This window comes from Triticum aestivum, chromosome 2B (genome assembly GCF_018294505.1).
Source record: "Triticum aestivum cultivar Chinese Spring chromosome 2B, IWGSC CS RefSeq v2.1, whole genome shotgun sequence".
NCBI lineage: Eukaryota > Viridiplantae > Streptophyta > Magnoliopsida > Poales > Poaceae > Triticum > Triticum aestivum.
Window position 1 is genome coordinate 662,223,448 of NC_057798.1, and position 72,089 is coordinate 662,295,536.

General features: G+C 48.1%; 1 long non-coding RNA gene and 1 pseudogene across 3 annotated transcripts; both read right to left on the minus strand.

The window, feature by feature from the left end:
* Positions 1 to 29,976: 29,976 nt before the first annotated feature.
* On the minus strand, positions 29,977 to 30,294 carry LOC123041952 (putative lipid-transfer protein DIR1; annotated as a pseudogene).
* Positions 30,295 to 52,084: 21,790 nt separating this feature from the next.
* Positions 52,085 to 55,341, minus strand: LOC123041953 (uncharacterized). 3 transcript variants are annotated; one of them, XR_006418676.1, is made up of 4 exons: positions 53,992 to 55,341; positions 53,375 to 53,606; positions 53,021 to 53,115; positions 52,085 to 52,498 (listed from the first exon to the last, which is right to left on the minus strand). It is a non-coding gene; the product is annotated as an uncharacterized lncRNA (long non-coding RNA). The 3 variants fall into 3 exon arrangements; XR_006418677.1 differs by lacking the exon at positions 53,021 to 53,115 and having other exon boundaries at positions 52,085 to 52,334; positions 52,420 to 52,498; positions 53,992 to 55,335; XR_006418675.1 differs by lacking the exon at positions 53,021 to 53,115 and having other exon boundaries at positions 53,992 to 54,855.
* Between the last annotated feature and the right edge of the window lie 16,748 nt (positions 55,342 to 72,089).

Below are 72,089 nucleotides of genomic sequence, written 5' to 3' on the forward strand. Positions count from 1 at the left end.
GACGTTTGGTACACCCAAAGCACTCGTACGGTATCCGGGAGTTACACGATCTCATGGTCTAAGGAAAAGATACTTGACATTGGAAAAGCTCTAGCAAACGAACTACACGATCTTGTGCTATGCTTAGGATTGGGTCTTGTCCATCACATCATTCTCCTAATGATGTGATCCCGTTATCAACGGCATCCAATGTCCATAGCCAGGAAACCATGACTATCTGTTGATCAACGAGCTAGTCAACTAGAGGCTTACTAGGGACATATTATGGTCTATGTATTCACACGTGTATTACAATTTCTGGATAATACAGTTATAGCATGAATAAAAGACAATTATCATGAACAAAGAAATATAATAATAACACTTTTATTATTGCCTCTAGGGCATATTTCCAACAGTCTCCCACTTGCACTAGAGTCAATAATCTAATTACATTGTGATGAATCAAACACCCATAGAGTTCTGGTGTTGATCATGTTTTGCTCGCGAGAGAGGTTTAGTCAATGGATCTGCGACATTCAGATCCGTATGTACTTTGCAAATTTCTATGTCTCCATCTTGAACATTTTCACGGGTGGAGTTGAAGCGACGCTTGATGTGCCTGGTCTTCTTGTGAAACCTTGGCTCCTTGGCGAGGGCAATAGCTCCAATGTTGTCACAAAAGAGTTTGATCGGCCCCGACGCATTGGGTATGACTCCTAGGTCGGTGATGAACTCCTACACCCAAATTGCTTCATGCGCTGCCTCCGAGGCTGCCATGTACTCCGCTTCACATGTAGATCCCGCCACGACGCTCTGCTTGCAACTGCACCAGCTTACTACTCCACCATTCAACATATACACGTATCCGGTTTGTGACTTAGAGTCATCCAGATCTGTGTCGAAGCTTGCGTCGACATAACCCTTTACGACGAGCTCTTCGTCACCTCCATAAATGAGAAACATGTCCTTTGTCCTTTTCAGGTACTTCAGGATATTCTTGACCGCTGTCTAGTGTTCCTTGCCGGGATTACTTTGGTACCTTCCTACCAAACTTACGGCAAGGTTTACATCAGGTCTGGTACACAGCATGGCATACATAATAGATCCTATGGCTGAAGCATAGGGGATGACACTCATCTCTTCTTTATCTTTTGCCGTGGTTGGGGATTGAGCCGTGCTCAATCTCACACCTTGCAACACAGGCAAGAACCCTTTCTTGGACTGATCCAGTTTGAACTTCTTCAAAATCTTATCAAGGTATGTGCTTTGTGAAAGACCTATGAGGCGTCTCGATCTATCTCTATAGATATTGATGCCTAATATATAAGCAGCTTCTCCAAGGTCCTTCATTGAAAAACACTTATTCAAGTAGGCCTTAATGCTATCCAGAAGTTCTATATCATTTCCCATCAAGAGTATGTCATCTACATATAATATGAGAAATGCTACAGAGCTCCCACTCACTTTCTTGTAAACGCAGGCTTCTCCATAAGTCTGCATAAACCCAAACGCTTTGATCATCTCATCAAAGCGAATGTTCCAACTCCGAGATGCTTGCACCAGCCCATAAATGGATCACTGGAGCTTGCATACTTTGTTAGCATTATTAGGATCGACAAAACCTTCCGGCTGCATCATATACAACTCTTCCTTAAGATGTCCGTTAAGGAATGCCGTTTTGACGTCCATTTGCCATATCTCATAATCATAGTATGCGGCAATTGCTAACATGATTCGGACGGATTTCAGCTTCACTACGGGAGAGAATGTCTCGTCGTAGTCAATCCCTTGAACTTGTCGATAACCCTTAGCGACAAGTCAATCTTTATAGATGGTAACATTTCCATCCGCGTCCGTCTTCTTCTTGAAGATCCATTTGTTTTCTATCGCTCGCCGATCATTGGGCAAGTCTGTCAAAGTCCATACTTTGTTTTCATACATGGATTCTATCTCGGATTTCATGGCTTCAAGCCATTTGTTGGAATCTGGGCCCGCCATTGCTTCTTCATAGTTTGAAGGTTCACCGTTGTCTAACAACATGATTTCCAGGACAGGGTTGCCGTACCACTCTGGTGCGGAACGTGTCCTTGTGGACCTACGAAGTTCAGTAGCAACTTGATCCGAAGTACCTTGATCGTCATCATTATTTTCCTCTTCAGTTGGTGTAGGCATCACAGGAACATTTTCCTGAGCTGCACTACTTTCCCGTTCGAGAGGTAGTACCTCATCGAGTTCTACTTTCCTCCCACTTACTTCTTTCGAGAGAAACTCTTTTTCCAGAAAGCATCCGTTCTTGGCAACAAAGATCTTGCCCTCGGATCTTAAGTAGAAGGTATACCCTACGGTTTCCTTAGGGTATCCTATGAAGACACATTTCTCCGATTTGGGTTTGAGCTTATCTGGTTGAAGTTTCTTCACATAAGCATCGCAGCCCCAAACTTTAAGAAACGACAACTTTGGTTTCTTGCCAAACCACAGTTCATGAGGTGTCGTCTCAACGGATTTTGATGGTGCCCTATTTAACGTGAATGCGGTCGTCTCTAAAGCATAACCCCAAAACGATAGCGGTAAATCAGTAAGAGACATCATAGATCGCACCATATCTAGTAAAGTACGATTACGACGTTCGGACACACCATTTCGTTGTGGTGTTCCGGGTGGCGTGAGTTGCGAAACTATTCCGCATTGTTTCAAATGTAAACCAAACTCGTAACTCAAATATTCTCCTCCACGATCAGATTGTAGAAATTTTATTTTCTTGTTACGATGATTTTCCACTTCACTCTGAAATTCTTTGAACTTTTCAAATGTTTCAGATTTGTGTTTCATTAAGTAGATATACCCATATCTGCTCAAATCATCTGTGAAGGTGAGAAAATAACGATACTCGCCGCGTGCCTCAACATTCATTGGACCACAAACATCAGTATGTATGATTTCCAACAAATCAGTTGCTCGCTCCATAGTTCCGGAGAAACGGCGTTTTAGTCATATTGCCCATGAGGCACGGTTCGCAAGTACCAAGTGATTCATAATCAAGTGATTCCAAAAACCCATCAGTATGGAGTTTCTTCATGCGTTTTACACCGATATGACCCAAATGGCAGTGCCAAAATAAGTTGCACTATCATTATCAACTTTGCATCTTTTGGTTTCAACACTATGAATATGTGTATTACTACTATCGATATTCAATAAAAATAGACCACTCTTCAAGGGTGCATGACCATAAAAGATATTATTCATATAAATAGAACAACCATTATTCTCTGACTTAAATGAATAACCGTCTCGCATCAAACAAGATCCAGATATAATGTTCATGCTCAACGCTGGCACCAAATAACAATTATTTAGGTCTAAAACTAATCCCCGATGGTAGATGTAGAGGTAGTGTGCCGACCGCGATCACATCGACTTTGGAACCATTTCCCACGCGCATCGTCACCTCGTCCTTAGCCAATCTTCGCTTAATCCGTAGTTCCTGTTTCGAGTTACCCAGGTACTACTGCGAGCATTAGTAAGGTACACATCAATAACATGTATATCACATATACCTTTGTTCACTTTGCCATCCTTCTTATCCGCCAAATACTTGGGGCAGTTCCGCTTCTAGTGGTCCAGTCTGCTTGCAGTAGAAGCAATCAGTCTCAGGCTTAGGTCCAGACTTGGGTTTCTTCTCTTGAGCAGCAACTTGTTTGCTGTTCTTCTTGAAGTTCCCCTTCTTCTTCCCTTTGCCCTTTTTCTTGAAACTGGTGGTCTTGTTGACCATCAACACTTGATGCTCCTTTTTGATTTCTACCTCCGCGGATTTTAGCATTGCGAAGAGCTCAGGAATAGTCTTGTCCATCCCTTGCATATTATAGTTCATCACGAAGCTCTTGTAGCTTGGTGGCAATGATTGAAGAATTCTGTCAATGACACTATTATCAGGAAGATTAACTCCCAGTTGAATCAAGTGATTATTATACCCAGACATTTTGAGTATGTGTTCACTGACAGAACTATTCTCCTCCATCTTGCAGCTATAGAACTTATTGGAGACTTCATATCTCTCAATTCGGGCATTTGCTTGAAATATTAACTTCAACTCCCTGGAACATCTCATATGCTCCATGACGTTCAAAACGTCGTTGAAGGCCCGTTTCTAAGCCGTAAAGCATGGCACACTGAACTATCGAGTAGTCATCAGCTTTGCTCTGCCAGACGTTCTTAACGTCGTCAGTTGCATCAGCAGCAGGCCTGGCACCCAACGGTGCTTCCAGGACGTAATTCTTCTGTGCAGCAATGAGGATAATCCTCAGGTTACGGACCCCAGTCCGTGTAATTGCTACCATCATCTTTCAACTTTGCTTTCTCAAGGAACGCATTAAAATTCAACGGAACAACAGCACGAGCCATCTATCTACATTAAACATAGACAAGCAAAATACTATCAGGTACTAAGTTCATGATAAATTTAAGTTCAATTAATCATATTACTTAAGAACTCCCACTTAGATAGACATCCCTCTAATCTTCTAAGTGATTACGTGATCCATATTAACTACACCATGTCCGATCGTCATGTGAGATGGAGTTGTTTCAACGGTGAACATCAATATGTTGATCATATCTACTATATGATTCACGCTCGACCTTTCGGTCTCCGTGTTCCGAGGCCATATCTGTTATATGCTAGGCTCGTCAAGTTTAAACCTGAGTATTCCGCGTGTGCAACTGTTTTGCACCCGTTGTATTTGAACGTAGAGCCTATCACACCCGATCATCACGTGGTGTCTCAGCACGAAGAACTTTCGCAACGGTGCATACTCAGGGAGAACACTTCTTGATAATTTTAGCGAGAGATCATCTTAAAATGCTACCGTCAATCAAAGCAAGATAAGATGCATAAAGGATAAACATCACATGTAATCAATATAAGTGATTGATATGGCCATCATCATCTTGTGCTTGTGATCTCCATCTCCGAAGCACCGTCGTGATCACCATCGTCACCGGCGCGACACCTTGATCTCCATCGTAGCATCGTTGTCGTCTCGCCAATCTTATGCTTCTACGACTATTGCTACCGCTTAGTGATAAAGTAAAGCATTACAGGGCGTATGCATTTCATACAATAAAGCGACAACCATATGGCTCCTGCCAGTTGCCGATAACTTCGGTTACAAAACATGATCATCTCATACAATAAAATATAGCATCACGTCTTGACCATATCAACATCACAACATGCCCTGCAAAAACAAGTTAGACGTCCTCTACTTTGTTGTTGCAAATTTTACGTGGCTGCTACGGGCTGAGCAAGAACCGTTCTTACCTACGCATTAAAACCACAACGATAGTTCGTCAAGTTAGTGTGTTTAACCTTCGCAAGGACCGGGCGTAGCCACACTCGGTTCAGCTAAAGTGAGAGAGACAGACACCCGCCAGTCACCTTTAAGCACGAGTGCTCGCAATGGTGAAACCAGTCTCGCGTAAGCATACGCGTAATGTCGGTCCGGGCCGCTTCATCTCACAATACCGCTGAACCAAAGTATGACATGCTGGTAAGCAGTATGACTTGTATCGCCCACAACTCATTTGTGTTCTACTCGTGCAAATAACATCAACGCATAAAACCAGGCTCGGATGCCACTGTTGGGGAACGTAGTAATTTCAAAAAATTTCCTACGCACACGCAAGGATCATGGTGATGCATAGCAACGAGAGGGAGAGTATTGTCCATGTACCCTCGTAGACCGTAAGCGGAAGCGTTATGACAACGTGGTTGATGTAGTCGTATGTCTTCATGATCCGACCGATGCAAGTACCGAACATACAACACCTCCGTGTTCAACACACGTGCGGGACGGACGACGTCTCCTCCGTCTTGATCCAGCAAGGAGGAAGGAGAGGTTGAGGAAGATAGCTCCAACGGCAGCACGACAGCGTGGTGGTGTTGGTGCAGCAGTACTCCGACAGGGCTTCGCCAAGCACGTAACGGAGAAGGAAGGTGTTGGGGAGGGAGGGGCTGCGCCTTGGGTTGTGTCCAGCAGCCCTCCCCTCACCCCTCTATTATAGGGGAAGGGGCAAGGGGGGCCGACCCCTCTAGATGGGATCTAGAGGGGGGCGGCGGCCAGGGAGGGGGACTTGCCCCCAAGCAAGGGGGGCACCCCCTCTAGGGTTTCCCCCCAACCCTAGGCGCATGGGCCAAGGTGGGGGGCGCGCCCAGCCCTGCAGGGGCTGGTTCCCTGCCCCTTGCGGCCCATGTGGCCCTCCGAGAGAGGGGTGGCCCCTCCCGGTGGACCCCCGGAACCTCTCCTGTGGCCCCGGTACAATACCGATATGCCCTCGAAACTTTCCGGTATCCGCATGACAACTTCCCATATATAAAACTTCACCTCCGGACCATTCTGGAACTCCTCTTGACGTCCGGGATCTCATCCGGGACTCCGAACAACATTCGGTAATCACATACAAGTCTTCCTAATAACCCTAGCGTCACCGAACCTTAAGTGTGTAGACCCTACAGGTTCGGGAGACGTGCAGACATGACCGAGACGACTCTCCGGTCAATAACCAACAATGGGATCTGGATACCCATGTTGGCTCCCACATGTTCCACGATGATTTCATCGGTTGAACCATGATGTCGAGGATTCGATCAAACCCCGCATACAATTCCCTCTGTCAATCGGTACGTTACTTGCCCGAGACTCGATCGTCAGTATCCCAATACCTTGTTCAGTCTCGTTACCGGCAAGTCACTTTACTCGTACCGTAATGCATGATCCTGTGACCAACCACTTGTTCACTTTGAGCTCATTATGATGATGCATTACCAAGTGGGCCCAGAGATACCTCTCCGTCATACGGAGTGACAAATCCCAGTCTCGATCCGTGTCAACCCAACAGACACTTTCGGAGATACCTGTAGTGCACCTTTATAGTCACCCAGTTACGTTGTGACGTTTGGTACACCCAAAGCACTCCTACGGTATCCGGGAGTTACACGATCTCATGGTCTAAGGAAAAGATACTTGACATTGGAAAAGCTCTAGCAAACGAACTACACGATCTTATGCTATGCTTAGGATTGGGTCTTGTCCATCACATCATTCTCCTAATGATGTGATCCCGTTATCAACGACATCCAATGTCCATAGCCAGGAAACCATGACTATCTATTGATCAAGGAGCTAGTCAACTAGAGGCTTACTAGGGACATATTATGGTCTATGTATTCACACGTGTATTACGATTTCCAGATAATACAGTTATAGCATGAATAAAAGACAATTATCATGAACAAAGAAATATAATAATAACACTTTTATTATTGCCTCTAGGGCATATTTCCAACAGTATACGTCGTAATGTACAAGGTGTTCCAGTGCCTAGTAGGCGCTGTTCTTGTGTTCTCGCATCAATCGGTCAATACGTCGATGTCATTCGGAGTTGTAGTTAGCATGTCGGTTAGAATCGCCGAGGAAGTGGGTGGTGGGTGGGTTTTCAATTTTCGTCGTCCCAATCCAACGTCTGACCGAATCCGGCAGTGGTCTCTGATAGCGAGAGATTATTTAGCGAAGTTTAGGATATCGGAAGGCGAGTGCTGAGATGTCTCGGCGGTGAACTCCATGATGGCGCCAATCGGATTCGATTGGTAGGAGCGCAGGAGGTCGGAGTCCGGCGAGGAGTCGGCACCTCGGAGTCAGATCTTCACAAGGGACAGGGTTTGTATTCGGCTCCATCGCCGTAGACATGGCAGCCCCGAGGCGGTGTCTAGCCTCATCTTCGATTGGGGCGCAGTCGGCTCCGAATTAAGGGTCGGAGCGGCCTCGTGTGCGGCCTCCAGGGCACTGTCCGGCAGCAGAGCTAAATCATGCCCATCGTGACAGTGTGGCGCGCTCAGCTGTGGCTGAATCCATCGAAGATCAAGTCTCCGCGGATGTCGGCCATGAAGTTCAGACTTCCAAATCTGACCTGGCGGCCAGGGGCGTAGCTTTCAATCTGCTCCAGATGGCCAAGCGAATTGGCCCACAGTGCAAAGCCGCCGAATACGAAGATCTGTCTGGGGAGGAAAGTCTCACCCTGGACTGCGTCGTGGTTGATGATCGAAGGAACCATCGGGCTTATATGCGACGACACAGAGGACCTCTCAATGAAAGCACCAATGTCGGTGTCAAAACCGGTGGATCTCGGGTAGGGGGTCCCGAACTGTGCGTCTAGGCGGATGGTAACAGGAGACAAGGGACACGATGTTTTTACCCAGGTTCAGGCCCTCTCGATGGAGGTAAAACCCTACTCCTGTTTGATTGATATTGATGATATGGGTAGTACAAGAGTGGACCTACCACGAGATCAAGGAGGCTAAACCCTAGAAGCTAGCCTATGGTATGATTGTTGTGATTGTTGTTGTGTCCTACGGACTAAAACCGTCCAGTTTATATAGACGCCGGAGAGGGCTAGGGTTACACAGAGTCGGTTACAATGGTAGGAGATCTCCATATCCGTATCGCCAAGCTTGCCTTTCACGCCAAGGAAAGTCCCATCCGGACACGGGACGAAGTCTTCAATCTTGTATCTTCATAGTCTTGGAGTCCGGCCAATGATGATAGTTCGGCTATCCGGACACCCCCTAGTCCAGGACTCCCTCAGCCGGTATGACACTCCAAATTTTTTTATTTAGTTTTCAACAAAAACTTTGTTGGATTTGAAAAGGTCATTTAAATCCTTCAAAAAAACCTCTCTCTCAAAAACTTTGTTGGATTTTTGGAATTTATTTTCTTTTAAAAGAAACCCTATGGGTTTTGGGGCTTCTTTTGTTTTGAAACCACCCATGGTTTTACCATGCCTCATGTGGTAAATCTTCCCAAAACCCTCCACTTTGGGACAATCCAAACTTTCTGTTCCAACAAGTCCAACCCATTTTTGGATTTTATTCCATTTATTTTATTCCCCAAAACAATTCTGTCAATTATTTTAAGCCTAGATGATTTACAAAGGAAGTACCTGACTTCCTTTGAGTTTTGATCTCAAACCAACTCCTCTGGATTGTCCTTAGCACCCCCAACCTAGATCCATCAAGATCCACTCTTCCTCTTTTCAAAAAATTTCAAGTTTCAACCTCTGCAAGTTTGGACCAGATTCATCATTTTTGGTGAAATTCATATTTTCTCTTTTCCAAAAATTCTACCAAAAATCAGGCAGCCCCTAGATGCAATGAGAGGCCACCCCACCAAAGATCAGCTCAAGGAAAATTCCCCACATGCCAAAATCATTTCGTCAAACACTTGGCCGACACTGTTCCTGTACACTTTCAGTAAAATTCAAAGATTCAGAGTTCAGTTAGTGTCGTTTTTCGTCAGTGACTTGTCATCGATCACCAGTGCACCCTGGCGCGTTGCGCACGGCCTCTCCTCCTTGACCAGAGCACCGCATGCTCTCTTGGACGGGCACAGGTGTCGCTGGCGGCGAGCATCACCGACGCCGGCAGCTTCTGCGGTGGCAGAGCCACCCGTGGCGGCCAACGGGAGCCAGAGCCAGCTCACTACGCCGTCCAGCGCCGCCCAACGCCCCCTAGCCCTCCGCGTGGCCTCATGCATGCCAGCGCACACCGCAGCACCGTCGCCGTGGCCCGGCAAGCACAGGGCACGCCCTCTGCCGCCGACGGGCCCGCGCTGCCCCATTCCGTCGAGACCACCCAGAGCACCTAATCCAAACTTGGTTAGCACCTAATTGGAATCGGTGGACCTCCACGTTGATGCCCAACCTCCTAAACTCCCCGACCAAGCACCGCGCCGCCGTAACCATCGCCGGAGATCCCCGTTCACGGCCACTGCCTCGGATCGCCTATAAAAAGAGGTCCCGAGCTCATTCTCGAGCACGCACCACCACTGCACCCCACCAGAACCCCGCCAAGCCACTAGGAGGACTCCGAGGAGGTCTCCTCCCCCAACTCCGGCCGCCCCGATCCGCCTCGGCCACCAGCTCGATCCACTCCGGTGAGGCCATCCCCGCCGCCCAAACCTCGTCAGTAGTCTCCTCGAGCACCCAGTGATCTAACCCAGGCTTCAATTTGACGTCCGCGGCCCTCCCCGACGAGATCCAACTCCACCCGAGCCACCGTCCGCCAGAGCAAGGACCACCGTTGACGTGGTGCTCGCCGACGACCACCACCACCACCCACCGATGCGGAAGGACACACTAAGCGCGTAGGTACTCTCCGATCCTCCTAACTCGCCGTGGATCGCCGCCGGTGACCACCGCAGCTCTCGGGCGCCGACGAGCTCTGTTTCTTCCCCGTTTGAAATTTCAAACCTGACGGGTGGGACCCCTCGTCAGTATTTTCTTTTTTTTCGAACCGTTTTCTGAAAACGCCTTCAGGAAGAATACGTTTCCCTTTGCAGTTGACGGCTTTTTAGCCGAAGCGTTTTCTGTTTTTATAAGTTGGCCACTGGAGATTTTCTGTTTCATTACAGATGGGTCCCTGAACCAAATCCTTAATAACTTTTAAACAGAAACTGATTTTTGATTGATTCTTTTTCTGTCATCTTTAGTTTTCTGTCTAGTTTTTTGCCATATTTATTTGAAAAATATTTGGAACATTCTTTTGTGCACCCCACGGTATTTACGTTAGTGCGTATGTTTCCTTATACCGTAGATACCGAAGGAGGTGACGGATCCGCGAACTTCACCGAGCTAGGCTCCGACTACTCCGAACCAGGCAAGCATGTTTGAACTTTTGATATGATGAGTGTCTTTGGCATGTTTGCATTAAGTAGTTTCATGGCATGTTTATGAGCATCTCGATGAATGTTACATTACATGCAAAGTTGAGGCAAGTGAGTTTCGAAAATCCATAAGTTGTTGGATATGAGTTTGCATGGCCATGTGATGGCATGAGAATGGGTAAGATGGCAGTGTTGTAGCATGCCAGTCTTATGCCAGACTATTTGACTCCAGTGTCAACATGAATCAGTCCAGTTTCCATCCGTTTTCCCCTTCCTGTACTACCACATGTTTTCCGCAAGGGATATGGCTTAGTAAGTTGCAAACCGCTTTCCTGGTACACACCAAATCGAGAGGCCGTGATGAGGGTTCCATGGCCCTGGATTAAAGCCAGTCATCCGGTCAGGGGGCATGGGTGTTTCCGGTTGGGACCGAGAGGGGGCACCCCTTAGAGTGGGCGTATATAAATTTGATCCCATGCTATTCGAGATTGTGATCTCCCCGTCTCAAAGTTTTTCTTGAACGCTGTCTAGGGTGATTCCTGGCATCGTGAGGTGGGATGGGTATGTACTGGTTAGACGTGTTTCTACCGAAATACCATAAAAGGAACTAGTCCTTCGTGACTACAGAAATCCGTTGGCTGTGGGTAATTTAGTACAAACTCTGCAGAGTCAAAAATCCTTTGAATCATCTTATCCATGTCCAAGTACTATGTTCAACTTATCTTGTCAAGTGTCAGTCTCAGTGACAAAAACTCCGGTGGATCACATGAGTGTCAAGTTCGGTTAAATGTTTATTCCCGTGGATGGACTAACCCATTTATTATTATGTGTTGATTATGTCCCACAAGTATTATATCTTTGTGAATTTATCAGATATGAATAATGAAAATTTAAGCCATTTCTGTGATGTCGCTCAGACGTCCGACTGTGGCACACTTGTCATTTACTTTTGGTATAAGCCCTTTCTGCGATGTCGCTCAGATGTCCGACCGTGGCACGCTTGTTATTTACTTTTGATATAAGCCCTTTCTGCGATGTCGCTCAGACGTCCGACTGTGGCATGCTTGTTATTTACTTTTGATATAAGCCCTTTCTGCGATGCCGCTCAGACGTCCGACTGTGGCACGCTTGTTATTTACTTTCGATATAAGCCCTTTCTGCGATGTCGCTCAGACGTCCGACTGTGGCACGCTTGTTATTTACTTTTGATATAAGCCCTTTCCGCGATGTCGCTCCGACGTCCGACTGTGGCATGCATGTTATTTACTTTCAATATAAGCCCTTTCTGTGATGTCGCTCCGACGTTCGACTGTGGCCCGCATGTCATTTACTTTTCAATATAAGCCCTTTATGTGGTGTCACTTCGACGCCTGACTGCGGCATGATTATTTATTCGTTTACCCTTCGAGGCGTCGCTCCAGACGCCTGATCGATTTTCAGTTATTTGTTGGGATTTCGGGAAGACTACCGTCCGACTCCCTTTTTACTTATCATGTTGTGCCAATATTTATTATTTGAATGTGCATTGCTAATTACCCATGACTCATTCATGCATGCATTTGTTATATCTTATGTCCGAACTGTCTTGCGAGTACTTTCAAAGTACTCACCTGGCTTGTTGATTTGGCCAGATGTTGATGAAGGTGATCTCATGGATGAAGAGTTTGATAGCGAGTCCGATGCCTAGAGGAGTCCCAGTTAGTCTCGTGCGATCCAGGATTTGGTCACTGTATTATATCCGCTTCCGCTACCCAAATAAATTCATCGAGCCTCACCTCGACGCTCGATGAGCTGCCAGTTTAGGAGTCATGTTATCCACTCCACTGTGATATTTCCACCACCACTTCTATCTCGAGTCAGTAGTATGCCACCCCACCCCTGTATCATAACCGCCCTTATGTTCAATATTGGCGTGTTTGTAATAAATTGTTGAGCAGCCTCAGCTCAACCCTGTAATATATTTGATGCTATTGGACTTCTATATCAAGATTTTGTCTACCAGTAAGGAGGATTTTCCTCATACTGGAAATAAATTGGTCGGTTTCTCAATAAGCATTTTATTGAAAAACCGGTCGTGACAAGCTTGGTACCAGAGCCAGGCTGACTGTAGGAAGCCACTAGGTGCGATCGCTAATCGGTTATTAGCATAATAGAGTTAATTCATATTGTTGCAAATGTAGTCATTTTCTGACAGTTAGCATAAATTTATGATCTGACCATTCAGAATTTTTGCCTACTTTTGTAGATGGCTGGCAACGACTGCGAGTCACAGATGTTCGCCAACGTGCCTAAGGGGTTCGTCAAGCTCCTCTCCTTCATCATGCAGGTTGTGATGGGGCCATCAATGCGCCCAGTCTTCACACTCTATCAGCACAAGGTCAACGACAGTCTGACCATGCACCAGGCCGCGGTGCAATTCAAGGGAGGGCGTGTTGAGTTACGCTGCTTCCGGTTCTTGGGGAGAGCCATGCCTACGGAGAAGCATGCTATGCAGATGGTTGCCCGTGAGGCGATAGCTCATCTCCGGGATGTTCTTCCTTCGATGAAGACTCGCCGTTACCGCTACCTTCCATGCCACGTGCCATACACCTGTCACTACGCATTCGCTTGCCCTAGAGGAGAATGAGATGAGGCTTTTGAGATGCTTGTCGAGTACCTCCGGGCTCTGGAGGCAGCCTTCGACAACCTGGTGGACGACCTTGTGGCTGCCCGCATGGACTCAGTCCATGGCTGTGCCGCCAACAGGAGGGAACTCCTGCACACCGCACCACCACTGACTTTCGTCTCATCCTCGGCATCTTATTCACCTACCATACTCGCCACTCCTCGTCGCGTGCCTACCACTGAGGAGTTCAACCAAGTCATTGCGCCCACTTCAGTCCGCACTGCACCACCCATTGCGCCCACTCCTATTCGTGTTAGTCCGCCTATGGCGCCCGCTCCGTCTACTCAGCGCAACACTTCACGTCTGGAGCCTATTAGCGAGGAGGAGGTTGAGTCCCCAGCCTCACTGCGCCTCACCCTCGGCAGGCCAAGGGAGATCCTTACCATCTCCGACTGAGTACGCTTAGCCGCCATGCGATGTATCGACTTGTACGATATGTTTATATGTACATAGGTTGTGAGAAGTAGCTTGTTTGCGCATCATGTAGGAACTGGGAGAAGTGCACTAGCCTAAATAACATGTCAGGAATATGTACGCATATCCTGAGTGATGTATTGTATAATTACTGCTTGCGTGTAAGATATGTAATGAGCAGTCCTTCTCCGTGCGCAACCGTTTATTATTTAAAAAAAATCCTGGAGCATTTAAAATTTTCCCGTCTTTATGAATATATGGATTTTTGCGACTCATTTCCCTTTCTTATGAGTTTTATAAAATATATCCCTAGAGTGAAAAATGTCTCGTCCTTGGACGCGCTCCATGCCAAATCCGCCAGAGGAATATTATGGCACACAACCAAGCAACAATTTCACACAGGGGCAGTCAAGTCAACTTGACAGTCAAACAACATTTTCCCAAGTATGCCGCCTTTATGAACAAAGTCAGCAACAACATCAGGAAATGATGAACCAAGTCCTCAATATGGGAAATCACCGTGGACAGTATCAACAGCAATCCGAGTTGTCTAAGCTACAGAAGACGCGTCCCCCAACATTTTCTCATACTGACAAACCTCTTGAGGCCGATGACTGGCTTCGAGATGTGGAAAGAAAATTAATTATTGCACAGTGTTCAGACCGTGAGAAAGTACTATATGCACCGCACTATCTCTCTGGAGCAGCTGCATCATGGTGGGAAAATTTCCTACACATGCACCCCAATGAAAATGATATAACCTGGGAGGAGTTCAAAGAAGGTTTTCGTGGGGCGCACATTCCTGAAAGTGTTATGAAGATCAAGAAGAGAGAGTTTGATGACCTCAAACAAAGGACCATGACGGTGTCAGAATATAGCAGTCAGTTTACTCTGTTGTCTCGCTACGCCAACAATGAGCGTATGACTGAAAGCAAGAAGATGGAAAAATTCATGGACGGTCTAGCACCCGCGCTTAAATGCCAGCTGGTTGTGCACACCTTCCCAGATTTCAAGACGCTGGTGGATAAGGCCATTACCTTGGAAAATGAGAGACGCAGCTTGGAGGATTTCCGCAAGCGCAAAAGGGACCAGACTACTCTTGCTCGCAACCACCGAAGCAAGATGGATTTTCAGAAAGGTGGGACACGCAAACCCACAACAAACGTCTCACACCCAATCAAGAATTTCCATGCAAGGGACAAAGAGTTCACATATCGCCCAGGCGTTACTTGCTACGCTTTTGGAGAGGAAGGGAACTATGCCAAGCAGTGCCCCAAGCCAAGGAACTCGACCCCAAAGCCGAACAACGGTGGCAATAATTCAGCGCCCAAGCGAAACAATTTCAACCCCAATAACAACCACAGGAAGGGTCATCTGAACCTCGTGACCAGAGAGGAAGCACAAAATGCCCCGGATATCGTACTCGGTACGTTCCCTATCAACACAATACCTGCCACGGTTTTGTTTGATTCTGGAGCTTCTCACTCATTCATTTCGAAGAGTTTTGCTTTGCAAAATAATTTTTTGATGCTTCCCTTGGAAAAATCCATGATCATCAAGTCCCCTGGGATTAAGCAAATTACTCAGAGTTATTGCCAAGGCGTGGTTATTGAGTTTGAAGGATTGAGGTTCACGCTAACCTTATTGTATTGGAAAATAAAGGACTGGATGTCATCTTAGGGATGGATTGGTTAACCACCAACAAAGGTTTTATCGACTGCTTCAACCGGACCGTAATTCTCACCCATCACCACGGGAAGACAATAAAAGTTTCAGCCAAAGAGAGAAAAATATCTCGGCAACCGAGATTGAACAAGGTGGACGTTTCTTAATTAAGCAAAGTTCCAGTAGTGTGTGAATTTCTAGACTTATTTCCCGAAGAACTACCAGGCATGCCACCAGATCGAGAGATAGAATTCAACATTGAGCTAGCACCCGGAACCGCCCCCATATACAAGAAACCATACAAAATGGCACCATCCGAGTTGGTAGAATTGAAGAAGCAAATAAAAGAATTACTGGACAAAGGATATATACGAGCCAGCTCCTCACCTTGGGGTTCACCAATTTTATTTGCCAAGAAGAAGGATGGGACACTGAGATTGTGTATAGACTATCGAGCACTTAACATGGTCACAATCAAGAACAAATACCCGATGCCACGGATAAATGATTTATTTGATCAGCTCGCTCAGGCCAAGGTCTTCTCAAAAATTGACTTAAGGTCGGGATACCATCAATTAAAAGTACGAACAGAAGATATCCCCAAGACAGCCTTCACCTCCAGATACGGACTGTATGAGTTCACAGTAATGTCGTTTGGACTAACAAACGCCCCCGCATATTTTGTTCACCTCATGAACAAAGTATTTATGAAGTTTATGGACAAGTTTGTTGTGGTATTCATCGACGATATTCTGATATACTCCAAGACACCAGAAGATCACGCTGAACATCTCAGAATTGTACTAGGAGAACTCAGGAAACATCAATTGTATGCCAAGTTCAGCAAATGTGAATTTTGGCTAAGATAGGTAGGTTTTCTGGGCCACGTACTGACCCAAGAAGGTATTGCCGTAGACCCCGTACTTGGCTGGAAACCACCAGCTAGCGTAACGGACGTATGAAGTTTCTTTGGAATGGCAGGATACTACCGAAGATTTATTGAAGGATTCTCCACCATAGCAAAGCCAATGACGCGGTTACTCAAGAAAGACTAGAAGTTTGAATGGACGGAAGCTTGCGAGAAAAGTTTCCAAGAACTAAAAAGGAAATTAGCGACTGCACCAGTATTAATTGTGCCAGACATACACAAAATTTTTGAGGTGTATTGTGACGCATCCCAGAAGGGCCTCGGATGCGTATTGATGCAAGAAGGCAAGGTAGTCGCATATGTTTCCAGACAACTTCGCAAGCATGAAGAAAATTATCCTACTCATGACTTGGAGTTGGCAGCAGTTATTCATGCACTCAAGGAATGGAGACACTTTTTACTTGGAAATCGTTGTGAAATATACACAGACCATAAATGCCTCAAGTATATTTTCACACAACCGGAACTCAATTTACGGCAACGACGCTGGTTGGAATTAGTGAAGGATTATGATGTTGGAATCCACTACCATCCAGGAAAAGCAAATGTAGTGGCGGATGCTCTAAGTCGGAACCCTAGCCCGAACAACGACAACCTACCAAACTTGAGACCTGAATTTCGGCAGGAGTTTGCTAAACTCAACTTGATGGTGGTCACCGAAGGCAGTGTGTCGAATTTAGAAATACAGCCTACCCTGATAGAAAAGATTAAGGAGGCTCAGCACGGGCACCCCAGCATTGAAGGCATAAAACGGAAAGTGAGTTTGGGCAAGGCCTCAGAATTCGTTATCGATGAGCAGGGAATATTGTGGTACGGAGATAGACTTTGCGTACCAAATATCGAGGACCTTAAACAGCAAATCTTAGCTGAAGGCCACACCACTCCATATTCAATCCATCCTGGAGGAACGAAAATGTACAAGGATCTTCAGGAAACATTTTGGTGGCACGGTATAAAAAGGGACATAGCCACGTTCGTTGCATGTTGTGACTCATGTCAACGCATCAAGGCCGAGCACCAAAAACCAGCCGGACTATTACAACCAAATAAGATACCCGAGTGGAAATGGGACGAGATTGGAATGGATTTTATTGTTGCACTACCTCGGTCACGACACGGAATGATGCCATATGGGTCATCACAGATAGACTGACTAAAGTGGCACACTTCATCCCCGTGAAGACAACCCACACCACTCAGAAGCTTGCCAGGCTTTATCTTTGCCGTATCGTCTGCTTACATGGAGTTCCAAAGACTATAATATCGGACAGAGGCACTCAATTCGTCTCCCGATTTTGGGATCACCTACAACAGGCTCTGGGAACCCAACTAGCTTTCAGTACAACATACCACCCCCAGACGGATGGACAAACTGAACGCGTAAACCAAATTGTTGAGAGCATGTGTCCTCACCTATGGAACCAGTTGGGAAGAAAGCTTGCCATACGCCGAATTCGCCTACAACAACAGCTACCAAGCCAGCCTACAGATGGCACCCTTTGAAGCCTTGTAGGGCGGAGATGTCGTACCCCGCTAAATTGGCCAGAGACCGGAGACAGCCGTATCTTCGGTCCAGACATGCTCAAAGAAGCCGAGGAAAAGGTCAAGCTAATCAGGGACCGACTTAAGACAGCTCAAAGCCGACAGAAGAGTTATTACGATCGGAAACATTGTGGAGTCAGTTTTGAACCCGGTGAGTTTGTGTACCTACAAGTATCTCCTATGAGGGGCCTGCAACGATTCAAAATTAAGGGAAAGCTAGCACCAAGATTCATCGGACCATTCTGTATAGTGGCACGAAGAGGCACGGTAGCCTACCAGCTAGACTTACCCGAAGAATTATCCGATGTCCACGACGTGTTCCACGTCTCGCAGTTGAGGAAGTGCGTGAGCAACCCAGAGAAGCAAGTATCCCGTGAAAACATTGACGTGCAGCCAGACCTCACCTATCGGGAACATCCAATAAAAATATTAGAGGAGTCTGAAAGGAGGACCCGACGGAAAACCATCAAGTTTTTCAGAGTTCAGTGGAGCAATCACACCGAGAGTGAAGCAACTTGGGAAAGAGAGGATCTTCTTCGGACAGAGCACCCACACTTATTTGAGGATCAACTGAAATCTCGGGGACGAGATTTTTCCTAAGGGGGTAGGTGTTGTGACACTCCAAAAAATTTTATTTAGTTTTCAACAAAAACTTTGTTGGATTTGAAGAGGTCATTTAAATCCTTCAAAAAAACCTCTCTCTCAAAAACTTTTCCCCTTGGCAAGGATTTTATTTTTGTATCTTCTTCAACCCTGGTGTTTGGTTATTAAGAACCTTTCTTCTGATTTTTTTCCATCTCAAATATATTTTTGGAATTTATTTTCTGTTAAAAGAAACCCTATGGGTTTTGGGGCTTCTTTTGTTTTGAAACCACCCATGGTTTTACCATGCCTCATGTGGTAAATCCTCCCAAAACCCCTCCCTCCACTTTGGGGCAATCCAAACTTTCTGTTCCAACAAGTCCAACCCATTTTTGGATTTTATTTCATTTATTTTATCCCCAAAACAATTCTGTCAATTATTTTAAGCCTAGATGATTTACAAAGGAAGTACCTGACTTCCTTTGAGTTTTGATCTCAAACCAACTCCTCTGGATTGTCCTTAGCACCCCCAACCTAGATCCATCAAGATCCACTCTTCCTCTTTTAATTTTTTTTTCAAGTTTCAACCTCTACAAGTTTGGACCAGATTCATCATTTTTGGTGAAATTCATATTTTCTCTTTTCCAAAAATTCTACCAAAATTCAAGCAGCCCCCAGATGCAATGAGAGGCCACCCCACCAAAGATCAGCTCAAGGAAAATTCCCCACATGCCAAAATCATTTCGTCGAACACTTGGCCGGCACTGTTCCTGTACACTTTCAGTAAAATTCAGAGATTCAGAGTTCAATCAGTGTCGTTTTTCGTTAGTGACTTGTCATCGATCACCAGTGCACCCTGGCGCGTTGCGCACGGCCTCTCCTCCTTGACCAGAGCACCGCATGCTCTCTTGGACGGGCGCAGGTGTCGCTGGCGGCGAGCATCGCCGACGCCGGCAGCTTCTGCGGTGGCAGAACCACCCGTGGCGGCCAACGGGAGCCAGAGCCAGCTCACTACGCTGTTCGGCGCCGCCCAACGCCCCCTAGCCCTCCGCGTGGCCTCATGCATGCCAGCGCACACCGCAGCACCGTCGCCGTGGCCCGGCAAGCACAGGGCGCGCCCTCTGCCGCCGACGGGCCCACGCCGCCCCATTCCGTCGAGACCACCCAGAGCACCTAATCCAAACTTGGTTAGCACCTAATTGGAACCGGTGGACCTCCACGTTGATGCCCAACCTCCTAAACTCCCCGACCAAGCACTGCGCCGCCGTAACCATCGCCGGAGATCCCCGTTCACGGCCACCGCCTCAGATCGCCTATAAAAAGAGGTCCTGAGCTCGTTCTCGAGCACGCACCACCATTGCACCCCACCAGAACCCCGCCAAGCCACTAGGAGGACTCCGAGGAGGTCTCCTCCCCCAACTCCGGCCGCCCCGATCCGCCTCGGCCACCAGCTCGATCCACTCCGGTGAGGCCATCCCCGCCGCCCAAACCTCGTCAGTAGTCTCCTCGAGCACCCAGTGATCTAACCCAGGCTTCAATTTGACCTCCGCAGCCTTCCCCGACGAGATCCAACTCCACCCGAGCCGTCGTCCGTCGGAGCAAGGACCGCCATCTACGTGGTGTTCGCCGACGACCACCACCGCCACCCACCGACGCGGAAGGACACACTGAGCACGTAGGTACTCTCCGATCCTCCTAACTCGCCGTGGATCGCCGCCGGCGACCACCGCAGCTCTCGGGCGCCGACGAGCTCTGTTTCTTCCCCGTTTGAAATTTCAAACCTAACGGGTTGGACCCCTCATCAGTATTTTCTTTTTTTTTTCAAACCATTTTCTGAAAACGCCTTCGGGCAGAATACGTTTCCCTTTGTAGTTGACGGCTTTTTAGCCGAAGCGTTTTCTGTTTTTATAAGTTGGCCCCTGGAAATTTTCTGTTTCATTACAGATGGGTCCCTAAGCCAAATCCTTAATAACTTTTAAACAAAAACTGATTTTTGATTGATTCTTTTTCTGACATCTTTATTTTCTGTCTAGTTTTTTGTCATATTTATTTGAAAAATATTTGGAACATTTTTTGTGCACCTCACGGTATTTACGTTAGTACGTATTTTCTTATACCGTAGATACCGGAGGAGGTGACGGAACCGCGAACTTCACCAAGCTAGGCTCCGACTACTCCGAACCAGGCAAGCATGTTTGAACTTTTGATATGATGAGTGTCTTTGGCATGTTTGCATTAAGTAGTTTCATGGCATGTTTATGAGCATCTCGATGAATGTTATATTACATGCAAAGTTGAGGCAAGTGAGTTTCGAAAATCCATAAGTTGTTGGATATGAGTTTGCATGGCCATGTGATGGCATGAGAATTGGTAAGATGGCAGTGTTGTAGCATGCCAGTCTTATGCCAGACTATTTGACTCCAGTGTCAACATGAATCAGTCCAGTTTCCATCCGTTTTCCCTTCCTGTACTACCACATGTTTTCCGCAAGGGATATGGCTTAGTAAGTTGCAAACCACTTTCCTGGAACACACCAAATCGAGAGGCCGTGATGAGGGTTCCATGGCCCTGGATTAAAGCCAGTCATCCGGTCAGGGGGCATGGGTGTTTCCGGTTGGGACCGAGAGGGGGGCACCCCTTAGAGCACGCGTATATAAATTTGATCCCATGCTATTCGAGATTGTGATCTCCCCATCTCAAAGTTTTTCTTGAACGCTCTCTAGGGTGATTCCTGGCATCGTGAGGTGGGATGGGTGTGTACTGGTTAGATGTGTTTCTACCGAAATACCGTAAATGGAACTAGTCCTTCGTGACTACGGAAATCCGTTGGCTGTGGGTAATTTAGTACAAACTCTACAGAGTCAAAAAATTCTTTGAATCATCTTATCCATGTCCAAGTACTATGTTCAACTTATCTTGTCAAGTGTCAGTCTCAGTGACAAAAACTCCGGTGGACCACATGAGTGTCAAGTTCGGTTAAATGTTTATTCCTGTGGATGGACTAACCTGTTTATTATTATGTGTTGATTATGTCCCACGAGTATTATATCTTTGTGAATTTATCAGATATGAATAATGAAAATTTAATCCCTTTCTGTGATGTCGCTCAGACGTCCGACTGCGGCACACTTGTCATTTACTTTTGGTATAAGCCCTTTCTGCGATGTCGCTCAGACGTTCGACCATGGCACGCTTGTTATTTACTTTCGATATAAGCCCTTTCTGCGATGTCGCTCAGATGTCCGACTGTGGCACGCTTGTTATTTACTTTCGATATAAGCCCTTTCTGCGATGTCGCTCAGACGTCCGACTGTGGCACGCTTGTTATTTACTTTCGATATAAGCCCTTTCTGCGATGTCGCTCAGACGTCCGACTGTGGCACGCTTGTTATTTACTTTCGATATAAGCCCTTTCCGTGATGTCGCTCCGACGTCCGACTGTGGCACACATGTTATTTACTTTCAATATAAGCCCTTTCTGTGATGTCGCTCCGACGTCCGACTGTGGCCCGCATGTCATTTACTTTTCAATATAAGCCCTTTATGTGGTGTCGCTTCGACGCCCGACTGCGGCATGATTATTTATTCATTTACCCTTCGAGGTGTCGCTCCAGACGCCTGATTGATTTTCAGTTATTTGTTGGGATTTAGGGAAGACTACCGTCCGACTCCCTTTTTACTTATCATGTTGTGCCAATATTTATTATTTGAATGTGCATTGCTAATTACCCATGATGCATTCATGCATGCATTTGTTATATCTTATGTCCGAACTGTCTTGCGAGTACTTTCAAAGTACTCACCTGGCTTGTTGATTTGGCCAGATGTTGATGAAGGCGATCTCATGGATGAAGAGTTCGATAGCGAGTCCGATGCCTAGAGGAGTCCCAGTCAGTCTCGTGCGATCCAGGATTTGGTCACTGTATTATATCCGCTTCCGCTACCCAAATAAATTCATCGAGCCTCACCTCGACGCTCGATGAGCTGCCAGTTTAGGAGTCATGTTATCCACTCCACTGTGATATTTCCACCACCACTTCTATCTCTAGTCAGTAGTATGCCACCCCACCCCTGTATCATAACCGCCCTTATGTTCAATATTGGCGTGTTTGTAATAAATTGTTGAGTAGCCTCAGCTCAACCCTGTAATATATTTGATGGTACTGGACTTCTGTATCAAGATTTTGTCTACCAATAAGGAGGATTTTCCTCATACTGGAAATAAATTGGTCGGTTTCTCAATAAGCATTTTATTGAAAAACCGGTCGTGACAGCCGGGGCGGTGACGTCGACGGGGGCGGCAATGAGGGGCGGGGACGGCCGGGGTCGGCGATGAGGGGCGGGGGCAGCGACGTCGACGGGGACGGCGTCGATCGGGGCAGGGCGGCGCGACGGAGGGAGGAAACAGAGGGAAAGTGATTTTTTTTCAACTGGTGTATATATAGGATGGACCTTTAGTACGGGTTGGAGCCACCAACCGGTACTAAAGGTCTGTTTTGGCCAGGCCAAGCGGCGGGAAGTGCACCCCCTTTAGTACCGGGTTGTGGCTCCAATCGGTACTAAAGGGGGGGGGGGGTCTTTAGTACCAGTTGGAGCCACGACCCGGTACTAAAGGGGGTGCGCTGGCTCCAGGCGGTGCGCAAGTTTAGTCCCACCTCGCTAGCCGAGGGGCTACCGCACTGGTTTATAAGCCCAGTGCGGTAGCTCTCTCGAGCTCCTCTCCTAAGCAGGCCTACTGGGCCTACCTGTCCTCTTCTGCCCAGTGGGCCTACTGGGCCTTTGCGGGCCTGCATCATGGTCCAACAAAAGGTTGTGTTCCTAGTCGCATGTAGGCCGCTTTGGCCCAGTAGACGGACTTTTTTATTTTCTTAATTTTTTCTGCTTTATTTATTTTTGTTTTATTTATTTTTGAGTTGTTTTTTGCTGTATTTAGAGTTTCTTTGTGAATATTTTTGCTTTAGGTACAAAAAATTACAAACTTTCTGTTAGTGCCGGTAGTTTTCAAATTTGAATAGTTTAAATTTTGAATTATTTGAAATTTGTGTGAATCACTAGTTTGTGAATAACTTAACTTTGAAAAAAGTTTGTTAGTGATTCTTTTTTCTTTTGTTTAATATTAGTGTGTTTTATCATTATATTTAATTTGGTAATGCTTAGGTTATTTAAAATATGAAATGCCTTTGTAACAGTTGAGTTTTCGTCGGAAACCGTGATACTTCGAAAGAGATTGTCCATTTTGTACACGAAGTGCATCCAGTTTTTGCCGTAACCCTCTCTACTTTTTTGCACATGCTATTTGTATGAAATTATGATATCATGCCAACTTTCAACCTTTTCTGAGTTCATTTGAAATGCTTTTCAATTTCAGGGTCATTTAGCTGGAAAAAATCAGTAAATGCAGGAAAAGAATTTGTTTGCACATAAAAAAATTTCGCGTTTCAAATGCCAAAACACATAACTACCCTAACTATTACAGACATTCCCTCCTAGGTGTGAAACACAGAAGAAAGTGATGATAGTGAAGCCGATCACATCCTAGAACTTTGGGTGTGAAACTTCTTCTTCGCGTGTGTCCCTTTGCGCCGTAGCCATGGAAAATCTTCATCATTTAACTGGATGCTCGGGTCAATATTCACCGTGAATGGAGCAATTTCATCAAACTTTTCATAGTCTTCTGTCTTGTCATCCACTCCCATGATGTTTCTTTTTCCTGAAAGAACTATGTGGCGCTTTTGCTCGTCGTATGATCCATTCGCTTCCTTATCTTTTCTTTTTCTCGGCCTGGTAGACATGTCTTTCACATAAAAAACCTGCGCCACATCATTGGCTAGGATGAATGGTTCGTCTGCATACGCAAGATTGTTGAGATCCACTGTTGTCATTCCGTACTACGGGTCTTCCGTTACCCCGCCTCGTGTCATATTGACCCATTTGCACCGAAACAAAGGGACCTTCAAATCACCTGATCCATAGTTAAGTTCCCATATGTCCTCTATGTAACCATAATATGTTTCCTTTCCCGTGTTGGTTGTTGCATCAAAGCGGACACCACTGTTTTGGTTGGTGCTCTTCTTATCTTGGGCGATCGTGTAAAATGTATTCCCATTTATCTGGTACCCTTTGAAAGTCATTATATTCGAAGATGGTAACTGGGACAACGAGTACAGGTCATTTTGAATATCGCCATCATTCAGGGCACGTTTCTGCAACCAACCGGTGAAAGTCCTCGTTTGTTCGTGTGTAATCCAGTCGTCAGACTTCTCCGGGTGTTTGGACTGTAGAAAATTCTTGTGTTCCTCCATATACGGAGCCACCAAGGCGGAATTCTGTAGAACTGTGTAGTGTGCTTCAGTGAGAGAATGCTCGTCCATACATATTATTTGATGCCCTCCTAGCGTGCCTTTTCCTTCCAGTCTGCCCTTATGCCGTGATTCAGGAACACCAATCGGCTTAAGGTCAGGAATAAAGTCAATACAAAACTCAATGACCTCCTCATTTTCATGGCCCTTCGAGATGCTTCCTTCTGGCCTAGCACGGTTATGAACATATTTCTTCAAGACTCCCATGAACCTTTCAAAGGGGAACATATTGTGTAGAAATACAGGACCCAAAACGTTAATCTCTTCGCAAAGGTGAACTAGGACGTGCATCATGATGTTGAAGAAGGATGGTGGGAACACCAACTCGAAACTGACAAGACATTGCACCAAATCATTCTGTAACCTTGGTATGATTTCTGGATCGATTACCTTCTGAGAGATTGCATTGAGGAATGCACATAGCTTCACAATGGCTAATCGGACATTTTCCCGTAGAAGCTCCCTCAATGCAACCGGAAGGAGTTGTGTCATAATCACGTGGCAGTCATGAGACTTTAGGTTCTGGAACTTTTTCTCTGCCATATTTACTATTCCCTTTATATTCGACGAGAAGCCAGACGGTACCTTCATGCTGAGCAGGCATTCAAAGAAGATTTCCTTCTCTTCTTTGGTAAGAGCGTAGCTGGCCCGACCCTGATGTATGCCGTCTTTTCCGTGCATACGTTGCTAGTCCTCCCGTGCCTCTGGTGTATCTTTTGTCTTCCCATACACGCCCAAAAAGCCGAGCAGGGTCACGCAAATATTCTTCATGACGTGCATCACGTCGATTGCGGAGCGGCCTCTAGGTCTTTCCAATATGGCAGGTCCCAAAATATAGATTTCTTCTTCCACATGGGTGCGCGTCCGTCAGCGTCCTTTGGAACAGGTTGTCCGCCAGGACCCTTTCCAAAGATTACCTTCAAATCCTTGACCATATCATGTACATCAGCGCAAGTACGGTGGCGAGGCTTCGTCCGGTGATCCGCCTCACATTTGAAATGCTTGCCTTTCTTTCTTACGGGATGCCTTGTCGGAAGAAATCGACGATGTCCCAGGTACACATTCTTCCTACAACTATCCAAACATATACTGTCAGTATCATCCAAATAGTGCGTGCATCCGCGATATCCCTTGTTTGTCTGTCCTGAAAGGTTACTGAGAGCAGGCCAATCATTGATGGTCATGAACAGCAACGCCTTTATGTCAAATTCTTCCTGTCCGTGCTCATCCCATGCACGTACACCTGTTCCATTCCACAGCTGTAATAGTTCTTCAACTAATGGCCTTAGGTACACATCAACGTCGTTGCCGGGTTGCTTAGGGCCTTGGATGAGCACTGGCATCATAATGAACTTCCGCTTCATGCACAACCAAGGAGGAAGGTTATACAAACATAGAGTCACAGGCCACGTGCTATGGTTGCTACTCTGCTCCTCAAAAGGATTAATGCCATCTGCGCTTAGACCAAACCATACGTTCCTTGGGTCACCTGCAAACTCCTCCCAGTACTTTCTCTCGATTTTTCTCCACTGCGAACCGTCAGCGGGTACTCTCAACTTTCCGTCTTTCTTACAGTCTTCTGCGTGCCACCGCATCGCCTTCGCATGCTCTTTGTTTTAGAACAAACGTTTCAACCGTGGTATTATAGGAGCATACCACATCACCTTGGCAGGAATCTTCTTCCTGGGGCGCTCGCCCTCGACATCACCAGGGTCATCGCGACTAATCTTATAACGCAATGCACCGCATACTGGGCAAGCGTTCAAATCCTCGTACTCACCGCGGTAGAGGATGCAGTTATTAGGGCATGCATGTATCTTTTGCACCTCTAACCCTAGAGGGCAGACAGCCTTCTTTGCTTCATACGTACTCTCGGGCTATTCGTTGTCCTTTGGAAGCATATTCTTTATCATTCGCAATTCGGGTACAAAAATTTCTTGTGATCCTCTAACATGCGCTGCAACTTCGTCCTCTCCAGATCACTTGCGCAGTTTCTCTTTGCATCGTTAATGGCCCGACCTAGATCATCAGCGGGCTCATCTGATGCCTCTTCTTCAGCTTCTTCCCGCATTGCCGGCTCAGCTTCTTCCCCCATTGTTGTATCATCGTATTCAGGGAACCCATGGCCAGGATAGCCGTCGTCGTCCTCTTCTTCTTCATTGTCTTCCATCATAACCCCTATTTCTCCGTGCTTGGTCCAAACATTATAGTGGGGCATGAAACCGGACTTAAATAGGTGGACGTGAATGGTTTTTGACGTAGAGTAACTGTGACCATTCTTACAGCCAGCACATGGACAAGGCATAAAACCATCCGCCCGCTTGTTTGCCTCAGCGGCCCGCAGAAAATTATGCACGCCATTAATGAACTCGGGAGAGCATCGGTCATCATACACTCTCTAGCTCAAGAATTTAAATGCAACAACAAATGCGATGAAGATCGCAACTAAGGTAACAATTGATCCAACAACATAATGATACCAAGCCACACTATCAATGGCATATTTTCTAATCTTTCTAATCTTCAACCTCATTTTCTCCATCTTGATCTTGTGATCATCGACGACATCGGCAACATGCAACTCCAATTCCATCTTCTCCCCCTAAATTCTTTTCAATTTTTCTTTCAAATACCCGTTTTCTCTTTCAACTAAATTTAACCTCTCGTCAATAGGGTCGGTTGGAATTTTTGGTTCACATACCTCCTAGATAAAAATATCTATGTCAACTTGATGGGCATAATTTGTCATAAACACGAAATGCAACAACTAGTTTTAGAAGAGAATATACCACATCCGAATCATAACAAGGACGAGGGCCGACGGGGACGGATATCAAAACCATGGCACTATGTATAACAAACAATGTACGGGTAAGATAATTATACGAGTAACTATATATCCAAATCACACAAACATCAATTTGGTAATGTAAAACATTCATGAACAAGAGCCTCACCACAAGGTGGTGCCGGCGACGGGACGGTGCGGGCGATCGACGGTGGTTATGACGGAGATTTAGAAGGCACTAAGTAAACCACACCTACATATGCAAACTAAGTGTTATTTTTGACCTCAAATTGCATATAAATCAAATACTAGCAAATATAATTCCTCCCAAATTAATCACTATACAAAGCATTGCAAGAGCTAATCTAGCAATGAGAGTTGAAAGGACAAAGTTGCTAACCTTTTTGATCATTTGCATTGATGGGGGCCTTCAAATCTTGACAAATTTTGGGCAAAATTTGTGAGGAGCTCGAGGAAGAGAGGGGAAGAACAGAGGAAGTGAGGGGAAAGGGGAAGAACAGAGTGGCTCGGGTGGACGAAGGGTTTATGTACGTCGACCTTTAGTACCGGTTTGTGTCACGAACCGGTACTAAAGGTGCTGGAGGGGCCCCAGACTGACAACACCCTGCCACCACTCTCTTTAGTACCAGTTCGTGGCACGTGCTAAAGGTTCGCCACGAACCGGTACTAATGAGAACGGCCGGCTAGCCGTTGGAACCGGCACTAATGGACACATTAGTGCCGGCTCAAAATCAAACCGACAGTAATGTGTCTCATATTAGGTCCTTTTTCTACTAGTGTTGTAAAAGGATGGGAAACATCAAAGGCCACATACCGTATACATTAGAATCAGTCCCCCCTTAAAAAACCCACTACAATCGGTTTAATTCTCACGGTGAATGATGTGGCAATAGTGTTCGAAACATGATAGTTTACTAGTAAATTTGCATAAAATGGGGCACCACACTCTTGTGATTCAAACACGACAATGGCAACCTGCACATCACAACACACACGCCCAGACAGTCCTACTCACTCCAAGATACATGAGCTTTAAGCAGTGCGGCACTTGGGCCTCCTTCGCTACATATGTACCTAGTTAAGTCCATCTACACCTGGCCATCTTGGCAAGGTTACTTCACGGAGAAAGGAACTAAGTGCATATGCAAATCCTGATGGTTCCCAGTCCCAGGATGTATATGTGGATTTCAGAGACGGTGAAAAAGCAATTGTAACTAAGTGAAAAACTTGTGTACATTGAATATGCAGCATGCTGAAATGAACCTAGCAACACCTAGGCTCTACTCCTTGGTCGAGGCATGATGGTTTCTTAGGGTTATTGCTTCATCTCTCTTCTCACACTTAAATAGGAACATTGTGTGGTGCAACATCCATGTGATGGATGCTTTCATGCAATTCAATGCTGCCATATGAGCACATGGGCATTTTTGTATTGTTGTGAGTGTCCTTGCCAAAGTAGCTCCCATGTTATTAGTTTTACTCGTATCAATTCACGCTCATAGTGTAGTTCTTGGTGACCACATTTGAGAAAATCCTCCCGTTTGGTGGGAGCAATTGTAGAGTGGCTCCAGAGTGCACACACTTCACAAAGGGCGAGGATTACCAGACCTACAAATTGAAACCACCTATAGACATTGTGTTTGATTATGCAAATCAGGAGTCCTACCTTTCCTTCTAGTATACCACTAGTACATTTCCATCTACCAATTCCTGATAGGATGCTTCCAGAGATCACCTTGAAATTCTGAACAAACTACATTGCTATATGCCTACTTATACATGGTAAGGTTTTGGAGATTTTTCCAGTAGGCAGAGAGGTGTTGTAGCAGTCCATTGGACAATATAAGATGTACATGTTTCTAAAGATAAACATTGATCATAGTTTCTTTAATCTTTCATAGATGCATCATCACAAACTCTATACATAAACTAGCTGCACAAACGCACGGGTCATCTTGACAACTGAATATAAAATTACTTAGGAGTGACCAATCGGGAAAAGAAGCCGTGTTCAACATTTACATGTTCACTAGAGAACACACAACTATTTGACACGGACAACACCATTATATGATCTTAAATTGATGGAACGACATGCAAGGCAATTCTGCCATCCTTACATTTTTGGTATAACATGCATTGTTTCTTACCAAGAGCTTAATGCGATAATCACACTTTCAAATCATACTATAACAATAAGACCGAGTAGCACAATGCCTTTCCAAGTGCTCCTCCACATATTTAGCCATATAAGTGTTGAATCTTAGTAGAGCGATTGACACCTGCCAGATGCTTATGGGTAGTACATCCAATCATCAAGAGCAGTTGTTTGGCATGGCGAGACCACACTTTTTGGGTAGCGCCATGGGACGGTTTGCATCGATGTGGTACATTCTCAGCCATATGCCGGCGATGCCCTTGTAGCGGCAGATGCATGATAGGTTGGCCTTCCCAAGGGCAGCACAACACTCAGCCGATGGACTGTCTGTCGGGTTATTCACTGCCGCCGCGGGCTAACAAAGCTTGAATTCATCATTTGACATGCCGCAGACGCCATGAACACCCTCTAGTGCAGCGAGGGACACTGCCATGACAAGCAACAATACCGCAACCAATGTGTGTGACTTAGCCATGGCTGCTGGTACTATTATTTTGTATCTAGTGGATGGCTAGCCGAGATTTTGGTCTTACCTAGATTTTACTTTGGGAATGTGTGAGATGAATGTTTGGTGTGTGGCTCTATTTATAGTGGCAGGCCGCTATGTTCATGAAGTGTGTGTTATGTATCAAGCAAGAACTTAGCACTAGTAGAAAACCACCCATTAGTCCCGGTTCGTAAGGGCCTTTAGTCCCGGTTCATGAACCGGAACTAATGGGTCGTTACTAATACCTCCACCCATTAGTCCCGATTCAAACCAAAACCAGGACCAATGTCCCTCCACGTGGCTCTGTGCGCCCACCCCAGTTAGGGGGCCTTTGGTCTCGGTTGGTGGCACCAACCGGGACCAAAATGCATCCACGCGTCAGCATTCCAGTTGCTGGGGTTTTTGTGTTTTTTTTGAAAGGAGGGGAGGTTGGGGGTTTTGGGGGGTTAATTTAATTAGGTGTTTCATATATTGTGTTAGCTAGCTAATTAATAGAGAGAAGTGTCCTCTCTTATGTCCGTGCTTGGACGCTACGTACTATATATACATAAGTGATCGAGAGAACCATTCAGTACAGAAGTTTGTCATGCATACCGAGAGAAGTGATCGATCGACCTCTCCTTCTCTGAGAGGTTGGTCGAACAACAAGTTTCGTATCATGTATCCGACCCTACTGGCTACATACATGTACAATATGTATAAGATCTCTTAATTACAAACCCCTAGCATTTGAAATCAGTTTCCACATGGTATTCTCCAGTTTTACTGATGACGTGGTCAAGAAAGAATCCCGCCAATTCCTCTTGAATTGCTTTCATGCGATCTGGTTCTAGGAGTTCATTCCGCATCTGCCACGTCTAATTTGAAGAAGGGGGTTAATTAATACATATATATGAATGAAACTCAACAGAAATGATGGTGTAATAAAATGAAATTGTGAATATTATTGCTTACGCACTTCATATTGTCTTTGAGAGTAGCCCCGCTTGTTTTTCAAAGTCGCGGTGTGGATGAACTCGCACACGTAGTATCCACAGAAATCATTCCCTTCCTCCTGCCACAAGCACTTTACGTGAAATAGAGGTCAATCAAACTGATAATGAAGCATTATAAATGGCATTGATGAAAGTATAGCTATAGAATCAACGGGAGATGCGCGCAACTAGCTAGCCAGTAGTACTTACTTTCGGGTATGTATATCGCAGCTCCTTCGGCAGTCCCGGAGCTTCTGCGGTGAACTGTTTCCAAACCCTGCAAGACAAAGAAAATAATTATTATTACTTGAGATATCAGGAAATGAACAAAAAGTTACCGATATGGTGCGATAATGATCGATTGAACTTACTTGCTGAGCATTTCAGTCATGTCCGCATAGGTTTTGGGATTTTTCCGTCTCGAGTCTAAGACGGTTACTAGTCCACGCTCAAGCTTAATCTCCAGAAGAATATAGTGGTACCTGCGCACGCATGCATAACTCATCAATTACATTACTATAACCTCGCTTGAGTAATAAGGGAAACCGAATATGCACACGACAGTAACACTCACGGGCCGTTGTAAGGAAAGAGTATGGTATCTTTGTTTTGATTTTTTATCAACGATCGTAGCAAGTTGTCCTCGGCCTCTTTGACGTTCTTTTCAACCAGAAATACATCTATGATATTTGTGTTAATGAACCCAATATCATAAATTTCTTGTTTTTTGCACTCGACGATCTTCAATCTGCATAATATATTGAGGATAATTAATTATAAATACATGCAATGAAAGAGCCGAGCTATATATAGAGACTTAATGACAGAAATAGTACTTACAGGCAGTAGCAAAAGACCATTAATTTATCGAGGGCCTTTTGATTGAAGAACTCGAAGAACTCCTCAAATGGAACAGTCAACAGATCATTTGCAACGAGATCGTGCTCCTCTTTAATATGCAGATAGAAAGCATTCTTACCCTCAGACTCTCTGCAGGTTTCCATGTACCAATTATGGAATCTTCGCATCATTGTTGTCAGAGATTTTTCATCTTTGACGAGAGGCTTCCCGTACTCGTATCTGTGTCCGTCCACCTCCAAGAAATCAGGAAGTGCATCGTCAGGCAGGTAATCGTCAAGATTGCCATAACCGGCCACCGTCCCCGGAGCATTAGACACATTGAGTGGGGGGAACGATTGCTGTGCTTGTTCGCCGAGCTGGGCAATTTTTTCCCCTTTGCTCATTCTTTTGACCTTTTAGCACTGACAGTAGTTCCCGACCGCTGGGCTTGGAGATATGTCTGTTCAGTAATGTGCTCATAGTTGGTTCTCGACGGAGACTTTGGTGGTTTCCTCAGGGCATCGATAGTGCTCTTTGCTTTCACCGGATCTACCTTCTCCTCCGGAGGTGGATGTCTCTTTGCTTTCACCCCTTCAAAGAACTCCTTCACGTGGGCCTGCACAATCGTATCGTTTTCCTCCTCGGACCTCTCGTACGGTAACTACTCTAGAGGCTTGAGAGATGATGGACCGTATTTGTAATGTCTCCCGCCTCTGGTTGTGCTGCTAGATGCCGGAGCAGACGGAGCGGCTGCAGCGTCTGTCTTCTTTTGTGCTTGCTTAGGAGGCGGAGGAGAAGGAGCACGACGCGCCGGAGCAGCCGGGGCGGCGGCGGGTCTCTTCCACCCTTGCTGGCGAGGCGGAGAAGGAGGATGCTGCTGGCTGCTCGGGAGCGCCGGCGCAGGCGAAGAAGGAGGCGGAGTGCCGCCATGCGCCGGAGAAGGAGGCGGAGTGCCGCCACGCGTGCCCTGATCGTCACTCGCCGGAGGAGGAGGCGGTGGAGGAGGCGGAGTGCCTTGACTCGCCGGAGCAGGAGGAGGAGGCGGTGGCATCCAGTTCAGAAGGTTGATGAGCTCCTTCTTCCATAGGCATGGAGTCTTCAGAGCAAAACCCAGCCTAGTCTCCCCTTCACCGGTAGGGTGGTCAAGCACGAGGTCCTCAAATCCCTCCGTTATTTCATCCACCATCACCTTAGCATATCCTTTTGGAATCGGCTGGCAGTGATAAGTTGTGCTGGGTCCACTAGGATAAACTTGGCCAACAGCCGTCTTGACCTTCAAATTCATCCATCGCGCCATCATGTGGCAATTTTGAGACTCCGTGATACCATCCACGGGATAGCTGGCAAGAGCCGTCAAGACATGCTCCGGCTGAAGAAGCTCGGTGGAAGCCACGCTGCTTCTCCGCTTAGATGGCGGGGTAGCTTCGGGGGAAGCTTCGGCATGTCGTTTGTTGTGATCTGCTGCTTCTCGTTCCTCTTCTCGATCCTCTAGCCCCATTACCCTTCCAAGCAGCGCCTGCATTTGGTCCTGCTCCAGTTTCTTCCTCCTCTCGTGGGTTTTGTAACCCCCTGCATCTGGAAAACCAACCTTCCACGGAATGGAGCCTGGCGTGCCTCGTGTCCGTCCAGGGTGCTCGGGATTCCCAAGGGCCATTGTGAGCTTGTCCTTCTCCCTGTTTGGAAGGAACGTCCCTCACTGCGCTGCATCGATATAGTGTCGAAGGTTCTTGACTAGTGTTTGCAGTTGCTCGTCCGTCCATTGACACTTCCCTGTTACAGGGTCCAAGGTTCCGCCAGCCCCGAAGAACCAAGTCCGGCAACGGTCTGGCTAGCGCATTGTCTCTGGTTCGATCCCTTTTTCAAGCAGATCATGCTTAGCCTTGGACCACTTAGGCCGGGCTTTGAGGTAGCCACCTGACCCCGTGCGATGGTGAAGCTTCTTCTTCGCAGCATTTTTCTTGTTTGTCTCCGACATCTTCTTACTCTTTTCCGATGTCTTGTGGGCCACAAATGCGGGCCAGTGATCTTTGATCTTCTCATATTTGCCGATGAATTCTGGTGTCTTTTTTTCCTTGACAAACTGGTTCAGCTCTTTCCTCCACCTCCTCATTAGGCCTGCCATCTTCTTAAGAGCACAAGACTTGATTAATTGCTCTTTAACTGGCTTCTCCGGATCCTCCTCTGGCGGTAGGGTGAAATTTGCCTTCAGCTCAGTCCAAAGATCTTCTTTCTGCATATCATTGACATAAGACACCTCAGCGTCTTCATCCTTAGCAGGCTTATACCATTGCTGGATGCTGATCGGGATCCTGTCCCTAACAAGAACCCCGCACTGAGCAGAAAATGCCTTCCTTGTCCGGATGGGTTCAATCGGTTCGCCGTCGGGCGCGATTTCTATGATCTCAAACTTTTCATCCGAGCTCAACTTTTTCTTCGGGCCTCGTCTCCTTACCGAAGTTGTGCTCGATCCGGAGGGCTAGAAATTATAAGGAAGAAAGACGACAGTAATTAATATGTGTACATATACCAAAACAATGGATGCATCAATTAACTAGTCAGCACGGGCTTAACTAATATATATATACCTGGCCGGACTCGGTTCGGTGACCGGAGCAGTCAGCACGGTCTCCTTCGTCTTGTACCTCCATTGTGTCACCGGAGCCATCATGAACATAGTCCTCCTCTTGTACCGGCATTAATGGGTCGAAGCCACCATCATAAACATAGCCCTCTTCTTCATCTAGCTGACCAACGGTGTCGAGGAGAAATGACGCAACATCATCACTTCCATTTGCGATTATGTCCCCCAACATCGCTTCTGTTTCTTCGTCTCGGGAGTGCTCCATAGTTTCTGCAAATATTTACAACATGTCAATTATTATTCAAACATGGTACAGATATATATATATATATATATATATATATATATATATATATATATATATATATATATATATATATATATATATATTAGTGGCAAACGTAGAACTAGCTAGCTAATCACAATAAGGAATCATGTTAGTGGCCTCGACACAACGCTTCAAGGGTTTGGGGTGGCCTCGATGATAACACTCTTTTAACTTGATAAATTTGGGTGGCCTCGAGAGAGTTAATTTGTCGGGTAGGGGCGCGGCGGGAGGGGGTAGGAGACCAACATCGTTTTCTCTCTAGGGTTTGGGTGTCCTCGAGAGTTTTGGTCGAGCGAGAGGGCCGAGGAGGGTGCTGCAGTTGTATAAGTTATCACGGTCGAGAGGGGGTATATATATATATCGACCACCCCTCATGTCGAAGTTATCTAGAGGGGGTTATATCGACAACGACGCGACATACATATACATGGGAAAATAATGTTATCGGGGAGGGGGTATCGGTACCACCCCCTCGTGTTGAAGTTTCTTCTTTCTCCTCTATTCCTTTCTTTCTTCTTCTCCTCTTCTTTTTCTTCTTCTCCCTCGAGAAAGGAAAATAATTAAGGAAAAGGAAGAAAAGAGGAAGAAGGAAGAAGGAAGAAGAAGAAGAAGAAAAAGAAGAAAAAAAGAGGAGAAGAAGAAAGGAATAGAGGAGAAGAAGAAAAATAGAATTTTCTTCTATTTTTTCTTCTTCTCCTCTATTCCTTTCTTCTTCTCCTCTTCTTTTTCTTCTTTTTTCCTCTTCTTATTTATTTCTCCTCTTCTTCCTCTCCTCTTTTTCTCCTTTCTTCCTCTTCTTATTTTCCTTTTTCCTCTCATTCTTTTTCTTCTTCTTCTTCCTTCTTTCTTCTTCCTCTTTTCTTCCTTTTCCTTATTTTACTTTCTCCTCTACACTAACCTAAAATGCACTAACCTAAAATCGATCGATATCTACTAACAACCTAAATATAAAATTAATACATATATGAAAAAACATATATAAACAAAAAAATGCTATGAACATTATATTCATACATACATATATAGCCACATCCATTCATCATATATATACATATATATATATAGCTACCACATACATATATACATTATACATATGAAAAAAATGCAATGAACAAAAAAAATACACTTACAAAAAAAAATACTATGAACATGTACACATATATACACATACAAACACATATACACAAAAAAATGCAAAAAAATGCTATGGAGGAAAATGCAGGGCAGGGGCGGCGGTGCACCGGCCGCGCAGGACAGGGGCGGCGCGTGGTGGCCGTGCAGGGCAGGGGCGGCGGCGCGGCGGCCGCGCAGGACAGGGGCGGCGCGCGCCGGCTGCGCAGGGGCGGCGGCGCGGTGGCCGCGCAGGGGCGCGGGACGGGAGGGGAGCGGGAGCAGGGTATGCTCACAGGGGGCGGTGGCGACAGCGAAGGCGAGCAGCCTGACGGCGTCGGTGGCGGCGGCGACGGCAAGGTGGAGCAGGGGCGTCGGGCGGCGACGGCGACGAGGAGGAGCAGGGGGCGTCGGGGGAGAAGTGGGCGATTTGGCCGGAAACTGCTAAGTGCTGCTTATATAGCACAACCTTTAGTCCCGGTTGGTGGCACCAACCGGGACTAATGCACCCTTTAGTCCTGGTTGGTGCCACCAACCGGGACCAAAGGCCTCTTTTTCGGCAGCCCAAAGGGCGGGAAGCTGCGGCCTTTGGTCCCGGTTGGTGCCACCAACCGGGACCAATGCCCCCCCTTTAGTCCCGGTTGGAGCCACCAACCGGGACCAAAGGCCCCTGTGCTGCCCGCATCGGGGCCAAAGTTTAGTCCCACCTCGCTAGTTGAGAGGGGCGCGCAGTGGTTTATAAGCCCCACTGCCGCACCTCTCTCGAACTCCTCTCTACTGTAGGCTTATGGGCCTACTTGCTACTGCTTTGCCTGATGGGCCTTCTGGGCCTACTGCGGGCCTGAATCCTGGCCCAAAGTAGGGATTCAAGTCGTATTCAGGCCGTGGGGGCCCAGTAGGGGGCATTTTTTTGTTTTTTTGTTTTCTTTACTTATTGTTGCTATTTTTATTTTTTTCCAGTTTTTTTGTTTTGTTTTCTGCATTATTTATTTTCTTTTGTTTTTTGATTTATTTTTTAATTCTTTTTGCTTTTAGTTTTAGGAAAATTATAAACTTTCCACTTTTTTGTTTTTTTGTTTTCTTTCTTGCTTTATTTATTTTATTTTGTTTCTACTTACAACAAAATACTTATTGTTGTTTTTTTGTTTTGTTTTCTGCATTATTTATTTTCTTTTGTTTTTTGCTTTATTTTTTTAATTATTTTTGCTTTTAGTTGTAGGAAAATTATAAACTTCCACTTTTTTTGTTTTTTTGTTTTCTTTCTTGCTTTATTTATTTTATTTTGTTTCTACTTACAACAAAATACTTATTGTTGCTATTTTTAATTATTACGAGGGCCGAAACATAAGACATTAAAGCATTTCAAATGAACTCTGAAAAAGTTGAAAGTTGGCATGGTATCATAAATTGACCCACACATAGCATGTGCATGTACAAAACGGACAATGGTATCATACTCGTCAGTTACAAAGTTGGCATAGTATTATCATAATAGTTGCGGGAGAAAGTCTTCACTTTTTCTTCGCTTGTGTCATTTGCTTATTGCGCCGTAACCATGGATAATCTTCATCGTTTATCAGGATGCTGGGGTCAGCCTTGACTTTAAAGGGAGGAATTTCATGAAACTTTTCATAATCTTCAGACATGTCTGTCTTGTCCTCCACTCCCACGATGTCCCTTTTTCCTGAAAGAACTATGTGGCGCTTTGGCTCATCGTATGATGTATTCGCTTCCTTATCTGTTCTCTTTCTCGGTCTGGTAGACATGTCCTTCACATAGATAACCTGTGCCACATCATTGGCTAGGATGAACGGTTCGTCAGTGTACCCAAGATTTTTCAGATCCACTGTTGTCATTCCGTACTGTGGGTCTACCTGTACCCCGCCTCCTGACACATTGACCCATTTGCACTTAAACAAAGGGACCTTAAAATCATGTCCGTAGTCAAGTTCCCATATGTCCACTATGTAACCATAATATGTGTCATTTCCCCTCTCGGTTGTTGCATCAAAGCGGACACCGCTGTTTTGGTTGGTGCTCTTTTGATCTTGGTCAATCGTGTAAAATGTATTCCCATTTATCTCGTATCCTTTCCAAATCAATACAGTCAAAGATGGTCCCCTGGATAACAAGTACAGCTCATCACAAACAGTGTTGTCACCTCTGATACGTGCTTCCAACCAACTGCTGAAAGTCCTGATGTGTTCACATGTAATCCAGTCGTCGCACTGCTCCGGGTGTTTGGAGCGCAGACTGTTCTTGTGTTCATCGACATACGGGGTCACCAAGGTAGAGTTCTGTAGAACTGTGTAGTGTGCTTGAGACCAAGAATATCCGTCCCTGCATATTATTGAGTCCCTTCCAAGCGTGCCTTTTCTAGTCAGTCTCCCCTCATACCGCGATTTAGGGAGACCTATCTTCTTAAGGCCAGGAATGAAGTCAACACAAAACCCGATGACATCCTCTGTTTGATGGCCCATGGAGATGCTTCCTTCTGGCCTAGCGCGGTTACGGACATATTTCTTTAGGACTCCCATGAACCTCTCAAAGGGGTACATATTGTGTAGAAATACGGGGCCCAGAATGACAATCTCGTCAACTAGATGAACTAGGACGTGCGTCATGATATTGAAGAAGGATGGTGGGAACACCAGCTCGAAACTGACAAGACATTGCAGCACATCACTCCTTAGCCTTGGTATGATTTCTGGATCGATCACCTTCTGAGATATTGCATTGAGGAATGCACATAGCTTCACAATGGCTAATCGGACGTTTTCCGGTAGAAGCCCCCTCAATGCAACCGGAAGCAGTTGCGTCATAATCACGTGGCAGTCATGAGACTTTAGGTTCTGAAACTTTTTCTCTGCCATATTTATTATTTCTTTTATATTCGACGAGAAGCCAGTCGGGACCTTCATACTAAGCAGGCATTCAAAGAAGATTTCCTTCTCTTCTTTGGTAAGAGCATAGCTGGCAGGACCTTCATACTGCTTTGGAGGCATGCCGTCTTTTTCGTGCAAACGTTGCAGGTCCTCCCGTGCCTCAGCTGTATCTTTTGTCTTCCCATACACGCCCAAGAAGCCTAGCAGGTTCACGCAAAGGTTCTTCGTCACGTGCATCACGTCGATCGAAGAGCGGACCTCTAGGTCTTTCCAGTAGGGTAGGTCCCAAAATATAGATTTCTTCTTCCACATGGGTGCGTGTCCCCCAGTGTCACTCGGAACAGCTAGTCCGCCGGGACCCTTTCCAAAGATTACGTGTAAATCATTGACCATAGCAAGTACGTGATCACCGGTACGCATGGCGGGCTTCTTCCGGTGATCTACCTCGCCTTTGAAATGCTTGCCTTTCTTTCGACATTGATCGTTGGTCGGAAGAAATCGACGATGGCCCAGGTACACATTCTTCCTGCAGCTTGCCAGGTATACACTATCGGTGTCAAATAAACAGTGCGTGCATGTGTGGTATCTCTTGTTTGTCTGTCCTGAAAGGTTACTAAGAGCGGGCCAGTCGTTGATGGTCACGAACAGCAACGCCTTTAGGTTAAATTCCTCCTGTTTGTGCTCATCCCACGTACGTACACCATTGCCATTCCACAGCTCTAAAAGTTCTTCAACTAATGGCCTTAGGTACACATCAATGTCATTGCCGGGTTGCTTAGGGCCTTGGATGAGAACTAGCATCATAATGAACTTCCGCTTCATGCACATCCAAGGAGGAAGGTTATACATACATAGAGTCACGGGCCAGGTGCTGTGATTGCTGCTCTGCTCCCCGAAAGGATTAATGCCATCCGCGCTTAAAGCAAACCATACGTTCCTTGACTCACTTGCAAACTCATCCCAGTACTTTCTCTCGATTTTTCTCCACTGCGACCCGTCAGCGGGTGCTCTCAACTTCCCGTCTTTCTTACGGTCCTCACTGTGCCATCGCATCAACTTGGCATGCTCTCCATTTCTGAACAGACGTTTCAACCGTGGTATTATAGGAGCATACCACATCACCTTCGCAGGAACCCTCTTCCCGGGGGGCTCGCCGTCAACATCATCAGGGTCATCTCGTCTGATCTTATACCGTAATGCACCGCATACCGGGCATGCGTTCAGATCCTTGTACGCACCACGGTAGAGGATGCAGTCATTAGGGCATGCATGTATCTTCTGCACCTCCAATCCTAGAGGGCATACGACCTTCTTTACTGCGTATGTACTGTCGGGCAATTCTCTATCCTTTGGAAGCTTCTTCTTCAATATTTTAAGTAGCTTCTCAAATCCTTTGTTAGGCACAGCATTCTCTGCCTTCCACTGCAGCAATTCCAGTACGGTACCCAGCTTTGTGTTGCCATCTTCGCAATTGGGGTACAACCCTTTTTTGTGGTCTTCTAGCATGCGATCGAACTTCAGCTTCTCCTTTTGACTTTCACATTGCGTCCTTGCATCGACAATGACCCGGCGGAGATCATCATCATCGGGCACATCGTCTGGTTCCTCTTGATCTTCAGCAGCTTCGCCCGTTGCAGCAGCATTGTGCACATCGTTTGGTTCCTCTTGATCTTCAGGAGCATCACCGTATTCAGGGGGCACATAGTTGTCATCGTACTCTTCTTCTTCGCCATCTTCCATCATAACCCCTATTTCTCCATGCCTCGTCCAAACATTATAGTGTGGCATGAAACCCTTGTAAAGCAGGTGGGTGTGGAGGATTTTCCGGTTAGAGTAAGACTTTGTATTCCCACATACAGGGCATGGACAACACATAAAACCATTCTGCTTGTTTGCCTCAGCCACTTCGAGAAAATCATGCACGCCCTTAATGTACTCGGAGGTGTGTCTTGAACTGTACATCCATTGCCGGTTCATCTACGTGCATTATATAATCAAGTGACCAAATTAATAGAAGTTCATCTTCACATTAAAACCAAAGTACATACATAGTTCTCATCTAACAACATAAAGCTCTGCAGAGCATCTAAATTAATTAAACCATACACTGAAACTATGTAAAACATTTCAATGCGAAAACAAATGCGATCATAATCGCAACCAATGTAACAACTGATCCAACGGCATAATGATACCAAGCCTCGGTATGAATGGCATATTTTCTAATCTTTCTAATCTTCAAGCGCATTGCATCCATCTTGATCTTGTGATCATCGACGACATCCGCAACATGCAACTCCAATATCATCTCCTCCTCCTCAATTTTTCTAATTTTTTCCTTCAACAAATTGTTTTCTTCTTCAACTAAATTTAACCTCTCGACAATAGGGTCGGTTGGAATTTCCGGTTCAACAACCTCCTAGATAAATAAAATCTATGTCACGTTGGTCGGCATAATTGTCATAAACAATAAATGAACCAATAGTTATGAAAAGATAATATATACCACATCTGAATCATAGACAGGACGAGGGCCGACGGGGGCGGATACCAAAACCATCGCACTATATAAGATGCAATAATAAAAGTAAGAAAATTATACAAGTATCTATATAAACATACAAGTAAGAGTTTTTTTTCCTTTCAGAAAGAAGATAAGAACAAGAGGCTCACCACGGTGGTGCCGGCGACGAGATCGGCGCGGGCGATCGACGGCGGTCAAGACGGAGACGGGACGTGACGGACCGCTAAACCTAGACAAATATTGAGAAAAATGAAGCTTGGAGGTGGAGCTTGGAGAGGAGAAAGCTTAAGTAGTGTGACTCGGGCATTCCATCGAACACCTCGTGTGCATAGGAGGTGAGCTAGAGCACCACAAAGCTCTCTCCTTGCCGGCCACGAAAAACAGAGCAGTGAGAGTGCTCTGCTCGCGGGGTATATATAGGCAATTAATTGGTTCCGGTTCGTGGCATGAATCGGGACTAAAGGGAAGCCTTTGGTCCCGGTTCATTCCCCCAACCGAGACCAATGGTGATGGGCCAGGAGCAAGGCACATTGGTCCCGGTTCGTCCCACCAACCGGGACCAAAAGGTCCAGACGAACCGGGACCAATGGCCCACGTGGCCCGGCCGGCCCCCGGGGCTCAAGAACCGGGTCCAATGCCCCCATTGGTCCCGGTTCTGAATTGAACCGGGACTAATGGGCTGGACCGGCCTGGACCATTGCCCCCTTTTCTACAAGTGCTGCCCACATGTAGAAGCACTATCGTCTTATCATGGGAAAAAGGGAAAATGCACTTGAACCCACTATGAACGATAACGACTACCATAGTTGGCAACAGAGATATGTAATGAAGCATAACTGATTTCTTTTGAAAGATTGGTGCAAAAATCTCCATAATGCAACATGAGGAGTACACCGCAACGGTCAATCGTTCGCGTATAAATTGATTTTTATGATTTTCTTTTTTTATGCCTCTAAACAAATAAGTTTTTTGTAAAATAAAGATGGCTCGTGATAACATTTGAAGATCAAATTGTTTAACTGACCAGTTGATTTTTTTTTGAAAAAGGAGGAAGACCCCGGCCTCTACATCTGGGCGATGCATACAATCACTTTATTAATTATTCACAAAAGATTTTACAAAGTAATACATCAGTAAGACTGAAGCCACCGTCTAGGCAACATCTGTCGCTACTCCCATCCAGTTGATGAAGGGATGCTGATAGTCTGGGCCTAATGCCAAACAGACCTCGCAGTCAAACATAACATCTAAGGCCTGAGGCCCCAACCAAGCCACCTGCCGGGTATGGCGCACCCACCGGTCCGGCGCACACTCAAAGGCCGCTGCCGCCAACTGCAACCAATCCATCTTCAGAGCTGTACCGATGCATCAAACTTGTCCGGTCTAGCTGGCGTCGACGCCACCACGACGCCAGACAATGCCGCCATCCTGCGCTCGTCCATCAACACACGCCCAACAACGAGACTCCGCTGCTCCATGCCGCTGGGAATCGCCGTTGTCGACGTGTCAGATGCAACGCCGCACCTCCTTCGTGAACACCACCTGCTACCACTGGTCCCATCCCCTCCACCTACAGTTCCTCTGCACTCCCAACCGAGCCCTACGACCCCTGACAACAACTGACCAGTTAATTGAGATAGGCACTGAAACCTTTAAGGCATATGTTTCACTGCCGAATTATAGGAATGACTTCGTTACTTCTCACATGCCGATTTTGCTAGTATGTGTTTTAGCTTGTACGTACCATGTGCTCACAGTTATTTTGTGTTCGAAAAGAGGGTGATGTATTCATAGTTAATGAAACGGGATGATCTATAACGAAGAAACATCACCCTCTTGGCCTATGGTCATATATTAAATGTTATGGATTTTTTTATTTGGAAGACCTTAAAAGGCATGTGTACATTTCGTGTCCTCCCCTTTCGAAATGTAAACAAAAAGCACCTGCTCCAGGTCAATTAATTAGACAAGGCCGTTCGCTAGCTTGAAGCATTACACACTGCAGCTGGACGCATGCATGCTCCAACTGTAGCTTGAGGTATCTTCTTCATACCATAGGAAAACCGACTCGATCAGGGCTGCGCTACCTTTTGCCGACTTAATTTGATGAAGTAATGTTGTTAGGCGAACAAGCAAATCATGCAGCGCATGATGGATTGCAGCAGTGGTGGAAGGCGAGCTCAGCCAGGTCTCGCTTAGCATGATATAACATTCCAAGGCGTGGATATTTTGTCCGGGGCGTCGACCGGCACTCCAGCTTAAATGAAAAGCGTCCATTGTTTATGCCAATAAGATATTTTGCTGCCGAGCATCTCCACCGCTACCCATACACATGCTATTTTTAACTTTACAACATGACTAAGAACACTCATTCTTATAAACTGCTTTGTACCCCGAACTCTAGTTGTAGTCTCGTGGATGTTGTGTTTGATTATATATATGCAACTAACGTTTTTGCTCCCCACTCTCTGTACCTCAAACTCTAGTTGTACATGGCGTTGAAGACTTCCGATAAGTAGCTGAATGCGCGAATGTGAAAGTTGAGCAGCTGCTAGAGAAGGTAAAGAAACTGGAGCACATCTTAGAGAGGGGAGATCATGCGGTGGGAGCAATTGTAGAGGGTCTCCAGAGCATGCACCTCGCCGAGGATCATTAGACCTCCAAACCAAAAACCACCTAGCAAGTAGTGAGCTGTGGCGTAGATGTTGTGTTTGATTATGCAAATCATGAGTCATGCCTTTCTCTCTTTCGAAATAGGCTTTCGCTCTGCTTTATAAATAAAGCAACCAACCAGTCCACACACCAAGTAGCAACATACTCATATAAATAGTCTGCTGGAGCCACAACACAAGCAAGCCCAAAAAACATAGGAGAAAAGCATAAAAAGCACCATCGAGTGGTCATCACATCAAGGGGGTGCCGGAGAAGGTAGTCGATGCGCCGAGGCCTGTAGTGCTTCCAGCATCTGCCCTAGGCACACCTGGTCCCATTGCCTAGCCAGTAGGTGCCAGTGATGACTCGAGCCTTTCCTGCCAGCATTCAAGCCTGGTAGGATGCTTTTTTTGCGGGGTCTAGTAGGATGCTTCTTGAATTGAACAAACTGAAATGCTACTTTAAAGGCCTGAGAAGTGTTGTGTCAGTACGATTGGATAGTGCTAAAAACATGCGTGTTTTCAAAAGACAGACGTTGACTGTAAAATTACGTTGGTTCAAGGCCCGGCTCGTCGGGTCATGTGGACATGTGTCGCGGCCATGTTATGGGCTATTTGGCATATTCGTAACAAGTTTACTATTGAGGGCGTGTTTCCTTCGCATCCCGCTGACGTAATCTTCAAATGCATCGTGTTCTTGCAGCATTGGGCACCGCTGGGAAGACAGCATGACTCTGATCTCCATCGCCATGCTCTTTGTCGTCTTCGCTCAGTCTACTCGGAGTCCCGTGCCCCGTCGTCCGCGTCGTTTGCTGCCGCATAGGGATGGGCAGCCCCTTTTGGTCGTAGTTTCCGCCGAGCCTGCATGCTCTTTTGGCTAGGCCGGTAGCGCCTTGTAACGCACTTTACTCCGCCTCCGGTTGCTGTTCCCTAAACCTTGCTCGACTTATGTCTGGTGTCTTGTGTTGTTTGTGTGGTCGAGATACGCTGCCTATGTTGTGGGCTTTATTAATTTAAAGCCGGACGTCCCTGACGTCTATGTTCTAAAAAAAAACCGTGGCGACGGGTCGAACGCGCCCGACACGTGTATGGGCGCGCGCTGGGTGTGTTGAACGCGTCGGGTGCGCGTGGGACGTGCTGGACGCATTGGTGCGGTCGGGCTCGTCAGGCGCGTCGGGTGTGCGCGGGACGTGCGGGACGCACTGGTGCGGTCGGGCTTGTCGGGCGCGTCGGGTGCGTGCGAAACGCGACGGCGGCAAGCCGTGTGATACGGCAAGCGCGTGAGAGTTGGAGCCTGACCGGCTAAGCACTTAGTTGGAGCCAAGTGATTTGATTAGTTTGTTAGCTGCATGGAACTAATCAGTTGTGTGGGCGAGCTAGCCGCTGGCCAGGTCATGTGGCCATTGAGGATAAGTGGCGGACATGGTGCATGTAGTTAGGGATTAGCTCATGCATGCGTTAGTTGGTTAGTGGCCAACGTGGTGGTCAGGTTAGTGGGTGTGTCCTATCTTTGATGTATATATATGTACTGCATTGAGTTAATGAAAAGGCTGAGAGGGCTGGAAAAACAATGTAGCCCCCGTGTGATCATCAAGGGAGCCTCTTGGCAAAGCTTGTGTGTTCTTCCTTGGTGCATGTGTGCGTGTGTGTGTGGAGTTTCTCCTTGAGTGAGGCAAGAGGTAGAAGAAGGGCGCTGCGGCGAGGAGGCGGCGCCAACAATTGGTATTCAGAGCCACAAGGTTCGAGGGGCTGCCGTGGCGTGCGGCGGCGTCCGCGGCGAGTGCGGCGAACATGGAGGCTGCGGTGCGCATCGAGTCCGCAGCGGTTCATTGTGATGTCGTGCGCGCGGCAAGCACGATGGTCGCGGAGGCGAGGGGGTCTCGGAGGACCTGCGTGGTGGCGCAGAGGCCACGGCGGCTCGGTGCGACAACCGTGGAGGCACAGTGGCGCGTGGCGCGGAGACACGGCACGGTGGCGCACGGAGCTGAGGGCCGCTGCAGCGGCAGCGAGCGGCGGCTCGTGCGGGAGGCAGGCGGTGGCGTCGGGCGGAGGCGTACATGGCGACATCGACGACAATGACAACAACAGCGTGGCGTCGGTCAGCGGTGGGAACAGGCGCGGCCGTTGCTACAAATGTGGCCAGCGTGGCCACTTCAAGAGGGAGTGCCCCCAGCTGCAGAAGGAGCCGGCGGCGGAGCGCGGCTGCTGGCGGACGCCGGCATTGAGGACGACGGCCTCCTCTGAGCCACGCCTTAGGGAGAGTGTGTTGGGCTAATAAGCCGTGGCGACGGGTCGAACGCGCCAGACACGTGTATGGGCGAACGCGCTGGGTGTGTTGGACGCGTCATGCGCGCGCGGGACGTGCTGGACGCACTGATGTGGTTGGGCGCGTCGGGTGTGCGCGAGACGTGCGGGACGCACTTGTGCGGTCGGACTCGTCAGGCGCGTCGGGTGCGCGCGGGACGTGCGGAACGCAGCGGCGGCACAGCCGTGTGATACGGCAAGCGCGTGAGAGTTGGAGCCTGACCGGCTAAACACTTAGTTGGAGCCAAGTGATTTGATTAGTTTGTTAGCTGCATTGAACTAGTCAGTTGTGTGGGCAAACTAGCCGCTGGTCAAGTCGTGTGGCCGTTGAGGATAAGTGGCGGACGTGGTGCATATAGTTAGGGATTAGCTCATGCATGCGTTAGTTGGTTAGTGGACAATGTGGTGGCCGGGTTAGTGGGTGTGTCCTATCTTTGATGTATATATATGTACTGTATTGAGTTAATGAAAAGGCTGAGAGGGCTGGAAAAACAATGTAGCCGCCGTGTGATCGCCAATGGAGCCTCTTGGCAAAGCTTGTGTGTTCTCCCTAGGTGCATGTGTGTGTGTGTGTGGAGTTTCTCCTTGAGTGAGGCAAGAGGTAGAAGAAGGGCGATGCGGCGAGGAGGCGGCGCCAACAAATTACTCTTATAATATACTCCTAATTTATACATAGATACAAAATCACAAACTATAAAGAAATATATTTCCAAGGGCCTCAATGGTTTGGAAGAATTTCATTGAATTTTGTAGGATTTTTTCTGCTAGAGATTGTTGGTTTGTAGGATCTACATATGATTTTTTGTGGTATCTGCATGTATTTCAAAGAAGAAAAAAATACACTAGTCTCACTGAAATTCCCCTCTTTTTTATGACAACTATGCCGTAAGCCCAGTCCTTTACGAATTAATGTATATTTTTCTACAATGCAACCAAGCAATTTATATCACAATTCTACCGGTTTCCTATATCTGCTTTTTTAGAATCAAAGAAACATGGAAGCCCTCAATATGAATTCAGCGGTGTCTGTTTTTTTTCACACAATGTATGAAATCAAGTGTTAATCTTGCACCCCAAAAAAGAGAAGGAGTTGCAGTCTTGTCTGGTTGACATTCGTAATTCTGAGAGAAAGTTAAGGGTAGAATGCCAAATACACTAGAATCAATTTAATTCTCATGATGAATGCAGTGACAGTAGTGTTTGAAACGATATAGTAGTTCACTATAATTTTGCATAAAATATGATGCCACATTCTTGTGCTTCAAACACGACAATTGCAATCTGCATATCACAGCACACACATCCTGACTCGCAGCAAGACGCACGCAGCAGGATCGTTAAGCAGTGTGGCACTTCGCCCTCCTTCGCTTCAAGACATCAATTCAATTCTCGATACGTGCCTAGTTAACAAAATGCACTAGAATGGCAAATTGCTAAAGGAGTCCATCTCCACCTGGCCATCTTGGCAAGGTTATTTTGCACATCAAGCCAATCCCGTCTAGTCATAAATCCTGGTGGTTCCCAGTCCTAGCTAGGGTGTATGTGGATTTCGACAACGCTAAAAAGCAATTCTAACTAAGCGCAAAACTAGAGTACATTCAATGTGCGGCATGCTAAAATGAACCTAGCTAGCAACAACTAAGCTCTACTCCTTAGTCGACGCACGATGGTTTGTTTATGAATCTTTTCTCCATCTCTCTTCTCACACTTAAATATGAACATTGTGTGGTGCAACATCCATGTGATGGATGCTTTCATACAATTCAATACTGCCATATGAGCACATGGACATTTTTTATTGTTTGTTAGTGTCCCTCTTTCAGCAGTAGCTCCCCTGTTATAAATTTTGCCTGTATCAACTAACGTTCACAGTGTGGTTCCAGTTGGTGACCGCATAGAGGGTCTCCAGAGCATGCACCTTGCCGAGGATCATCAGACCTCCAAATCAAAACTACCTACCAAGTAGTGAGCTTTAGTGACATAGTTTTATTATGCAAATATAGAGCCCCGCCTTTCTTGCTAGTATTCTAGTGCATGTCCATTTGCTTGTTCCTCGCAGGATGATTCCCAGGATCACCTTGAAATTTTGAATGGACCGCGGTGCTATATGCATTTTGAAGATTTCTCTAGAAGCCAAAGAAGTGTTGTGGCACTCCATTGGATACTATAAGGCGTGCATGTTTTCTAAAGATTAACATTGACTGCAGTTTCTTTAATCGTACATAGATGTGAAATCATAAACTCTATAAAGAAAACTAGCCGCACAAATACACGGATGTCTTGATAGTTGATTACATAATTACCTAGGAGTGACAGTCAGAAAGGTTATTTGCTGTGATGGTTCTCACTAGTATTGATCTGGTTATATACAGCTCGTACAGGTTCAGTTCCACATCAAGAGATGGTGGATAATGAAGAGTGAAGCCTGTAGACCTACATTCTAGCACTAAGCCATAATGCTAGACGTTATGACACAGGTTAGATAGCACTAACTAAATACAGCTAACAGTGACAAAGGTGCCGAACACCGCACACCACCCCAACAACTACCAAACAACATGAATCACCTGGAGCCAACAGAGACCTCCATCGCAATCCTCTGTGAAGAGGCGAGGCGGATAACGGCGGAGCAAGGACTCCAGGACGGTGCCTCCAGAAGGGCACGACTATGAGTAGCCGCCACCGTCTGATCACGAAGATCAAATTTTCACCTGGAGCATCACGAAGGAGTGGGAACAATGCGACGGAGCCTTCATGAAGGATACGACGTCCATGAACGTCGCCATCGTCGGCCCCTGAGCAAGTGGTGTACCCCGGCGCTCACACCCCTCCGACGCACCCTATCTCCGCCAACCACCCGCAACCAAACCACCCGCGTGGCCATGGTTGCGCACCCGCACCTGAGACGCATGCTCCGCCCATGAACGCCGCGTCTCCCACCGCTAGGGCCGCCGCCCTACATCCAGAAACCCCCGAGATCAACCAAAGTGACCGGCTTTGGACCAAAGGACGCACCCGACCGCCAAAACCGCAACATATGTCTTGCCTCGAACAACGTCAGAGCTGCATCAGCCCGCACCCAGTCGGGGAAAGGGGGAGGAGAGGGAGCGGACGCATCCACGACCGGCACACCCCTGTGTCGGTGACGGGTGGCCCGATCTTTCGTCGGCGCCTCCCATCCCTCCAGCCTACCTCCCCACCTGACACCCCCTGTGTCACCCCACCTCAGCAGTCGGTGCAGCTCCACGCGAGGCCACCGACACACCCGTCCACCGGCAACGAAAACCCCAAGGTCCGCCGCCGACCACCAAGAAAGCTCACCGGCCCGCCCACCAACCTTCCGCTGCTGCGACGCTGCAGCCTGTCCCGCCCTCGGCCCGCGTCGCCCGGCCCCAGGTCCAGCCGCACCCGTCAGGCCACAGATCTGGCCGCGCCGCCGCTGATCTTGGAGAGCCGAGCACGCACCATCACCTGGCCGCCCGCCGCGAGGGAGCAGAGGCACCGGAGCCCCGCCTCTGCCCGCTGCACCGCCGTGTCGCCCGGCACAGCTCCACACTCTGACCCGAGGCGCCGGCCCGTGCCAGCACCGCCTGAGCAGGAGGACCACGAGGCCCCGCTACCGCCGGCGACAACTGGGCATCGCCCGGCCGCGCCCTCGTGCGGCGGCGAGGTAGGAGGAGGGAAGAGGGAGCGGATACCGGTGGGATTTAGGGTTGCCCCCCGGTCGCCTTGCTGGAGCGACGTGGGGGGGGACTACAACAACATCTTCATCAAGTTCTTAATACTACTAGTTGACCCGTTGCGCCAAATGGCGCAGAGACCTGCTGAAGACATGCTGTCGATAAAAATAGTTTCATGCTGCAAGTACCTTCAACTAAATCATGCTATTTTTTAAACATGTTTATTACGTTGTTAAATAATAGTCTGGGAAAAGGGAAACTTTGCATAATATGAATATGTTCAGTTTGAAAATATGGCCACTATGATGAGAGAGTAAAGTTCGCATGGTTGTATTTTTTAGCAAGTTTGAAAACATGGTTATCATGATGAGAAACCTGGCCGTGCATCTTTTTCCTACAAAAAAGAGGGAAAAAGATAAGAAACCTAAGAAAAAAACATGTCTTTGTTGTGAATATACGGAGATATAGGGACCAGGAGGTATTAGGATAGCCCATATGTTATTTAGCCCAGCCCATGTAGAGCGATGCTTGTGGCCCGTGAGGAGCTGAATATGAAGCGGCGGGGGCAGATCCAGCGGAGACTGTCTATCCCCTTCCTTTCTTTCTCGGTTTCTCAGCTGGGTGACAGAGGCGTTTCCTCAGCCGCCGACCGGTGCGATTTCTTACCTCTTTTGATTTCGGATTTATCTGCATGCATGGATTTACTTTCCATTTATCTCGATCTTGCATCTCCCCTCTTTTTTGTGGCGATTCACACCCCTTTTGTCTCGTTTTCTAGGCATTATAGATCTTGTGATGCGATCATTTCTATTTAGGGATGCACTCATATGGAAGTAAATTTATGCAGTTATTCCAATGGTTATTTATAAGCTGCCATTGTTTTGATTGAGAATTGATGGCTTCGTAGGTCAGTGTGACGGCTGAGATGAGGGGATCTCGAGCTGACCCTATGGATATCAGTTCTGATGGAAGCATCTACTCTAAACAGAAGGATAATAATAAATTGAGGCTAACCTATGTGGCTAAGGTAAACAAAAAAGGAGAAGAACACACCATAATTCTTAAAGTACCTATCCTAGGATGCATTTGACCGCGGTACCATCCTAAAATTCCTTCCTGATGCTTCTTAGCTTCTTTCCTTAGTTAATCGCCCTGTTTTTGAGTTTTCGCTAATTTTAACAAGGTCCATCTTACCCCCTTCACAAAATAGGTAAGAAGGTAAGAGTTAATCAGGGACCATATTAAAACTGCTCTTTAGTTTTTGTGACACCTTCTCAACCCAATAAGAGTTCCATTGATAAGCTGATCTATGGGTTCAATACCCATCAATGTCAAGAGAAAAAGATCATGTGATGCATCTCAACGGATTGATTGTTTCATCTCTGCTAAGTCTTCAGAAGGTTGTGGAGCTCTAAATTTCTCTGGAATAGCCGCAACAGAAAAGAATAAACCATACCATACTCAAGTTGACTGGTGCAAAGCTCGTTATAAAACAGAAACTTCAAAGGCCATATCATGTAATATGCTGATAGGATTTAGAAAACAATGGCTAAAGGGGCAGCCCCAGTGCATGTAGCTCCCGCTTGCGCAGGGTCTGGGGAAGGGTCCGACCACTTTGGGTCTATTGTACGCAGCCTTTTCCTACATTTCTGTAAGAGGCTGTTTCCAGGACTTGAACCCGTGACCTCATGGTCACAAGGCAGCAGCTTTACCACTGCGCTAAGGCTCCCCTTCATTTAGAAAACAATGGCTGGGAAAACAAAAATATTTCGTAGTACAGAACAAGCTAACAAAAACATTTCAACACTAAAGTAAAACTGCAGCAAGCACAATGGTTACACTACACTGTTTAGATACCTAATTGCTAATTTAGGTTATGCGGCTGATGGAACCAAACAATATATAAAGAATCTATTTTCAAGTACTCCCTCTGTAAACGGTCCAGTCCTATGAGGACATTACACACCAGTCAGAGTTCCATGGAGACGGTCTCCTTTCCTATACCTAATCTATGTATATATACCTCCATGGAGATGGACAAAGACGACACGACCCACATCACGACAGCACGGTTCTAGTTTCCTTGGTCCATCCCCTTGCTTCTCTTAAGGTCTCTACCTTGGTGTTGTCATGCTACTCTTGCATTCCAATCTAACATTTAGCTAATATAAACTCACTGCTCTCTGTACAACAGAGCAGCAATAGGGTAAAGAAGAAAAACTGGAACTTCACTAACCCACTAAAGTGTGTAAAGCCCAGCTCTGAATTTTCGGTTGCACCGCTCATCATCATCCATCTCAGAGAATAGGCAAAATCTGCAACGATATGAATGGCCTTAGAATTAAAGGATGTACATCTACAACTACAGCAGAATTAACTGTTATGAATTTTTTTGCAGGAGTGAACACGAGCTTTGTAATTCTATGTTTATTTTATGGAGCGGTACTGGCATTATTAAAAACAATCCTGTTAGTATTATCATTTTTCGGGTCTTCAAGAAACACATCTCTTCTGTGCTAGATCTAGATACGCCCCGAGCGCAGTATAAGTTATTTGAAATCGTGGAAAAGCAACCTGAAAATTGTCTGAAGGCATGAAGACCAGAATTCAGAGTAAACGGTTGTAAAATACCAAGAAACACTTCATGGAATATATTTGATTACTCAGCATTAAACAACCAAACAAGAGCAGTAAAAAATGACCGAAGGATGATTTTGGCAGGCATTTTATGAAAATAATCTAGCCTCGTTGTACTGAACACTGAAATGAATCATCAACTAAGAATTTTAAATTCCCGTTGAATTCCTATTGGGATTCAAATTTAGAGCAAAAGAAACCTTGCATTGTTCATCGAAGGGTAAAATTCTCAGGGCGTCTTGATTCTGGACCACTCAAATATCATGGAGGTTATACCATATCCATTCAGTAAAATCTATAACAAAACAAATGTACGCATACATATCAGGATGAAATTCCTTATATAGATCATTATAACTAAGGCAACAAATAATATTTCGGGCTACTACCGTGTATGCTTTAATCATAGTATTTTTCACTGCAAATAATATTTGCTCTTTGTCAAAACATACGAGAATGTAAGGAAAAAGTCATACACAAGGGGAAGAGAAATACGTCATGTAACATTCTTCAAGCCAAATAAATATTAGTAGAATCCTACAGGAGAGACTCACCATAAAATTGGTTCCATTCTTTGAATAACCACTTCATGCAAAATCCCTTACAATATATTCAGACCAATCCATCGGCCAAAAAATTGTAGTGTTCTTCACCACTGAACTCTGATTCAAGAACTGAAGGGTATGTCAATTGCATATACTATCATGCATGTTTTCATCTGTCTTTTCCCCTCCAAATGATAATTTTCTCCTTGCCAAAAGACACGAGAATGCAAGCAAAAAGGTTCTGCAGAAATAAGGTGCGAGAAATGCCTCCTGTTACAGCCTTACATGTGAAGCGAAATAAGCATTTTGTAGTAAGCATATATGGTAAACTACAATCTTCAGATAACCACATTGGGTAATCCTTTACAATCAATTCAACCGACTAATCGGTCAATTCGACACCGGACAGTAAAGATAAACACAAGTTACTAAAAACTTTTGAACCACAGATGCCTTGTACTTAATCCATATAATGAGACCCACGAGGTAATGTAGAATAAAAATAGTAGCTCTATATCTTAACCAAACCATAGTGCAAATATTTTCCACAAATATCACAGTGAGCAGGATAAGAACAACATGATAAAAACAGCAGCTCTGCATCTTAATCGACAATTCATCCCTACCTCGTCTCCCTGTCAGCCGCCACCTCCTCCTGGATCTCATCGCCGGTAGCACACCGTAGTCGGCCAGCCAGCAATCAACACCAAACGCACGTTGGCACCAAACAACTATCTCCATGCCTTCGTCCCGCCCGTCTCCCCCGGTACTTTTTTTGCTGGTGTTCCCCAATCCTTCTTGATCATCCTCCTTGTTGCCAGAACCACCAGCAGCTCCTTGTTGCCAGAACCACCAACATCTCCTTGATCCTGCAGCTATGGTCCACGCTCGATCTACTCCTCGTGGTGCACTAACGCCCTTATCCACGAGACAAAGGGGAAAATAAGAGAGAGGGCAGAGATAGAGTGGGGAGGAGATAGAGGCAAACCTGAACCACCTCGACTTCCCTGCTCTTGATGCTCCGTCCAGCGAGACTTCTTCCACGGCCGACCCCGCCAGCATTCGCGCCTGCACGACCTCCTTGCTCCTGTTGTTCCGGCTTGACGAGCCTCCCTCCACGGCAGATCCCACCCGCATTTGCCGCTGCACCAACCCTCGCTGCTTTCCCTCGTAGGCCCGGACCTTCTTTCGAGCCCCGACCCGGGGGCGAAATCATTCCTGTGAGCTTACGCACCCGGGTACTGCTATCCTGGACGTGCATATTCTTTGGGATGTGCGCCACATGGAACAGAAAACACTAGGGGTCATGTTTGCTGGCAGAGGATTACAGACGTACATGGCCGTGATCGGCCTAGTTGGGCTAGGAGCACAAAAGGACAGATGCATGTGGGCTTGGAAGCAGGCATCTCCAGAAAGAAGACAGAGGAGTCATCCGCAGTCGTCCCGTGACAAATTCTCCTCCGTGCTCCTGTGGAGCTAGCTCGGCGGCGGGGGTAGCGGATGAAGTTTGAGAACGAGAGAAGAAACGAGATCTGAGGGGCAGCTTCACTTGCTGGAGAGGGAGCAGGGGAATCATTGGCCCGTCCGGGTGTGCGGAAGCAGATTTGGACGTGCATCGCGGCGAGCCATCTCCGGCGCCATCAGCCGTTGGCAGGGAGGAGGTAATTACGAGTCCCAATTTTCTTTGGCAAAGCCACTTATGCAGATGGGAGTTAGGGGGTTGGGCGGCAACAGGTTTGATTTTATCCGTATGTTGCTTAGCTTTTCTATCTGCGTATTGCAGAGTTATCCGGACGGGATGCGGAGAGCTAAATCTAGGTTCAGTTCCAGCTGCCTCCGTCAACATGCAGCTAATCATACTTCCATGGCCAGATTGAATCATCACGCTTCTGGAAGAAATAATCAGCGTTCGGGAATCTGAACCAGATCTTGTAAATCAGCAAGAAAAATGTTTGATTCGTACCCAATGGCGTCGAGCTGTGCCGTATCGATGGGGCAGAGCTCCTCGCCATGGGAGCGCTGACTGACCATGCCCTCCTCCATTGAGCGAGTATAATGGGAGTGAACAGAGAGGGACGCTGCAGCCTCGATCGTGGGTGTCACGGGTGTGCTTCCAGTATATTTTTTTGCTGGCACAAAAAAACAAACATGTGCAGAGCCTAGTACGTCCAAGACTCCCTACGACGACGGTCGCCGTAACATCCATCCGCCATTGTAATCGGACCAGGTAACCGAGCATAATTGCTGAGCATCTTGAGGTAGGGCGTCGGAAGCCAGCGGCCGAGATAGCGCGACCCGGGTGCGTAGGCTCAAGAAATCCACTGCCGACCCGGGGGTCGCCAGGGGGCCAATCGATGGGTGCGGCGGCTGTGGGAGGGGGAGGGGGAGGAGGAGGGAGGAGTGGATGGCTGCATCGGGGGCTAGGGTTGGTGCGGATGTGCCCAATTGGCTGGAAGGAGGAACACGGGGCGCGCAAGGAGAGGGTCCGATCTGGATCAACGGCGACATGGAAGAGGACTGGAGGAGGCAAGCAGAGGAGAAGGCCGGCGGCAGGATCAACGACGACATGGTCGAGGAAAGGAGGAGGCGAGTGGAGAGACAAGGCCGGTGGCTGCAGGCTAGGAGAGGATCGTGGGGAACTGGGGATCGAGGGAGGGGTGCGGCGGCTCGTGGGGATCGAGGGGAAGGAGAAAGAGGGCTAGGGTTCATTTGGCGGCTGGGGTGGGAGTGGGGTGAGACACGGGTGTGTTTGATGGGTTTTTGGCAATACTATATAATCAGGGAGTTTTTTTTTATTAGTTTTGAAGGAATTTCCCGAATAATTGCATGTGCACCAACGTGTATATACACTATACACAGTGACTAATGACTGCCTCACGTACTGATGCATGCATCCACACGTTTTTTTATTTATTTATCTCATGCATGTTATGACCTGCACTAGTCACGTATTGATCATGTACAAATTTAAGCTAACCCTGCAGACGACTCGGTGCAGGTCGCATCTCCGTAGATGCCGCGGCCAGGTCGTACATAGACCCAGGTACTCGTACGCCTGTATTTGTACCTCTCCTAATACCCGCATGGCCGGCAAATACGCATATGTATCCGAATACACGTACGCATATCAGTCGACCTCCAAGAGATAAACACCGAGCGACCACGTAGAAGACAGGTCTATTATGCATGTTATGTGTGCCATGTTTATTTTTGCAGGCCCGACGTGCACGTCATGTATTTTGGCCATGGGCTACGGTGGCATCGGATCAACTTGAGCGAGGGTCAAAGCTCAATGTTTATCCGCTCAAACGGCCCATGATATCCGGGATGGCAAAACAACCAGCGACGGCGGGACGCGGCACCCTGCTCTGCCTATATATAGATTCACAAAGCCATTTGCAAAGGGAGAGGCCTCGCACCAGGAGGCACCAGGGACACGCGTAGACGCCGCCGCCCTTCACATCCGCGCACGATCAGGGAGAGGAAGGACTCACGCACGCCGGCGTGCACGGAGAGGAGGCCGGCGTTCATCCATCTACACCGGCGTGCACGGAGAGGAGGAGGCCGGCGTTCATCTATCTACACACAAGGGACCTCGGCGGCATCGACATGAACACCAAGTTCACTTTTCCGAATGGTGAGATGATTGTCTAATTTTTCTCTTGTCTCTCTCCTTCACATCCAGCATGCATGCCAAGGTACGTGCCGGTCATCGGAGATGACGCTCGTGTGATCCCGTCGCCGCCGCTGGAGACGACTTCATCGGAACAGAAAACTGCCTCGGCACCGTCGGAGTTTGTCTACGCGAAGTCTTTCTCTTTCAGGTGTTATATTCTTGGCTGGAGATGACTTGGGAGCAGCCGGAGCTCGCCAACGACGCAGCCCAACCGCTAGCCCCGGCGCCCTAGCTTGGCGGCTTTCATGGCGCTCGGCGAACACCCCCTGGTGTACAGGTCGCGACACACAAATGGCGACGAACAGAGCCACGGTGAACAGGTTCATCGCAAAGGGTACACCGGCGTACAGGTTTTGCGTCACACCCTTGGAGGAGACGGCGTGGCGGAATCGGAGCGCGCTGACGACGCTGCCCGAAACCCGCCTTTCCCATCACGGCGTACAGGTTTTGGCATCACGCTCTTGGAGGAGACGGCATGGCGGAACCGGAGCTCGCTGACGGTGCAGCCCGAGACTCGTCTTTCCCATCACGGCATATAGGTTTTGCGTCGCACTCGTGTAGGGGATGGTGCGGCAGAGCTGGAGCTCGCTGACGGCGCAGCCCGAGACTCGTCTTTCCCATCACGGCGTACATGCCCTTGGTGGAAACAATATCCGCAACCACATATCTAAGACCGGTTCCTCCTTCACGAGGTACGCGTCCCCGATGAACAGGTCAATGGCGTACAAATCCTTCACCGAGCCGGAGTTTGCAGCGACGGAGTACAAGACCGGCCCCTCCTTTGAGAGGTGCACCCACCGTGGCGAACAGGTCCACGGCGTCGCCGGCGTACAGGTCACCCCTTGGCGTAGCACCAGCCCAAGGTGATGCGGCCTCTACAACGCCACCTATCCACGGCCTCGTGGGGCGGCCTCCTTTGTCTTGGCGGACCGCCGAATACTCGGCGTCTAGCCGAGATGAGGTGCCAACCACCCCGGCCACGCCAACATGAGCGCGTGTCCATTTTTACGCTGACGCCGGTCTCCCAAACCGTTACACCCGCAAGGCGTAGCCCCTTGAACACCCCGATAAAGCAACATGTTGTCAAGAAGTCTAAGCCGAGCGCGACCCATGTTACTCCAACACCAACTACTCCAACGCCACCAAGAACGACGAGGCATGACGGCGAGGACGGGCTACATTCGACACGTGTAGCGACGAGGACACGGGCTCTGCCGCCGCCCACACGCACATCATCATCATCATGCATGGAGAACGCGAAGCGAAGACGACAAAGATGACCATACGGCTTAATTGGAGGTATCCCGTGGAGTAACCCGCGGGAGTAATTAACCGGGAGCCTCCCGAGGCCCCGGGAACCAGGAGACCACAATCGCTACAGTCAGGCAGGCCGCGCTAGTAGGCCACGGAGCGCATATGTAAAGGGATCTTGTAATTTTGTTTCTCCAATGAGAGATTAACAAAGTGCATGTTTCCCTATGTTTATTTGTGTACTTAGTACACTGGCACGCCCGTAATTTTTTTATTTCCCCTGGCGCATAGAGAGATAGTAACACGATAACCATCGTTGTTTGTTATTATTTTTCATGTCAAACAAAATGGCACGCCCGGTGGGACGTGGTTCTCCTCCCATCTCTGCTTCGTTGTGGTCGTCTGAATCATCTTCGCCCATCTCCCAATCCACACAGCATGCTGGATGACAAGGCATCAGCGAGGATTTCCGTTGATCGAGATCCCTTTTTCTGCAGGTGGACTCTCACACGGAAGCAACTCGGAACCATCAGTGCTTCAGTTTGGATCGATGCCAGCAATGATCGTCATCGAGCTCGGTGACAAGGTCTACGTGCATGAAGCTCAAGATCCTGCGCAGTTCGAAACTGTGTAGTCGAGGAAGGTGCAAAGGCGGGAGGCCGCCAAGGCGAAGAAGGAGCGTCGCGAGCTAATGCTCGAGGCACGTGCCCTGTTGAAGGAATCGACAAGGGCGGATATGAAAGGAGACGTGGAGGCGGCTCAACGCCTTGGTGCCAAGGCCGCCAACAGGCGGGCAAGAGCGGCATCCCATCATGCCCCTACCCCATTTCCACACTTGAAGCCTTCACGACCAGCACCTTGACGCACCGAGGTTGAGCTGCTCGAAGGTTTGGAGGCATAGCCCAGAACTTGCGGAAACTCATGGCGAACGCACGTTTGTCGGAAAGCCCGCACCCTCTTCGGAACTATAGGAGGAAGTATCGCAAGGTACAAGGACTCCACCAGCAGATTACCTCACACCTTGCTCAGAGCACGGTACCAGAGGAGGATTGGTCCCTCGGAGCAAGGGACTTGGCGGACAAGGTGTTCACTTACCAGAGCACCCAGGGCCCTCCGTACGACTTGTTCCCTGACGACTGGGCATACGAGCCAACCAAGATCAAGCAGCTGGTGAGGCGGACCATTATGAAGGACTTCTGGAAGCGGCATTCACGCAAGGAGCCTGTTCTACCGGGCCCTACAGTCTCCATCAACCATGAAGATACTCGACGGGGGGCATGGGCGTCATGCCTCCACACTTCAGCGGTCGACGGAGGATCTCTCACGAACGACAACAAGTTTTCTATCCTTCTCCATGAAGCCCCAGCGCCATGTTACGAAGACCTGCGGCGAGAATTTCGCCAACTCCAAGAGCAGATGAACAACATCTAGAGGCGGCTACTTGATCCAGCGGCACCAGGTACATCATCACCACAAGGTGAAGGAGGGACCAGGCGTCAAACCCCGAGTCATCGCCCTCAACATGAGCGCCACACATTGGCACCTCGACGACCACCGCCACCAACCCGACACCTTCAACAACGAAGGCATCCCAACATGCCCCACATTGGAACCGATGGTCAAGACACCAAGAGGAAGAAAGGAACGCATGGCCCAGTCAGGAATGGCGCCCACGAGACCCTCCGCGACCAACGCTTCCACCACGGCCATCTTCCCCGCCCAGACGGGGAGATCATCCACAACTACAGGCAACGATGGACAGGACTTCCTCATCTGCGCGACGACCTGCACCACCACTTCTCCCACGCCGCCAGTGCCACTAAGAGCTGGCGCTGTTCCGACGGATAACCAACACAAGCGCGAGAGGCGTCGGAGAAACCGCCAAGTTCTATATAAAGAACTCGAGGACTTAGTCCTTCGACACACCCAAGTACGCCTACGACCAGATGGCGCGGTCGTTCAAGAAAATGACAGAATCAGGTTTCGCATCTCCCCCGACTTAGAGCGACATGAGCGGTATAACTACCTGCTTAGTCGTTTGGCGCCCAAACCGCGCAAGTCCTCCACAAGCAGTGCAGAGCAAAGGAGCAAGGAGATGCCTTCTTCATCACTTCCCCCAAAAGATGGTGAACAGGTGAAGGCAGCGACGACACCACCCCCATTGGAGGACCGGAAGACACCGCCCCCGTCGGCCACGGCAATGGACGGCATTGAAGTAACCAAGCCAACGACCTCCACCAGCAACGAAGCGGCTCCTGAGGCTACATCCAAGGCCGCTCTCCAACCAGACGCATCACTTTCCATGAATCCTCCACTTGTTCCCTCTGATAAGTTGGACCAAGATGGGGAGGCTAATAAGCTTCAGCACGAGGCAGACAAAGCAAAGGAACCAGTTGAGAAGAACCTTGCTTTATGTGGCACGCTAGGAGTGCAACCCAGTCAGGAGTCAAGTAATGGATGGCAACCTCCTCGCATCACCCAGGAGTTTGGCTATCCTTTAGATGAAGAGATCGTGCCAAACCCTAAGGCAGATTTCCGGAAGACTTTCTTACCACGCCTTGGCCAGGTGTGTGCATGGTTCAAAGGAGCAGAGGGAGGCCCCAAGACAAGCTCTTCGTCATCACAAGAAGGTGCAAGATCCAAGGCCCCATGTCTTCCTGTAACTGCAGGCAAAGGATCGCTAGCGGATGGGAGTACTTCGCGACATCGAGACATATCGCCACGCTGCTACACCGACATCAAGGCTCGTCTTCCTGAAGACCCTAACAAACTTCACCAGGTTGCAAGTCAGCCTGGAGCTAACACGCGACTGAGGTCCATCGCACGTTAGAGCGTAACAAATGGGCTCGTTGGAGATGGAGAGCACCAGGACGACCTCGGTGACGAAGAGAGCTTCTTCGATTCATCTTCTTCGCCTTCGTTGGAGATGCACCCGAACTCCCCTCCTTACCAAGACCTTTTTCCGTCTGACTTATCAGATTCCGAAGATGGTATTGGAGATCTCCAAACTGCGCCAGTTCGCATGGTGAACAGTGGCGGTGCCCCCGAAGATCCCGGTGCCGTCGTCCAGGATCCAGGTGCCGCAAATGCAGTAGCGGCGCGTCAAGCTTCCTTAGAAGAATAGGTTAGGGACCAACGCCAGACAATCAACCAGTTGTCGTCAAAGCTTGACCAGTTCATCAAGCTCATGATGAACAACCAAGGCGCTCCATCACGAGGTGCGCCGCAACGGGTGGTGGATCCACAAGAAGAAGAGCTACTTGGTGACACTCATGTAGTGCCGCCACTTAATGATGTGCGTCAACACCAAGACCCCAGCACACATGTTCGGCCATTGGTTAGCCCTGTCGGTTCTGCCAACATGGCACCAAATGCGAGCATGTTGAAGGACTACCACGACATCGTCGAAGATATGGTGGCCAAAAAGTTCAAGCAAATGACGATAGATCAAGCCCCTCGCACCTTAGAGAGTGAGCTAGAGAAGCCTTATGAGGCGTGGCACGACATGGTCGCATACCCCTCAGGGTGGCACCCACCAAAGTTCCGCCAATTCGATGGAACCGGTGATGCAAGGGAGCACTTGGCGTACTTTGAGGCGGCATGCGGCGACACGGCAAACAGCTTGTCACTCCTCTTGCGTCAATTTTCAGGGTCGTTAACAGGACCTGCATTCCATTGGTACAGTCGTTTACCGGTTGGATCCATTGGAAGTCGGGCGGGCATGAAGGAGGTCTTCAAGAAGCACTTCGTCGCCATGAAGAAGTACTTCTCCATCGTCGAGCTGGCGCAAGTTCGACAACAACGAGACGAGTCCATCGATGACTACATCATCAGATTCTGCAACAGCTATGTGCGCCTCGCTAGAGAGATGCACCTTGAGGACGCCATTGAGATGTGCGTCCATGGGATGCAATAACATTGGTCACTAGAGGTCTCTCGGCGCGAGCCAAGAACCTTTAGTGCCCTAAGCACGGCGGTAGCAGCCACGAAGCTTGAGTTCGAGAAATCACCGCAGATAATGGAGCCCTACAAGAATGCCAGCGCATTCGACCCTGCCAAGCGCTTCGCCGCGACATCCAAGCAAGCTAACAATGGGGGCAAGCTGAAGGCGCCGGCAGAAGCGAACACCACCAAGATCTTCTCATCCGCACCCCAAGGCCAGGTGCCCGTCTTGGGCACAAGAGGCAAACAGGTGGTAGGAAGACAACGCCCGTCGATCTAGGAGCTCCTCAAGAGGCAGCACATCTTCCATCGTGAACTTGTCAAGGACATGTTCAGTCAGCTAATGGAGCATCGAGTATTGAACCTTCCAGAACCTTGGAGGCCCGATCAGGTAAGGATGACTGATAATACATTGTTTTGCCCATACCACAGGTATGTGGGTCACATCATCGAGGATTGTGTCGCCTTCAAAGAATGGCTCCAAAGAGCTGTTAATGAGAAGAGGATCAACTTGGACCCAGAAGCCATCAAACCGGACTACCACGCGGTGAACATGGTGAGTGTGGCCTCATCCCCTTCACCATGTCAAGAGAAGGAGCACGAAGAAAAGTGGGTGCCGCTCGCACAGGTTGAAGACCAGGTATCCAGCCTGGTTCTCTCCACAACGCAAGCACTTTCACTCCATCAGGAGGCAACCCCGGCCATCCACATGGAGGAGCCTTGGAGAATGGTTCACCGAAGGGCGTACCTGAGGAACCTTCCACCTCGGCCTCCTTGCCCAGCTCCCCTGGTGCAAGCCGCCCCGAGGATCCTAAGACGAGTCGATCCGAGTCTACGCTGCCCTCCACCAAGATTCGCCCCTATGTCGGAGGGAAACGAGTCGTTCCCACGGCTAGGGCGCGTGTTGCCCACCTTGGAGCAGTTCATGCCACGCGCTGGAGTGCAGGTACCGGCAAATGGGAGGGAAGAATACCAAGAAGGAGCTAGATCATCCCAATCATCAAACAGCGAAAGCTGCAACGTCATCCTCAGCTATAGCGACACACCAAGCTCTGATTCGGAAGATGTGTTCACACCCGAAGAGCAAGAAGTGTTCCACGCTGAAGACACGAAGAAGGATGTGCAAGCAGAAGAGGTGAACATGAACTTGCGCGGAGGCAAGGTTCTGCCTGAGCCACTGAAGATCAAGCCAACAAGGGTGCCCAAGACGGCTGCCTCAAAAGAGGCACCCTTGCAGGAGGAAGTGCATGAAGAACAAGGCCAAGGGAAGACGAAGCAGCATGACGTCGACTACAACATCATTGCCGACCTCAAGCGAATCCCTGCACTTTTGAGTGTGCATGACGCCCTCATGATGGTGCCCGACCTTCGTGAAGCCCTTATCAAGGCGCTTCAAGCTCCGGAGCTCTATGAGGTGTCCATGGCGAAGCATCGCCTCCTCTCCAACCCCCTATTCATGAATGAAATAACATTCGACGAGGAAGACAAGCTCATAGATGATAGTGACCACAACCGACCGCTCTACGTGGAAGGTAATATTGGCACAGCACACCTTCGCGGGATCCTCATCGACCCAGGGTCCGCCGTGAATATCCTGCCCCTTCGGAGCTTGACGCGGGCTGGTTTCATGGTGGACGACTTGGAGTCTACGGATGTAATGATCTGCGGCTTCGACAACCAGGGAAAGCCAACGCTCGACGCCATCACGGTAAAGATCCAGATGTCTACATTCAGCTTCAAGGTGCGGTTCTTCGTCATTGAAGAGAACACCTCCTACTCGGCCCTTTCGGGGAGGCCGTGGATTCACAAGTACCGGGTTGTGCCATCCACTCTTCACCAATGCCTGAAGTTTCTTGACACCCAAGGCACACAACAGCGCATCATCGGCAACATCTCTCCTTACACTGTGCAGGAATCTCACCATGCAGATGCGAAGTATTACTTCCCTATAGAAGGAAGCAACCAACAGTTAGGGCGGACGGCACCTTCGGCTGATGTCTTGATCAAGCCAGGTGTGGCACTAGCGGCCGAGGTAAAGCGCCTCCTCATGCCATGCTCACCTTCCGAGGCAAAGGACTCCTTCCCGCGAAGCCGCAGGAGCCAAGGACATAGGCGATCATCCTCAACAGGGCGCCATGACTCCAATCGCTCTTCCCCTGCAAAGATCGGGAGCTCTACTTCGACCTCGCATGGGACAGGATCCTTTGACCCTGTTCCAACAGCCCCATTACTATTGAAGGCAAGATTTCTGACATCAACGTCAGCCACCCTGAGGTTGGCAACGATGCCTCGTCAGGAGGCTACCCCTTCTTCATCGACCTCGGCGCACCGAGACCCTAGCTATTTAACACTTGGAAGCTCTGCAGGTGCCCAGGAAGGTCGAAAGATGCTAATGGGCAGCAATGATGCGCCACCAACGATCATGTTGCGGGCACGCGGGACTCCAAAGGAGGAACCCGCGCCCGCACAAGGAGTGGTTAGAACAAGAATAAAAGAGATGGAGGAGGTCACAAGGGGAGCTCAAGGTGTGCAGCCCCCATCACTCTACATCTCAGTGGCTTCTCCATTGGAGGTTTGGGTGATTCCCAACTTATCCGGATGTGGAGTCCATACCATTTTCTACAAGGTTCCCCAGGTAAAACAATGTGATTCTATATGTGAGTTTCCCAAACCTTGCAGTGACCCAGAGGAGGTCCTACACACGATGAAGGCTAAGCCCAAGATGGTTCGCTTGCTGGAGAAGGCCGGGATCACTCTTCGTCGAAACAACATGATGCGTCCACCACCGGCTATATGTGAGGAATGGTGGAGACAAGCGGAGGCCCTTGTCAAGCAAAAAGGCAAGGCCCAACCAAAGTTTGGGCTCGGCTACATCGATCTTGACGCCCCTAGCATTGAAGGGAAGCTTGGCCCTGCGCCAACGCCACGAGAACCAGAAGACGAAGGGCGACCGATGCTAGAAGAAGACTTCTACAACACCAGAATGCCTTTTGGGTTGAAGAATGCTGATGAAGGGGAGGAGCCCGACAGTGGAGCACGAGTCAACTGCCATGCCACATCGGTCTCATCGAGCGACGACTCCAACACTTCGCCCATCGTTCCTCATCAACAAAACCCTGGCAACGACGAGCCAAGTGATCATGAAGAGTTCATCTCCACACCAGCACCCCAAGAACTCAAAGATGGGGGGCAGCCGACCATCGACGAGCTTGTCCAGATTAACCTCGGGACTGAAGACGATCCATGCCCCACTTTTGTTAGTGCCACGCTGACGGAAGAGGAGCGAGAAGAGTACCAAGATTGCTTCGCCTGGAACTACAAGGAGATGCCGGGGTTGGACCCTCGTGTCGCCACCCACAAGCTGGCGATTGACCCACAATTCCGTCCTATCAAGCAGAAACCGCGATGCTTGCGTCCAGAACTCGAAGGTGATGTCATCGCTGAGTTAGACAAACTAATCGCTGCAGGTTTCATCAAAGAGGTCAAGTATCCACGGTGGCTCGCCAACATCGTCCCGGTGGAGAAGAAGAATGGGCAGATACAAATCTGCCAGGACTTCCGCGACTTGAATCGAGCCTGCCCCAAAGATGACTTTCCCTTGACGATCCCGGAGATAGTCGTCGATTCCACCACGGGACACGGCACACTATCCTTCATGGATGGTTCATCGGGCTACAACCAGATCAAGATGGATCCAGATGATGCCATCGACACCGCTTTCAGGACCCCGAAGGGCAACTTCTACTACATCGTCATGCCGTTCGGATTGAAGAATGCCGGCGCAACATACCAGCGTGCCATGACGTGCATTCTTGGTGATTTAATCCACCATTCGGTGGAGTGCTACGTCAACGACATGGTGGTCAAGACCAAAGAACGTGAGCATCATCTAGAAGATCTTCGAGTGGTCTTTGAGCGGCTACGACAACATCAACTCAAGATGAACCCGTTGAAGTGTGCCTTCGGTGTTCAGTCGGGCCTTTTCCTCGGCTTTGTCATTCGTCATCAAGGCATAGAGATCGAGCCTAAGAAGATCAAGGCCATCATCGACATGCCACCACCCCAAGATCTCAAGGAGTTGAGGTCATTGCAAGGGAAGCTAGCGTACATCCGACGCTTCATCTCCAACCTCTCCAGACGCATCCAACCCTTCTCGAGCCTCATGAAGAAAGGAGCTCCATTCGTGTGGGATGAGTGATGCCAACGCGGCTTTGATGATATCAAAAGGTACCTCCTTAATCCACCTGTCTTGGCAGCTCCTGTCAAGGGGCGCCCACTCATTCTATACATTGCAGCGCAGCCTACTTCAGTGGGTGCTTTGTTCGCCCAAAACAATGACGAAGGGAAGGAAGTGGCCTGCTGCTACTTGAGCCGCACCATGGTGGGGGCCGAGGGAAATTACTCTGCGATAGAGAAATTATGCCTGGCCCTAATCTTCGCATTGAAGAAGTTGAGGCACTACACGCTGAAGCACCAAATCCAGCTCGTCGCAAGAGCGGACCCTGTAAGGTATGTGCTAAGTCAGCCCGCGCTCATGGGGTGACTGGGAAAATGGGCGCTTCTCATGATGGAGTTCGATATCACCTTTGTCCCTCAGAAGGCAATCAAGGGGCAAGCCTTGGCAGAGTTCCTTGCGGCGCACCCGATGCTAGATGATTCTCCTCTCATCACCGACCTTCCTGACGAGGAGGTCTTCACCGTCGACCTCGACGCACCGTGGGAGCTCTACTTCGACGGCACCTCTCGCATGGAGGCCGATGTTGATGGAGCCCCAAGACGAAGGGCAAGCACAGGTTTGGTGTTCAAGACGCCAGAAGGAGGGGTGATGTATCACTCATTTTCCCTCATCAAAGAAGAATGCTCAAATAATGAAGCGGAGTATGAGGCGCTCATCTTCAGCCTTCTCCTGGCGCTCTCCATGGATGTCTGCTCTTTACGGGCCTTTGGTGACTCCCAGCTCATTGTTCATCAAGTCAATGACATCTAAGAAGTTCGCAAGCCTGAACTGGTGCCGTACTACATTGCGGCCCGGAACTCATGGAAAAATTTCAACATGTTGAAGTGCTCCATGTCCCACGAAGCAGAAATGCGTCGGCTGATGCCTTGGCAAAACTAGCGGCAGCATTGGTGCTCCCAGATAATAAAACCATGCAGGTAAATGTTGAGGAAAGGTGGCTCCTCCCAGCTGTTCTGGAGCATATCCCAGCGGAGTATGAAGTTAACTCCATCATGACGAACGCCGTGGAGGAAGACGAGTAGCTGCAACCCTTCCTCGACTACTTCAAGCATGGCAGTCTCCCCGACGACCCCGTCGCGAGACGCCAACTACAACGGCGACTCCCCTTTTATCTTTATGAAGCAGGTGTCCTATACAGGCGGTCTCATGGACAAGATGTCCTACTTCGGTGCGTCAATCGAGGTGAAGCTGAGAAGATCCTCCAGGAGATGCACCATGGACACTACTAGGGAAAAGGCTAGCAGCAGCGCGGGTTTTAGATGTATCAGTAGCGCGGGGATAGGCGCTACTAATAAGGCGCTACAGCTAACACATAGCAGTAGCGCGTGCTCACCAGCGCTACTGCTACACAAGTGTAGCAGCAGCGCTGTTAGCGGAAGCTCGCTACTGCTAGTAGCTCTAGTGCGCTTTGCCTGGACGCGCTACTGCTATCGCGGCGCTGCTGCTAACTTTTATACACTTGCTAGTACTAATTTAAGTAGTTTTTCTTGTGGCATATTTGTTTTGTATTTGAACAGGCTTTATAGAAGAATCTTTAGCACATAGAAATGTCATCATGATACACATACAAATGCCTGCGAGACCACAAATTTAATCATAGCATGTAAATACAAATAGTCTCATCATAATCATCATCCAACACAAAGTGATATCTTGTCATCATCTCGAAAATAGCGATACATGCAAGCCTCGAATACTTGCAACTACAACAACGTCATCCATCTAAACAAAGGTATACGCAAGAAGTGCTATCACTATGAGTGAGAGCGGAACTATGAAGTACATGAGGTGGGGGTTATGAGTCCTCTCTTGCGCTAGCGTGAACCTCAAGTAACTAGCTTCTCCTTCTTGTCTGCTTTTTGAAGCCTTTATGGCTGGCGCCCGTGAACCCATTCACTTGCGCCTGACACTCATGCCACTCGTTGTACACCCCCGGAACCTTCCCTTTGTACACGACATAGCAATTCCATCTCGCCATCAAGAAACTAGGTACCTGTTAGAGATGCATGTTCATGAAGAGGATGTACAATCATATATATGCAACAAAATGAACTAGAGCAACACCGAAAAAGAAAGGGTTAGCAACTAGATGCAACATACAGTATGCAAATTAATTAACTAGAGGTACGCAGGTCATCGTACACAAACTAACAAAGTAGCGTTACGCAAGTTCGGCAGGGACCGTGGACATCACAAAGTTTCATCACTACAAAAAGTATACAAGTTCAATCGACACATATCATCATCATCGGCATCATAAATCACTAGAAGTTCCATCCTTCCATATCATCGAGGACGAACCCTAGCTTCTTGAACGGCGTGAGGTCTAGACGTTGCATGCCTATGCGAGTTCGGACGTCAGCTCGCGATATAGGGCCGTGGTGGAACATCCCCTTCTCATCAACGACTTCTTTCATGATGATCATCGCAATGTCGCTTTGGATGCGAAAGAAGTCATCTCTAAGTTTATAATCCGCTTCTCCATGAGATTCTAGCCACTTGTGGATATGATCATCATTTCTGCTGTTAATGCGAAGCTTTTGGTGATCCGGTTTGAACTGAATCATGAGATGGACGATGTAGAATCCATCCTTCTTGCTTGGTTTTGGGACATGGATGCAGGAGAAGTTAGTTTTATGCGCGAAATCCATCTTCTTGTTCCTTTGTTTCTTGATCTGTACGTGGCCACCTCTAAAGCTGAAGCCTTGGAGAGCATCATCTAGAATATTCGGTGTAGTCTTTTTTCTCGTAGTCTCTGGAAGGGTCAAAATACACGGCATGGGAGACTTGCGGGTAAAGAACGATAAGGACGGCGCGCCCGTTGCTGTGGGGAAAAGACACCTCAAATTATTCCCCATATGAGAGAGAAGGAATGATTGAAATGTATGAAAGGGTTGTCCGGAACTGACTTACTTTGGATGATAAGCCACGAGGACAATTTCCTAGTCCTTATTCTGTACCATGAAGTTTTGGAGGTACTCCCCAGCAGTTTCACGCTCAAAGTCGCCGAGACTCAAGAAAGACTCGTGCATGTAGTACGGATCCGCCACACAGATTTGCGAGACTTCTTCACTCTTCATGACGGAGCTCATATGTAGCGCAAAAAGGCGGACGATAGTAAAATCAAGCCGCCTGGTTAGAAACATCTCAAAGATATGGTCAAACCGTAGGAAGAACACCTTCGCGGGCCGTGTGTCGACGTAGCACTTCCCCTCAGGCACACGAGCCGCGTATGTCGGATATCCTGGATCCTTTGAGGCTAGTAGGCTTTTCTCAGTCGATAGCACATGGTCGTGCAGTCTCCTGAGATCCCCTGATAGTGCCTCCAGCAGTATCGGCGGTAGCATCGGCTCACCCGTGAGATGGAACATGACCGCGCCTTTCACGGGTACACGCTCTTCAGAATGCATCGTCTGGCTGCTATGTGCTCTGGCTTGTTTGGAGGCAGTTACCTTCCCCGATCTCTTCCTCTCCTTTTTCTTGGGCACACCTTCTAGACCCTTCCTTAACCCCTGCCCAGTGTTCCTGGGCTAAGTACTGTACGACCCTCGCGCCCGTCTAGTTGAGCCTGTGTTGAGGCGGCATCTTCAGGCGTGTCCTGTGAGGATTTCATGAAGAGAGACTTTCTGCAATCCATGGTACGACCTTGCCCAGGCATATCATCCATATCCTCATTAGCAAGCTGATAGCCCGATTCGTCATATGGTTGACTCATCATATCTATGTCACAGTCATACGCGTTTGTATTGAGGTAATCCATAGGGTCGACCTCCGTCTCATCATCCATTCTCTGTTCTACAGGAGAAATTATATCAGCCAGTACTATTGCACCCCTTCATCATGTCGTCCGCCGCTCTCACCCGGCACTACAAGAGCTGGTAATTGCGTAGGTGGGGTGGTGGTCTCCGCACATGCTTGTTGATGTGTGGTAGTTATTGGTGTGCTCTCGTCCGGCTCCAGACGAATAAGATTCTTCGGCCATAGCAGCACCCAATTCTTGCAGCTTCCAATCCGCGGCGGGGTCTCGTTGTCCGCTCCCACATGCTATACTGGAGGAGGCAAATCCTCATGCCCCGATTTCACATTGGTCAAGCTAACCCTGAAGTGCCCAGCGGGGATCGGCTGGTTGTGGAACGTGCGTTGAGAGGGGTCCATTATCATCCCCTTTCACACGTCCATCTTCTGGCCTTTGATCAAGTAGGCGTCGAGCTCAGCCAAAGACGAAGGCCCACCTAGCGCGCCTGAGACCGAGGACGGGCTGCTATGAGCGGGAGCGGCTGCGAGAGGAGGCCCGGTTGTGTGAGCAAGTGATGGTGCGATGGTGTTGTTGTTCATGGAGTTGCTCCCGACGAAACTGGGCAACGGGAAATCATGTACCGTCTTGTCTGGATTTTCCTTCGCCCAGTTGATGATAACTGGAACCAAGTTAGTAGCGAAATCATTTCTGCAGGCAGTTACAGCTGCATTGACTGCCTGTTGTAGCAACTCATATTTGTCCTCGGCTGCTTTTTTCGCGTCCTCAACTGCTTTTTTCTCGACCGCAAGCTTCACCTTCGCGTTGATGTCCTCCTGACTAAACTTCTTTTTCTGCTTCTTGGCCTCCGGGCCCTCGTTGTAAAACACCTTCCACGTGGCGCCGTCTCCAGCGCCGTGCACACGGCCATATTGCGCCCGCTGGTCCAAAGGGAGTCCTTAAGTTCGTTCAAGGCCCGATTGAGAGGGGTGTCCCACCTGGGCCTCATCGGAGAAGTAGGGCTTTCGGCTGCAAGCTGGTGTGGCTTCTCCAGTAGTCTAATCAATTTCCTCGTGATCTTGTCCGTGTAAAAAACCTTTTTCTCTTTGTCCCACTTGTAGCGGGCCCTGATGAAGTCATGCTCCAAGGGGTTGGTGAACTTCGCGAAGGGGTCTGGGAGACCCGCGGCTTCACGTTCCGCGTCCTCCTTATCCCATATGGGCCTTTTACCGAGGTAGCCACGGCTTCCAAGGCGATGCTTCCCCGTGTTCCTTTGCTGAAGGCTCTTGAATTTCGCAGCCTTAGCCTTGGCTGCCTCGGTAGCGCAAGTGTCCTTGAACTTTTCGAACTCCTCTTCCGTAAGTGTCAGATTTTCCTCCAGAATCTTGGACAGGGGTTCATCAGCCTCAATAGCTCGTTTCACCCTCCCTTTCCAGGAGGCCAAATCATTGCTGAACATGCCCATGGCGTGATTGTTAATCTTTTTCATCTTCGGATCATCCCACGGTTGTTCTATGTTATCATCCCGGTCAGGGAACTTGAATCTCTTGTGCAACTTCGTTAGGAGCAACTGCGTCAAATGTTCTTTACTCCTTAAGTCATCATTGTTGATGCTCGCGCATTCCTGTAGGGTGCATCCTACTTGGTTCCTATAGCACTTGCGAGGTTCTTCCGGCTCTAACGGCTCAAACTTGCCAGGTGCCATCTTTGTGATCACAAGTCGTCCAATCCCTAGTTTGTTAGGTTTTTGTATCCTTTGCTTCTTATGCTTCCTCTTTTCGGTAGCGGCATCGGGGCCGGTACCTTCCCCGCCGGTACCTTCCCCACCGGTCTCGGTGCCGCCATCGGTGCCTGCGCCGTCGGTGTCGATGTCGGCGACAGTACC